The sequence below is a fragment of the Vigna angularis genome, chromosome 8, assembly GCF_016808095.1.
Source record: "Vigna angularis cultivar LongXiaoDou No.4 chromosome 8, ASM1680809v1, whole genome shotgun sequence".
NCBI lineage: Eukaryota > Viridiplantae > Streptophyta > Magnoliopsida > Fabales > Fabaceae > Vigna > Vigna angularis.
The window spans coordinates 17,739,385-17,811,473 of NC_068977.1; the positions used below are offsets into that span (position 1 = coordinate 17,739,385).

Here is a 72,089-nt window from a genome sequence, read left to right on the forward strand (position 1 = left end):
GTCAAGTTTTTCTGAGGTCAAGTGTTTAAGCAAAACTAACAATTTGACGTTTCCTTTCTAGATGTTTGTGCGCATGTTGCTTGAAAACCTCCACCCTTCACCTTTCCAGAATAAAGGATTTTCCCTAAACACTACCCTCATTAACAAAAACCTTTACATTGGGGCAGATTGGCCTGGCCAAAATTTTCCTCGCTTGCTGCTAGTTGGATGATCCCTGAATCCATTGAGACAAACGGAAGAACTTTCAAAAAGAGAATAAGCCCATTAGATTGAAAACCCGAAAGGGCAGTCTAGAAAGGAAAAGAAAGAAAGAAAAAACTCATGTTAAGGTCATCTAGTCGTAGAATTAATCTTTTGAAAATAAAGCAATCAGAATTTGAAATGATGTGTGGCCTTCTTTCTTTATCCAAAAAGCAAAAACTATAACCATTGTTACCCCGTTTGAGCCAAAAATAATTTTTTTTTCAAAATTATTCCCAAGCAAAGGTTATCATCAGTAGGGAGTCAACTCAGTGTACAAATAAAGAGCACTCAGTAATCAAAGGAAGAGAATCCTTCAAAAGGGTAAACAAAAAAAAAACAACAATAAAAAAGAAAAATCACAAAGTGGTGATAAACAAAAGAATGAAAAACGAAGTTCAAGAAAAAAAAAAAGCAAAGTGATCAAAAAGTCAAATAGTTGATGCGATGCCTAGATGATAACCCTTGTTTCAAAAAAAATAACCGACAAGCATTCATTTGGGCCTTTAACCTTTTCTTTCGATACCTTTTAGCCCTAGCCACATTACAAGCCTAATAAAGTCCACACAGATTGAATAATGTTTGCTCAAATTTTCATAAAGCTTAATTTTGCGATAAGACGAAATGACTTGCAATGTGTCCAAAAAGAAAACAAAAAAAAAAAGAAACAAAAAAAAAACAAAAAAAATTTGAAAATGAATGAAAAAAAAAAGAAAAAGTAATGTCTCAGGAAGAAGGGATCTCTTTGCCAACTAGGCAAAAGCATGCAAAAGAAAATCAGACCAATTGGGGTCATCCTTTTAACCGATCCTTTCATGCCCACCGCCTCTTCCAAACAGAACCCCATGCCAAACACAAAAAAACAACAACAACAAAAACTGGGGCAGTTTGGTAGATCTCACCACGCGTCTTTTCCTCGAAATTCATCAACCCATAATCTCAAGACTGGGGCAGCTTTGCGGATCTTACTTGAATTTTCCACCCAAATTATCATGGATTCATCACCATACTGATTACACCAAACCGGGGCAACTTTTAAGTACCTCGTGTTTTGCTTTGGCACTCATCTCCTTTAAGGAGCATATGAGTTGACATGCCCGCATGGCTATCCCATTCTCTTCCAAACCATTCTAAACAGCTCTCATTCTTCACTTGCCAATAAATTCAAGCATGTGTGCACTGAAGTCTCGAAAGAAAAAGTCAAAATGTAATAATCTCAAAGTTAGATCTCGAATGTATGACATTTCTCACTTTCACGAAACTTTGAAAATGATGACCAGTTTGGTGATTGCAAGTAAGACAATTGATGAAAGCGAAAAAAAAAACCAAAGCAAATGTTTTCATATGTGCATAACATAAGTTGTCATCAATCCATCAAGAAGAAAATTATTTCTGATCGAAACCCTCTTCATTCATATGAATGGTTATCGAATCCTTCTTCAAAAAAAAACACAAAAAAGAATAACATTTAGATTTTCTCTTTCAAGCCATACTATTTCATGTCGATCAAGCTTTTTCTCTCATTATAAGGTCTTGACATCATGATCCTGCATCAAGATTTTAGTACTTTGTAATGAAAGGTTTCAACACCTTGATATCTTTTCAAAAATTAAATTTCTGTCAAAATTACAAAAACCATTTCACAAAACTACAAGTTTAGAGAATTTCCAAATCCTAAAGCCCAGTCTCTATATTGGCCCCTAAGCCCAGTTTCCACACTGGCCCAAAAGCCCAATTTTCACATTGGCCCCAAAGCCCAGCTTGCCTGGCCCCAAAGCCCAGTTTTCACACTGGCCCCAAAGTCCAGTTTCTACACTGACCCCCCAAGCCCAGTTTCCACACTGGCCCAAAAGCCCAATTTTCACATTGGCCCCAAAGCCCAGTTTCTACACTGGCCACAAAGCTCAGTTTCCACACTGGCCCTCAAGCCCAGTTTCCACACTGGCCCCCAAGTCCAGTTCAACACTGGCCCCTAAAGCCCAGTTTCCACACTGGCCCACAAAGCCCAGTTTCCACACTGGCCCCCAAAGCCCAATTTCCATACCGGCCCACAAAGCCCAGCTTGCCTGGCCCCAAAACCTAGTTTCGCCTAGCACCCTAAACCTAGTTTTGTATGGCACCCTAACCTCAAGTTTTTCTTTTTGCATTTCGGCCCTCTGTAAGACGATGGTCGAACCCAATGATCACTCTCATTTCATTCATCCACAGGGTTTGTACACCCTCCACGAGGTTAGTACACCTCACATCATTCATCCACAGGGTTTGTACACCCTCCACGAGGTTAGTACACCTCATTTCATTCATCCATAGGGTTTGTACACCCTCCACGAGGTTAGTACACCTCACATCATTCATCCATAGGGTTTGTACACCTTCCACGAGGTTAGTACACCTCACATCATTCATCCATAGGGTTTGTACACCCTCCACGAGGTTAATACACCTCACATCATTCATCCACAGGGTTTGTACACCCTCCACGAGGCTAGTACACCTCACATCATTCATCCATAGGGTTTGTACACCCTCCATGAGGTTAGTACACCTCATTTCATTCATCCATAGGGTTTGTACACCCTCCACGAGGTTAGTACACCTCACATCATTCATCCATAGGGTTTGTACACCCTCCACGAGGTTAGTACACCTCACATCATTCATCCACAGGGTTTGTACACCCTCCACGAGGTTAGTACACCTCATTTCATTCATCCATAGGGTTTGTACACCCTCCACGAGGTTAGTACACCTCACATGATTCATCCATAGGGTTTGTACACCGTCCACGAGGTTAGTACACCTCACATCATTCATCCATAGGGTTTGTACACCCTCCACGAGGTTAGTACACCTCACATCATTCATCCACAGGGTTTGTACACCCTCCACGAGGTTAGTACACCTCACATCATTCATTCATAGGGTTTGTACACCCTCCACGAGGTTAGTACACCTCACATCATTCATCCACAGGGTTTGTACACCCTCCACGAGGTTAGTACACCTCATATCATTCATCCACGAGGTTTGTACACCTCGTTCCCCTCAAGCACGGTTTTGGTTCAGCGTTTCAAGCCCAGTCTTGTCTGGCGCCTCTAGTTTTTCTGTGATTTTGGGCCCTCTGCTTGGCAATGGTCGTTTATGTTGCAATCTCATCAATTTGTTTAACTTATGTTTCGTATTCAGTTTACTTCATTTTTTTTCCTTAGAAATCCAGACGAAATTAGTATTTCTATCTTTACTTATCTTTTACTAAATAATATGAAGACATCACATTGTGATATTATCTAGTAAAATCTAAGCAAAGAGGGGCAGCTGTCAATACCCAATTTCGTCCGGATTATTTTTTATAGTTTTATTTAACATTTGGTTGTCACATATTTAACCTGTTTATTATTCATTTACACAAATAGGGATGTCGAAAAGGATTAAACCTTGTTTTTATTACCCTTTTTCTTTATTGTTTATTTTGTTTTTATTCTATCTCTTTTTATTTATTTTACTTTTTTTTTCCTTTTATTTATTTTTTTTTATTTTTTTATTTTTTTATTTTTATTCTTCGTTTTAATTTTAATTCTTATTTTTTTTATTTTTATTTCTTATTTTTTTTTATTTATTTTAATTTTAATTAAATTTTTATCTTTTTATTTTGGTTTTAAAATTAAATTAAATTATAAGAAATAAAAAAAAATGAATCAAAAAGTGAGAAAAGGACAAATTGGCAAAAAGGAGGGGACACAGTGGAGGAAAACGGTTTTCTGCTACGAGGAGCCAAATTGGTTTTGGACAGGCAAGGACAAGACAAGTTTTGGGGAGAGCAGAGGCACGATTTGGTTAGGCAGGAGGCACAGCAGAGGGAAAGTCTTATTATTGAGAAAAGAAAAGGAGGATTTCACACACTGTCTCTCGGACCTTCACCATTGGCACCTACAAAGAAGATCAAGAGACATTCACAAAAAAAAGATAGAGGAGAAGTCAGCTACTCAGGGGAGAGACTCATCGGAGACACAAGGTTGGCAATAGCAAACGACTCATTGGAGACACAAGGTTGGCAATAACAAACGAAGCTTCAAAAGGTAAGTAATACCTTGCACTCCATGTTTTACTGAGTTTTGAACATGTCTCTGTTACGTTGTTGCTAAGTTTGCATATGTTTAGTTGAATACATTCATAGTGTTGTGGATATTTGTAAATACCCTTATACACATCAACATCCATCTCTTCATCCTTACGCCTCACGGCCAGTACCTTTCTTCTTCACTTTCATTTCCAATCATCAACACCTCACGGCCAACACCCAGGATCTTCATCCTTATTACCTCACGATCACCATCTTCATCCTTATACCAGATACACGACCATGCCCATCATCTTCAACGCCATCCATCATTCATCTCCAACACCTTATACTATCCAACACCACCTCTAGCGTCATCACGTTCATCTCCAACACCATCTCCATCATCATCATCTTCTTCTTTCATATACCTCACATCCATCATCTATCCTACACTTCTCAAATCACTCTCCAACCCCTCTGCTCCTCTCACCCGTAACCATCCCAACCGCTTGTTTCTTCTTCACAGCTCACTCACTACTTCCATCATATTTCCCGTCATCATCCTGCTTCCATCATTGACCAGACACTGAACCTTATACACGGCCAACATCAATCTTCAATCAATACCCCCCTCACACGCAAAACTCTCAATTCCTTCAGCACACTCAAAGCCAGAGAACCCACCATTTTCCTATCTTCCATTCACTCTCACGCTCTTCTCTATTCACTCAACAAAATCACACCCTCCAAAACCAATTCCCCCCATCACGCGCATCACAGAAAACCATCTTCTTCCTCTGCCTTCATCTCCGATTCCTTCGAGTCATCAACACCCATCATCATTATCCTCTCCGCCCTCAACATTCACCTCCGCCCACCGCGAACCACACCAAACCTGCAAGAAATCTAAGAAACAACCCCACCCATCCCCAAATCACTATCAATAGCCGCCGCCACCACCATCGTCGTCGGTGACTCCTTCAGTTCGAAGCGGCGGCGCCTGGAGCCAATCGCGGAAAAGAAGCCTCCGCTAGATGACTCGCAGTGGCTGTTCCAGCGGCTGTAGATCGACGAGGATGAGATCGAGCTCCTTCAAGGGTTCCTGGACTACACCTCTCAGAGAGGATCCTCTCACCACTTTCAACATCCATCACGCGAGAACGAGAGAGGAAGTGTTTGATCTGAGTATGGTGAGGAATGAGGGAAGATGCTGAACCCCTAGGGGATTCTAGGTTAGAAACCACCCGGGTGGGCCAAGCCCAAAAATAAACGCACGGCCAGGAACCTTCAGCCTTTTTTGAACGTCCTTTCGTAATCTGTGCCCAACGAGCGCTCGTCAACCAGCCTTTTACGAACGTACGTTCGTCATCTCTTCCATACGAACGCTCGTCCTTCAGCCTCTTACAAACGTAAGTTCGTCATCTCTCCCCAATGAACGCTCGTCCTCCAGCCTTTTACGAACGTACGTTCGTCATCTCTCCCCAATGAACGCTCGTCCTTCAGCCTTTTTCGAACGTCAGTTTGTAATCTCTCCCACGAGCGATCGAACGTACGTTCGTCATCTCTCCCCAACGAACGCTCGTCTTTCGGCCCCCTTCCACCACGTCCGTTCGTCATCTCTCCAATGAGCGCTCGTCATCCGGCCTCTTTCCCAACGTCCGTTCGTCACCTCCCAACGAACGCTCGTTATGTTGAACCCTTTCCCAACGTCCGTTCAGCCACTTCCACAGACTCCACAGTAGCTTGCGACGGACCGTTCGGCACCCCTTTCTCATTATTTGCTTTATTTTTTTATTTACTTTATTTTATTTATTTTTATTTTTATTTTTTTATTTTTTTTATTTTTATTTTATCTTTTATTTATTTATTTTATTTTATTTTATTTTATCTATTTATTCTAGATATCTACTTATCCTAAAATATATATTTAATAATACAATATTTATAGCTTAAATAAATTTTTTTTTTACGAAAATATACGTTGTAAAGGATTCTAGCGCATGTGTGATCGCACGCATCGTCCTTGTGCTAAAACCTTTTCTTCCTTTTTTATAAAAATACCAAAAATATATTTTAAGGGTTCTAGCACATGTGTGATCGCACGCATCGTCCTTGTGCTAGAAAACCCCTTCTTTCCTAAAAAATAAAAATTAAAATATACGTTTTAAAGGATTCTAGCGCATGTGTGATCGCACGCATCGTCCTTGTGTTAGAAGACCCTTTTCTTTTTCTTACATAAAAATTACAAAAATACCAAAATACCCTTTTTCAAACAAACAACCGACCTTTGCTAGAACTACGTGATCCTTGATTCTCCATCAAAAGTGGAGATACGTAGGAGCAAGGCTAGTACTTGTCAGGTTCACTTCCCAAAAATCCAAAATCATTTCCAAACAAAATTCTCAAACAATTTCCTAAACAAAATTTTCAAACAAATTTTCAAAAAAGAACTACGTAACCCTGATTTCTCATTTTGAATGAGAATACGTAGGACCAAGGTCAATCCTTGTCGGACCCAAAAAACTAAAAAATATGTTTCGTTTATTTAGAATTTTATTTTAGGGGATAGTTAAACATTTTGAAAACCACATCATATTCGTGCATTTAGTTAAAGGTACTGTCTTAGGGCAGGCGTTGTGGGGTGCTAACACCTTCCCCACGCGTAACCGACTCCCGAACCCAATCTTTGGTTTTCGTGGACCGTGCTTTATCGTTTTGTGGTTTTTCCGTAGTTTTCCAGAATAAACTATGGTGGCGACTCCAAAATCTCTTTTCAAAACCCATTTTTTTTTGGATCGTCGTCCCGTCACGATTCCGGTTGCGACACCAGTCACAACAAAAACTGAACTGCACCAGAAATTAAATACATACTAGGTTTGGTGGCACAAATTGGAGGTCAAACAAGTTGATTTCAAGTAGTTTTAAGCTTTGAATCAATGGAGGGACACAAAAGGAACCTAGGAGATGCAGTAGATCAAATTAAACAACCAAGAAAAATAAAAAACGAAGAGCAAAATCAAGTGCAGTAAAACTATTTGATAATTTTGCAAACTGTTTGATGAAAGTCCCGAATGAATTTCAGATTTTGTGATTTTTGGATTTTGGGGTCAAAACTAGATTGCTTGGTTTTCTTTTTCTTTTTATGGATGTATTACACTCTTTTAATCATATCATTGCATTTGGAAACTTGAAACCAGCTTTTGCCAATCCAGAAATGAAGATTAAAGTTTGGACAAAATCAAACAGCACATGATTATCAAACTACACTAGAAAATGAGCTGGAAAATGGTGCTTTCAAACCAAAAATTGAATGGCAGTGTTTTAAAAGCTCAATTGATGTTTCAAGAAACTTTATATCATCAAATTGAAGATGTTTAAACACTGAAACAACCAAGGAACACACTGCAACAAAATTTCACTAGTGCACTTCCAAATTTAGGCAAAATGGATGGTCTAGGAAGTGATTTTGCATATGAACTGAAAAATGACCAAATGAACAGTGCATACAGGTTACAAATGACAAAATAATCCTGCACTAATGGTAAGAATGCACTAAAACAATCATATTCATCAAATCACAACAGCTGTAGCCAAAAATGCAGCAAAATTTGGTGGTTTAAAGGGGAATTCTGCATATAGGCTTCTTAATGACCATTTGAACAGTGCACACAAGTTTCAAATGACAAAATACACTTGCTCAATTGTTCAGAATGCATAGAAACAGCCAGTGGCTTCGTATGACAGTAGCAGTTGCCAAAATTCAAGAAAATTGGACCAAAACTGCATCATATTTGAAAACTAAGTGGAATCAAAGCTGGATGGCTCAATCAAAGGCATAAAGAAGTCCTAAATGACTAGATCTAGCTATAGTATATTAGCTAGCAGAATTTTAAATGACCTAAAACACATGGAAAGAAGTGAGTTCGGTGAAAACTCCAATCTGAAACAATAACACTAAAGAATTAATGAATTTAGGCAACTAAACCATGGTTTGTTAAATTAGTGGTTAACACAGGTTGCCAGAAGTTGAAACATGTATAATATCATCAATTAAACTTGTCCCAAGCTTTAGAATCAAGAAATCTGATCTGAAACAGATTAAAGTGTATGCACCAGATTTGGAAAATTATGTAGAATTTTGTAAAACAGAATCAACATTTTGGATGCTTTAGCTCATATCATCCAGGCTAGACATTATCTCATTGCCTTTTAGGATTTATATATTGCTACATACGCATCTAAAAATAGATTGAAACAATAAACATTGTTGGAATAGATTCAACACAAGAAGACAAAAATAACACTACAGCACATTGCACAAGACTTGGACAAAACTGGAAAATGAGATTGCAAGTTGAATTGAAATGAAACAAATGAAATTCACCGATTAAAATGATTGACAAACTCTAAGGAATATTGAAAACACACTAACATTCACAACAAAACGAAATTAAACGTAAAAAATTCAAACAGTTGTAGACATAGAACAATACAACACGGAAGTGAAGAAACTAGATGGAAAGAGCACTTAGCTCTTGAAGCACAGCAGAAACCGACTGGCTATGGATGCCAAATGATGGAAGCAGCCTCCACGTTCAAGAGTGGAGCGGCTCCTCGGACCAGAAGTGGCAGCGGAATGGAGATCACAAATGAAGTTGGTGGTGCTTGCAAGGTGTTCGATGAAATGTGTGGCAGAGTTTGGATATGGTGTGGTGATGGGTTATAACTCAGACGACCTTCCAACGGGGAAGGGAGCTAAAGGACAGAGTTGCTAAACTAGCGATTGAACTCAAGATAAGAATGGCTAGATTCATTGCAGCAGCATTTCTTTACATCACTCAAGTTGGAGTTTACAAGAGATCAAGCTTTTTTTTATAGATGAAGAAGAGCTATGATCCGTGCACAGTAAGCTGTATTTTTACAATATGCATAAGCTAAGTCACATGTGCTAAAATAGAAGAAGCTTCATGTTGGCTTGTGTTCCACGTGAGAAATATGTTGAATGTGCTTCAAAGGAAAGAAGAAACACGACTAGATGTGTTGCACATGGAAAATGTGGAAAATATGCTTCACGGCTGGCTGCAACATACATTCCTACCTGCTTCCTTTGTTTCCTCTTTGCTTGACAACTTCCTAGGATCCTTCCAACCTTTATTGTCCTACAAAACAATGGAATTAATTAAAAATAACATGCTAAGACTTAGAAAGAAAAGATTAAGTCTTTATTCAACTTCCCTTTCTTGGTCTTAGAGTGAAGTTGATACTTCTTTGGATGGAAAGTCCCTAAAGGGGTTGCTATCATTATGTGTTACATGTTCATTGCTTTCATGTTTATGATTATTTGAGAACATGTTTGTGTTGATTTTGTCATTGCTGCAATTCACTATGTTTTACATGAGATCTTATATGTGAATGCATGACTGATAACGATTGAAAATACAGTTACCTATGATGTAATTTTGACACTAAATGCACCCTTTTCTGCTTAGAAACTTGTTTGGAATCATGTTTTTACTTTAGTTTTGTGAATAAGAGTGTTGAAGTTATACTTGATAATTTTATCACTAAATTCCCTTGATTTTGTAGGCTATTGGAATGATATGAAAGAAGAGTTAAAGTACCAAATAGTTGGAATGCAGAAAAGTCAACTAAAATGTAGAAAAGTCAACCAGAGTGTAGGAAAGTCAACCAGAGTGCAGAAAAGTCAACCAGAGTGCAAAAAAGTCAACCAGAGTGTAGAAATTAGTGTCGTTTCGTGCCCGGGCGCCCTTCCAGGGGCGATTGAGCGCCAGATTTGACCCGTTTCACACCCGGGTGCCCCACTTAGGGCGCTTGAGCGCTAGCGACATTGGCCGGACCTTGTTTCTGTTATTTTTATGTTCTATTTAAGGACTTTGACGTCCTAGAGATTCTATCTTTTGATGGCTTGAGCACAGAAACACAATTTTTAGATTTGGAGATGGTGACAGCTCTCCTATTCTTGGAAGGTAGATTTGGGGATGGTGACAACTCTCCTCTTCTCTTTCTAGGGTTTTTCTATCTCTTCCATTATTTTATTCCATTGTAATTCTATTTGTTGATTGGGGGATGATGTAGCCTTGTGATCTCTCATGTATTTGAATTGATTCTTATTATTGATATATGCTTCTTTCATTAATTGTTAGGAATATTCTTCTTCATGTATGGCATAAATCTTATGATTTGTCTAAGTATCAGGAGATTTCGAACTCCTAGGGTTGTACGTTTTGGGAAAGTGATAGATCTCCTCTTCTCTCCTTAGGATTGTTATCCAGAGATATCTTACAAATCATGATCTGGGGAATTCTCCCAAAAGCAGTATTTCTCAAGGATGGGGGTATGAGTTTTGTTCGTCTTAAGCTCCTAATCTTAATGCAGAATTAATTATTAGGGATGCAAGGGATTGTGACTTAGTAATTAAGGATAGGCCTTCTTCGCCGAGGGATCGGATTTTAAGTAATTTAGCGAGTGACGTTGACATTAATGAAAAAAGAAGAATTCTTATATACATGAGAGTAAATTAGGTGAAATATAAACTCCAACAACATATTCATCTCATATTATCAACTTCATTCATTCATTCTTATGTTTAGCCTCAATTGATCAAATTGCATTCATGTTTATTTTATTGCATTTGCATTCAGAAACCCCAAAATATGTTCTTTAGAGTCTTAATTAGTTGAGTAATCACATAACTTTTTAGTGTCGTGAGTCTCTTGGGAAACGATACTTGGTCTTACCATTTTATATTACTTGTGCGATTTGGTACACTTGCCGATCCATCAACAATGACATATATTTGAGAAAAGGAAAACCACATGCACTTTTGTTGAACTTATAATATGTGGAAAAACAACAGTTTTAAGTCGACTTCATTATGAAATAAGTCGATTAAAACTCGTGGCTTTGCACAAACTTTTTCAAAGTGTGATGTGAGAATTTTTGAAGAGAAAGTTTTTGAAAACTTTGTTTAACTATGTTGTATAGTCGATTACATGCAACTTGCATTCGACTAAGTCTGTTAATGCTTGAATTAAATGTTACAACGACTATATTTTAAATATGTTGACCAAGCATTTATTGTGATTCGACTACATTAATTAACCATTCAATTAACTGCATTGATTGTTGCTAAATGTTATAACTGTTTTGTTATATTCGACTGCATTAGTAGCAAAGTCGATTAAAATGCGCCAGAGTTGCGAATTGCTATAAATTGACACGAATTTAATTTCTGCAGGAACTTTTGTGATTCTAACGATTTGATTGATTTTTTTCAGATTATTGATCTCTTGCAGAAAGTGTGAAAGCTCCAAGAATTCATCAAGAAGACTATGGTGTTCATTTTTGGTGATTGCTTGACGAGCAAGAATCTGTGTGCTCTTACTGTCTGATCAACCTGCACTTAAGGTGTCTATTTCGTGATCAATTTCTATCAATCTTGTGAAGATTGGAGTTGCCCTATTGTGATTACAAGAAGAGAACATGCGGCGTTCTAGACTTTGAGGATTGTTCAAAGTGTTAAAGACTGTAGGAGAGGGGACATCTTATTGTTGTTCTTTGTTTGTATATGCATATATTTTGATTAGAGGGTTAGAGAGGTGTTTTATATTTTTGACGTGGATGTTGCTATAAAAGGCTTGTTGTAAAAACCTTGATCATTATAGTGCATTTTCTTCCTATGGTGGAAGGACACTGGATGTAGGCGTGGTCGAACCAGTATAAAAACTCAGCGTTTGATCTTTCTATCCCTATTCTGTTACATTCAGTCGACTTTGTATTTTGCTCATTCAATTATATTCCGCTGCACTACAAAGTCTTTTTCCTTGCGTTTCAAGAAAGCTTTTAAAGGCATTACTTTGCGAAAAAGATTTAAAGAAAACATTATTTTTGTGTTTCACCAATTCACCTCCCTCTTGGTATTGAAACTAAGCCATTCTATTTTCAACAAAGGAGATCCACCCCCGCTTGATATTTGGGTGTGTGTGGAAGTAGTGAAGGAAATTGGTGGGAGTGGGAGTGAGATCGGGGGTGGCGCAATTCACCATGAACATTTGCATGTATGCCCAAATGTTTGGCTAAAGTTGTGATGGTGCCGCAATCAGATCCCTTACCACACCCATGTGAAAATCTTCAAATGGGAGTCGATCCTACATCTCGTTGAACAGGAAGACATACATGAAAAAGCAGTTCTCGTGGTTGTCCCCTTTCCCATGGAACACCTACTCGTTCCTCTTACACACCATCAATTTGATGAAGGAGCAACCCTTAGGAGCCTTTAGGATGTAGCTCCACTCGACCCAATACTCTAGTTGATTCTTCATACAAAAGCATGTTACAAACTCTCCTACATTTTGGGACACCTACTTGTAACCAGGGATGATGGGGAGAGTCTAGACGAGCTTCACACCTTAGTTGGTTGCGTCGATCTCCACGCCACCATAAATAAAACTTACAACCACTAATACAATATTTGCTTTTAAAATTGCACAATATACCTCATTTTATATCAAACCGCTACCTATCAAAATGCGGTGGCAGATTTGAAATTAAGGGGACCTTATAGGCCTCGGTTGCATGCAGGACCGAAGCATAACAACGCTACGACCTCGATTGCAGGCAGAACCGGTGCCTAAAACCCACTTACCAGTCAGGCTTTTGGGCTGACACCTTTTTGAAAAGGTGATACTACCTCGGGTGCATGCAAAACCGAGGCATAAAGCCTCTGCTACACCTGCAACTCACTGAACATGCTTCTTCCACACGTCAAGTCAGTCCTACGACATTGGGTGCTATGTTTAACCGAGGCATATAATGCTTTATTGCCTCAAGCAAAGGTAGAACCGAGGTATAGTATGCTTTCCAAACCCCATCATCTTTCTTCTTACCTTTCCTCATTTCGTTTGTGTTCTTCTCCTCTCTGCCCCAAAATGAAGCACTTCATGCTCCCAAGAAACCCTCTCAAGGACGAAGAACTCGCTTCTGTGGCCACCACTGCCGCCTCTCCTAGCTCCGCCAAAACCCGCCCCTCTCACAAGCACAAACACTCCATAGAGAATGACCCTCCCTCCGATCCCAATCTCATCTCCCCTTCTTCCACCATTGCCACTCCTTGCCTCGCCACGTCATCCCTTGTGCTGCCAATGCTCGTGCCTGCCTCACCGCATCGCCACTTCTGCGCTCGTCACCTCTGTTTCTTTTCTTGCCCGCACCTCCTCCTTACGCCGTTGCGCCATTGGTGCCCCGCCGCCTGCGTCCGCCACTACTGCCTCTGCTGCTGCTACCTCCACCGCTGCTTCAATCTTGTTGCCTTCAATCTTCCACGGCGAAGGCTCCCTTGCAGGTTTAGCTTGATTTTGCAGGTTGAAAATTGCTGATTTGGATGAATGGAGGTTGAACGGGGTGGCGCGAAGTGAGGTTAGGGGAAACAGTTTGATGACAGCGGCATTGACAGTGAAGATTGGGGGAAAGATGGTGCTCTACCGCGAAGGAAAGATGGTGCTCTATGGTGCGAAGGAGATCGAGAGATTGGTGAAGTCACGGTGGTTCGATGCAAAGGAGAGAGAGAGATTGGGGGAAATATTGCAGGTTGTGCGAAGGAGAGAGAGCTCTCGCGGTGGTTCTGTGGTGGTCTGATGAATGAAGTGTTGAAGATTGGTGGAGTTGTGGCAGAGTCCTGGTTCTCCGGTGGTTCTGTGGTGGTCCGACAATGGTTACCTTTCTGGTTCCCTCCTTTTTGATCTGTAGTCGCGGCGGCGTCCTGGTTCTCTGGCTTGGTTTCTATTTCTTACAGGTTGCCATGGATAGCAGCGTGATTCTGGAGAATGTTGTTGGGTGGTGGTCCGATGTAAAGGTGGCATGGTTGTTGGGTGGTGGTCCGATATAAGAATGGAGTGTTGAAGATTGGTGGGGGCCTTTCTCGAGAGTGAAGATACCTTGCTTACTGGGAGAACTCGAAGCTTGAGAAACAACTTTTCACAGACAAAAGAAAAAAAAAATAACCACTCTGTTGCCTCAGTTCCTTCTAAACCGAAAGTGAAAAGTCCTTGAAAAAAAGAAACCCTACTGCTTCGGTTCCCTGTGAACCGAGGCAAAATCCTACCTCTTTTTGCCTCGATTGTGAACCGAGGCCAAAAGCCTACCCCTTTTTACCTTGCCTGTACATGCCTCGGTTCAAGAACCGATGTCTATTGGCGAAAATAACCGTTGTCGTTTCCCTTAACTGCACTAGTGAACCTTGGATTGAGTGACCTTATTGTTATCTATAGTGGAATCACACCAACCAGACCCTCATCCTACTTGGTTGATTCGAAGATGGTTTAAGGTAAGGAGGTAGGTGATCATATTTATTACACTGTTGAGAATTAATTTTAATGGTCATCTATTGACTTAAGCATCTAAGTAGTTTTTGCAAGTAATCTCACACTATATAAGGAATACTGAAGTAAAGACTTGGATTGCTAGAATAGTTTAGAAACTATTTAAGTTTGGTGTTGAAAACAGTTACCGAAACAAAATATATAATAAATAGAATATTTACATACATTCATCAACATATTATCATGGCTGTTATCATATCCTTTCCAAAATCGAAAACAACGAATAAGACCGGTTCAATATCACGAGGGCCTAAACCTACGTTTTTGATAACTTCATTGGCTGAAAAAGTAAGGAAATTTTAATTTTGGTTGTAATATTTATTTTTATACATATAAAATTAAAAAAGGTTAAATATGTATGTAATATATAAATTTGAACACAAAATTGGAATTTGTTTCATTTATAAATTTTAATATTTTAATTTTTAAACTTTAAAAATAAATAATTGTAGTCATTTTAATCTAACAGAATATTAAATAATATTTAAAAATGACCTTTGAACTAAAACATATCTAATGTAAAAATAACTTAAATATTAATATGAAATACTATCTTAACATGTTAAAAATATTTCATTCAATTGAGTTTAGAAAAATTATATCTATTACTTTTAAATTTCACATATCAAAATTTACAACATAAATAAATTTTAAATTCATAAAAAGTTTAGATACTAAAAATATATTTACTTCCAATAAAATAAATATTTTATAATAAGTATTTAATTATACTTATACAAAAGTTAAATGATATTTTAAGTAACTATTATATACAATGTCCGTATCTATTACTTCAAAAATTTCTAAATAGATGCAAATCTAAAATGAGTGAATTTTAGTTTTACAAGGATTAAACTAAAAATCATTTCATAACGATTAGAAAAAGTGATTTAAATTTTTTATAAGATAAAAAGAAATAGAAAAATTATAAAATCAGAACTAAATTAGCTAATTTTACAGAAGCTATAATATAATTACATTGTTATCATTTCCGATTTGACGTTGTTCTTAAAAAAAAATGAGTTGTCGACGATGGTGGTAACACACACATATATATATATATATATATATATATATATATATATATATATATATATATATATATATATATATATATATATATATATATATATGGGTTTATTAACGCGTGTACGCTTATTTTTCAGTTGGTACATTTTATCCATGTGTACCGGGTTTTAGTAGACAAAAATACCCTTATATATCATGAATTCTATGTTTTAAAGTTAAGGGTATTTTAATAATTTTCATTCTCAAAACTAAAAAAAAAAAAAACCCAAACCCTTAGTCACCTCCCTCATTGCTCTCAACCATTTCTCTTTCATCTCTCTCACTCCAACATTTTTTCTGTCATCCTATGGTAGCCCAACTGGAAAAAAATCAGAAACATTGGCCGTTAAACAATGTTACAAAAAATAATTTTATAATGAGTTTTCATTTTATAATTTTTGTCTTATCTAATTTTATCCAATTTTCACAATCATAAAGGAATTGGTAACTGACCTGGAAAAAATAAAAGATACTCGTTCTTAAACAATTTCTTAAAAAAAATAATTTTATAATGAGTTTTCATTTTATAATTTTTGTCTTATCTAATTTTATCTAATTTTCACAACCATAATGACATCAAAGGAATTGGTAATTAGCGTGGAAAAAATCAAAAGCACTCGTTAAACAATTTTTTACAAAAAATGATTTTATAATGAGTTTTCATTTTATAATTTTTTTCGTATATAATTTTATCTAATTTTCACAAGCATAATGACATCTGAAGGAATTGGTAATTGGCCTGAAGGGTTTTTTTTAGAGATGATGATTCAACATATGCATATGATGAAATTAGAGAGGTTAGTGAAGATGGTGAAATTGAAGAGATCTTGAATGAACCTTCGTCTAAAGGTGAATATGTCAATTAATCAACTCTTTACAAAGGAAAATTGTTTAACTGCAAGTGTTTATGATTTTTTCAATTGGAACTACAATAGGGATGACAGAGAAAAGGTTGAAATTGAAGAGATCTTGAATGAACCTTCGTCTGAAGGTGAATATGTCAATTAATCAACTCTTTACAAAGGCAAATTGTTTAACTGCAAGTGTTTATGATTTTTTCAATTGGAACTACAATAGGGATGACAGAGAAAAGGTTGGAGTGAGAGAGATGAAAGAGAAAGGGTTGAGAGGAATGAGGGAGGTGAGTAAGGGTTTGGGGGTTTCTTTTTTCTTTTTAGTTTTGAGAATGAAAATTATTAAAATACCTTTAACCTTAAAACTTAGAATCCATGATATATAAGGATATTTTTGTCTACTAAAACCCGGTACACATTGCTAAAATATACCAACTGAAAACAGGCGTACGCGCTTTAGCAAACCCATATATATATATATATATATATATATATATTTATATATATATATATATATATATATATATATTTATATATATATATATATATATATATTTATATATATATATATATATATATATATATATATATATATATATATATATATATATATATATATATATATATATTTCATTGTTTTATTGTAATTTCTCAAACTCAATGCTTAATTTCGAAAGCTTTTCTAGAATCATGTGATTTTCTTTTGTCAGGAACAACATGGTGGTAGATTTCAAATATTATTAAGCTGATATGTATTCCATTCATTTTTATAGGCTAGCACTACAAGAAAAACATAAATTACCGAAGGATTAATATCGACGGCCTTTTGGCCGTCGGTATAGATGATTTACCGAAGGCTTTAGCGACGGTCAATTAAGATGGTTATTACGGATGACTTATGACCGTCGGTAAGCGGCAACAAATTTACCGAAGGCTTTTGGCCCTCGGTATAGGCATGGACTTAATGAAATCAGGAATTGGGATTTCTCGCTTCCATTCTCCCAAAATCCCTATTCGCGAAAGAAGGTTCCCCTTTTTTGAGTTTCCTCTCCCCTCTCCCCCCACCGTAATCTGTTTTCGTGTCTCGTTCAGAGTTCGAAACCACCTTGAGCTCCTCAGGTACCATTGTTTCCCAATCATCCATTGCGGTTCCGCCATCGCCATTGATCGTTCTTGAGCTCCTCTCCATTGTCCAAAAGCGTGTGTGGTTGAAGGATAGAGGCATTGACGTGACGCCTTCGATTGTGGACAGTGCTTCTCTTAGGGTTTGTTCACGACAGTCCTTTGGCAACGTGAGGAGGTGCGTCGTCATGTTTGTGGGTGGTGTCGCGGTTTCGAGCAGAGCTTCGATTTCACGAGGGAGGCTAATCTAGGGGTACGTGACGAGCTGACTTTCTATAAGTGAGAAAGGCTTCGTGAGACAGGCTATCGGAGGTGCTAATACTCCTAAGGCTGTCGTTGCCATAGAGGTAAGTTATTGCTTCAATGAATTGCTTCAAATTATGTAGGTTTTGGTGGCTGCCCTCTTTGTGATGCATGTGTGAGTTAACTTTTTATGTATATATTGGAATTATGATAGTTCTGGTATAAATGGGAAAAGAACACGTTAGCACTTCAGTTCTGTTATGCTTTGACTGAACATTTTAGCTTTATACCTATGTATGTCTGAACTTGAACTTTGATGATTGGACGGGATTATAGTTCATTAAATTTTGTTTGATGGTAGGAACACTATATCATATGTAATTCATGAATAAAAAATTGTGCCTGGTAGAAATTCAAAGTGGAATGTTAATTGACCTTTCCATTCAGTGCTTAAATCGTTTAAAATTTGTTTTGGTGTATTAGTTTTGATTTTGGAAAAGAATTGGATTAAGTCTGAACCAAAATGCATGATTAATAGTTTACTATGCTTCTTTATGTGGATATATAATGGATACTATGAATGTCTAAGTCCTTGTTGATTTTGAAAGTAGTGTGTGATATGATGTAACTACACAAGACCAAGTTAGAAAACAATAGCTAGGTGAAGTTAAACTCGAATTAGACTGACACACAACTCAAACAGCATAGTGCAAAACTGAAATCTGAAATCTGAATGCTTATTTAATGCTGGTGCAATATCAAGCTTCTGTTTCAGTGCACATTTCTTGGTTCTACAGCTTAAGACAAGTTTGTTTGATGATTTTACATATTTTTGAAGTGATAGAAACTCCTAATAATTACAAAATTGAAAATTGACTATTTGAGTTGCTTGAAATCTGATTTCAACCACTGTCATTGTTTTTCCATCAAGCTTTTTCACCATGCTTGCTTTCTTTGACTATGTCTTAGGTGCTTATAATCTTCTAGCTGATTATCTTTAGTTAGCTCTAGTGCATTAGGCCTTCCTAGAGTCGTTGTTGCTGCTATCCTCTTTTTCATTCTTTCAAATCTAATTTCTGGTGCTGTTTTTGGTGCATTTTACTGCATATTTGACTATAACAAGAGTGATTTGTTGAATCTTGCTGTCTTTTTACATTTTCAACGTTTGAGCAAGTTTAAATTGCCATTTCAAAGTTGTTTGCACTGTTCATTTGGTCATTTTTCAGCCTATATGCAGAATCACCTTTTAAACCATCAAAATTTGATTTAAAATGGAAGTGAACTAGTGATTTTTCATTACAATCTATTTCTTGGCTGTTTAAGTGTTTTCACACCTTCAAATTGATGATATAAACATGCTTGAAGCATCACTTGAGCTGTTGAAACACTTCCAAGCATTTTTTGGTTTGAAACCACCATTTTCAATGTCATTTTCTGCTGTGGTGAGCATTTTCTGTTGTTGAATCACTTCCAATCAATGTGGGAAAGGTTATTACTTTTTTCTAGTTTATGCATTTCATGTTCTAATCTATATTGTTATTCTTTTTATGATTAACTATGAAGTTGTAAATCATTTACCCTGCGATATCAGCCATTATGTTTTCAGCTTAATAAATGAATATGGTCTAAAGCAACAATTATTATGTTATGCAGCAAGTGGGAGCAATGATTCTTGTCGGTCACAGGTGATTATGTTTCTTAAATTAATTTTCTTGGATTCTTGTTATAGGGGCTTCAACTTAAAGTAAGTTTAATGCTTAAAAAATTATACGATTTTGAAACAATTATAACTTCAATCTGAAGTAATATTTTAAGCTCAATAAACCAAGTCATATGCTACTAAGTTGATTAAAGAAGAACCTTATGTACTCTGTTCGATACAGGAAATCCGTAAGTGTCAAAGGTCATACATTTTTCCCTGATATTTGCTACCTGCCTCTTCACCATAGCTTTACTACACCTGACCAGAGTTATCATCCTTTAATCACTATGCATCATGCTTCATAGCTCATAACCATAATGCATTTGTTATAAGACTGTAATGTGGCATGATTACAAGGATATTTTGTATAATTGTTTTGTATTACCCCTTTAATTTCACATCTGCAGATATTTGTGTTTATTTTTATATTTTTGGGTCTGCACCACTTGCCTTTATTTTTCACTTATTTTCTTTGAATTTTTTTTCCTATGAATATATTTGGTGTACTGAGCATGAGCAGTTTTCCACATGTATAAATTACATTTCACTTTGTTGTATATTATTATTATAAGTCATTGATAAAAATATGTTTCATTATTGAAGCATGGGAGGATCAATTGTTGTGCATGTAGCTGCAAGAAGTTCATTGTCCACCTTGGTTGGGTTGTCGTGGATGTTGTAGAGGTTGTAATGTGTAGTTATTATTACTTTCGTGATTACTTTTTTCGTCATTGGAACAAAAGTGCTGATTGTCTCAACAATTGCAGGGAACAACTATGGCTTCACTCATTCAAGAAAATTCTATCAAACAGGATGCAACATATTTCAAGCATTGAGAAAGTTGTGAGCCCTGTCTCTATACCTTCTTTTATTTGTGTTTCAAGTTTTGTGTTATTCTTTGTGTCTACTGTTTCTGATTATGATCTTTTTTAGTTTCTTTTCGTTGTCATTATTAAATTAGTCTTTAAAAACTATAAATTTATAATAAACTTATTGTACATTGTAAATAAATATAATTGTAAAGTGAACAATTAGTAAATCTTGAACTCTAAAGAGTTTTAATTTCCTTTGATCCAATAACTTTTATAAATCTCCCATCATGTTTAAATTATAGTGTTTTTAAATTATATCGTCTTTAAAAAATTAAACATTTTTTTTTACAATTATGTATTTCTCGACTTAATAACTTTTTATATAATATCATATTATAGATATATTGGTAATATTTATACCGTTACTTCTCATATTGGATGAAAAAAATGTACATTTCCAGCAATAGAGTAATTTTCTCCCAATACCTATGACTTCTACTTACATTTATAGTTTATGGTTTGCAGGTGTGTGGCACCTTGATCAAAGTCTACTTCATCATGCCGCTTGAACTTGGATAGTCTTTATTATTAGTTCTCGTTTATATTTGCTCTTAGAATTTAAATGTTTTTCCTATGTACTGAGATGTGAAAACTTGTAGTGTTGTGGCAACAAGTATCTTATGTAAAAGACTACAAACATATTATGCAATATAATTTGATATCTCCTTTTCAATTATCCTTCTCCAATAGAAATATCAGTGGTTAGTTTGACTTGATGTCATGAAAAATTTCATAAACTGCACCACAATGCAGGAGAGTAATAAAAAATCACACGAAATTAGCACCAAAGCAGATCATAAACTGCACCATAATTGGTTACTAGACAGCAGAAAATTTGCCCTTTGGAAATTACCGAAGGGCAAAAGCCCTCGGTAAATGTTAGCGACAAGGGATTTACCGAGGGCTCTTTGGCCGTCGATAAGCCTTCGGTAATTATCTTTTACCGACGATTTTGAGCTGTTTCCGAGGGCTTCTGGCCTTCGGTAATGCCCTTCTTTTTTGTAGTGTAGTAAGATTATACAGCACATTTAATTATATAAAATTAACTACAACAATTAAGATATTTAGGTCAATGGTTTAGGTCCATTCAAATAAAAAAGTTTATAAACTATAACTATAAATAATGTATTTTACGAAATATATTGATTAATTTTTTATTAATTATATTTATTGTTTGTTAAGGAGAAAAATCTAACTTTATTATCAGTATTTTTTGTAGACACATATCCTATTTCGTAAAAGAAAATTGAGTACTCAAAAGTACGTGTAGTCCAAAGTTTGAAAATTAAAAGTATTTGAGGAATTTGTGAAAAACTTTAAAAGGCACATCCTTGATTCTGTAAAAATAAATATATACAACAATTTTATGGCATATTTCCTTTTGTGTAAGAAAGAAATTACGGGACAAATTTACGAGTACTCATGTGTAGATAACTATTAATTATTAGCAACTGTTTTGAAATTTGATTACAATTTAATATAGAAAAAATAATGATAAACGGTATAGAATGACATGATTTTACTTAATAAATTAAGAGACTAACGCATGAAATAATATATAAGTAAAAAAACAAAGCAAAAAAATACATCCATATCACTTTTCCTATACATTAATTTTTGTAAATGTGAAAAGTATTGATATTGAGATTTAGTATTGTAAAGGTATGTAATATAGTCTTTCACGTTATATTATACTCTGAATAACATGAATAATAAAAATATAGAACTTTCAAGTAAAATACTAAAATTTAACAATGTGTTTGAATTGGAATGAGTATTGTTCACGTAAATTATTTTCAAGAGTCAGTGTTTGTATTAACTGATATGTGGAGAATCTAGGGCGAAGTCTATTAAGATCTTCGCTACTGTGTCAAGAAACAAAAGCAAAACCAAGTACGAAAGAAAGGAAGATGAAATTGCCCTTCGGAAGGTGCATGGCATAGATTCGTTATTTGTATAGTGGCCATGCATGCAAAGAGATTCTTGAACCAGATGTACTAAGTATGTGACAAGATCCTGATGATGGTTTGATTTCTTCTTTTGTCTAGAAAAAATCTTGTTGTTGAGAGAAAAGAGATCCATATGTATAAATCATGTGTATATGTGTTTATAAGATAGTAAATATTCATCGGGGAAAATACTAGTTATATTTATAGAATCAACATGAGTCGTGGGTCTATGTTTCTATTGAAATAATACTTACTTGAATAGTATAATAACATTGTATAATAAATAAAAACAGAATGATAAGTAATAACTAACACACTACACTACCAATATTTAGTCATAATATGTAAATATTGCCGAAATAATAAGCATAGGTTTGGCTTGTTCCATGATGAGGAGGCTTAAAGGACCTTACTGGGTCGTACTCTTTAATATATCCATTAGGATGAATAGGAACATAAGCCTCCACACCATAGGAGATTTGTTTGGTGTATGTGGTCATTAGACCCCTAGTCAACTTGGGCCCACCTATGTAGTTAGCAAATAGATTGGTCATTCTGTCGAGTTCATAATATAGTTGGGCCATTCGATCGTGGATTGGCATCAAGGCCGAAGTTATAAGATAGCTGGGCCCTTGAGGCCGAGTTTATAACATAGTTAAGCCATTTAACCATGTTTTTCTCGTGGATTGACCTCGAGGCCAAGCTTATGATTGTTCTAGCCATTCTCCCATGTTTTGTAGGTGGATTAGCCTTGAGAGGCCAATCTTATTTAGTGGATGATCTAGTTGAGGTATTAAATAATCTGGCCATTCACCAAGATCATTTAGTGGCTAATCCAACCGAGGTTTTATTAGATAGGTTCGCATTTGAACCTAACCATTTAGTCGTGCTCATTTAGTGGCTAATTGTTGAATAATTTGCCCATTAGGTTGAGCTCATTCAATGGTTAATTCAGCCGAGCTCTTACGTAGGTTCCTCAGACTTGGCCATTTGGTCATGCTCATTTAGTGGCTAATCCAGCCAAACTATTAAATAATTTGGTCATTTGGCAGAGCTCATTCCATGGCTAATCCAGTAGGGCTCTTAGATAGGTTGGCCTCGGGGTCTTCCCATTCAACCATGCTAATTTAGTGGCTAATCTAGCCGAACTATTAAATAATCTAGCCATTCGTCAAAGCCCATTCAATGGCTAACTCTTAGATAGGTTGGCCTCGGGTCTTGGCCATTCGACCGTCCATATTCAATGGCTAATCCAGTCGAGCTATTAGATAGTTTGGACATTTAGCCGATCTCCTTAAGCGGTTAATCCAGCCGAGCTCTTAGATAATTTAGATCGTTCAACATTGCTTCTTTAGTGGCTAATGCAACCAAGTTCGTTGATAATTTAGTTATTTAGGCTAACTCCTTTAACGTTTAATCCAGTTGAGCTCTTAGATAATTTGGCCATTTGGTTGAGCTCTGTTAGTGACTAATCCGACTGAGGTCTCTTAGATAATTTGGTTATTCGCTGCTTCGGAATAGTCTTTCTAACTTGTGTTTCCTTGGTGCCACCGTCTTTAGGCAAACATTTTTTTGGCATTGTCAACTTTGGACAATATTCGCCTAGGTGCTGTGATGGACGAACGCCCGAGGAGATGACGACCGAAGCTATGCGAGTTTGATTCGAACTCCTCGAGCCTTCCTCGACGAGATAAAACGCAGCGGATATGTAAACGAAGCTCTAGATTGAGAGCTGACTCGAAGGAAACTGAGAGAATCGAAATCGATTGCAGAAAACCCTAAAATCATGAAGAACCCTAGAAAAGAGGGAAAACTCAAAATGAACCGATTAATCGGTTCAAACTCAAGATTGAACGGTGGAAAAGCTAGATTGCTCAGTAGAAAGTGGATTAAACGGTAGAAAAGGGAAAACAAACGGTGAAAATGAAGGAAATGATGAGAGAAGATGGAAACCCTAGCGGATGATGTTGTCAGGGAACGAGCAAAGCTAAAATAGAAGGAAGAAATATGAATCTGTGAGGAGAAATGTGACTTACAGTGAGGAGCTTGAGAGCGAGAATGAAAGATATGGTTTCTGAGATGTGGAATTGTGAAACCAAATGATATGGGAAGGAGGGTGACGCGTGCTCAAGGCTGAACATGTGGCTAAGGAGCGCTGATGCAAGGAAGCTGGAGAATGGTTCAACATGACGTCATGGAGAAGATAGAAGCACCGTGGATGAAAAATGGAAGAATGAAAATGAAGGTAGTGTGCTGGAAGGTGGCTAGAGGGAGTCCTTGGACTCTCTAGCCTTGACTCTCAAAAGAGAATTGTTTCTGGTTTTAGAAAACTCAATTCTCATTAATCTCAAAAGTATCTTACAATAGGTGGTGACATGGCTATATATAGGACTAAAAGTCCCTCCTATCTAGCACATGTCTAACACCTTTTACACATGTTTTAATAAAAGTAAAAGAAATACTACACTAAACTAATTGGGCTTGGGCCCCGTCTATCATCCCCTCCCCCTTGGAAAGGATTTGTCCTCAAATCTGATGGTGTTTCTAAAGACTTATTTTTGTTGGCTTCACAAGGTTTCCTCCTGAGTCAAATATCCATCTGCAATAAGCATTAAACATATCTCTAATTAGTTTTCTTTGACCCAATAAGATATATAAAAGACTGTGTGTAAAAGAAGGTTTCCTAATTTTGAAATTTTTAATTTTAATATAACAAAGAAACCTTTCTTCATTTGAAATTTTATTTGTATCTTGAGTTATTGGTAACCATAAAGGTAACCATAACCCAAGTTGTGACTTTGCATGTGTTGAAAGTGATAACAATTTTAAAGATGGAGTGTCAAATTCTTTGAAAGAAAAGTGAAATTTGGAAAATTCAAATATAAATGGAGAAAAGTGAGAGGATAGAAAACCTCCCCTTAAGAATCTAGCTTCTAGAGTAGGAGGAGATGTGGCCTTTAGTTGCTTTTTCTTTTCTTCCATTTCTCTTCTTTCAACTTCTTCCTTTTCTCTTCTTTGTGCTTCTTTTCTCTCTTTCTCTCTTTTTTCCTCTTCTTCTCTTCTTTCTCTTTCTTCCTCGTCTCTTCTCTCTCTTTCTTCCTCTTTTCTTCTCTCTTGCTCTCTTCTTTTCTCTTCTTCTCTTCTCTCTCTTCTCTCTCTTTCTTCCTTTTCTCTTCTTTCTTTTTCTCTTCTCTCTCTTACTTCTTGTTTTTGTTTTTCTCTTTTTAATCTCTCAATTCTAAATTTGCTTGTCTCTTCCCATAGCCTCTTGAGTTTTTCTAGAAACTCACTTTCCCTACGAGAGAACCCACTTAAATTTTGAATGAATGACTCACCTTCTTTAATAAGCTCTCTCATAAGTTCTAAGTTTCTTTCAATTTCTCGAGGGACAAACTTTCTTCTCATACAAGCTTTCAATTCATTCCAATCATGAATGGGATATTTTCTACCTATCTTAACATGATATTGCCTATCATCCCACAACTTTCTTGCATGCTTTTCAAAACTAGAAGTGTAGAGATTAAGAATATAAGATTCATTATCTCTAGAATAGAAGGATTCAGATTTACTTTTTCTAACCATGAATGAATGCATGTCATCAATTTCCTTTTCCCAAGCTAGGTATGTCAATGCACCAATATCATCACCAAAGAATGGAATACTTCCACTAGCTTGTTTATACAAATCATCTTCAATCCTATCAAATTCATAAAATGGACAAGACTTCCTTCTAGCTTTATCATGTTCTCTTTTGATGTCTTTGTAACTAAGTTGCTTATCAAAATTAAAATTCCTAGAAGACCTATATGGATAACAAGACATCTTTGTTTCTAAAAGTTTTTCTAGTGTAAAAGATATACAAGATTCACACTTAGACAAGTCCCAAGTAAGAGAGGTGAGTCATAAAGACTGCTTAAGTACCAAGTCTTGCCTTGCCAGAAATGTCTTAGGTTACTACTAGTTAACCTTTAAACTAAAATCACTTTTAAAATCAAAGGACACAACTCACAAATAATCACAACAATTAAGCACAATTAAAAGACTAGACTCTCGGACCCTAATGTGATAAGGCTTAGAGTTTAATCCCTTTTAGCCTAAATCACCCCTAAAGGTGAAACACAAAATCAAACAAACACAACACTTAAGAATCCAGCGGACTCTAATGACCCCTACGAGAAACACAAATCAAATCACACATTCATCTATCTACCTATGCTAAATTTAAAGCAAGTAAAGTTGCCAAGAGTTTGAAAGAGCACCAAGGACTCTTCCAAAGCACTTGGACTTTATAAAAGGCCTTTTTACAAACAAAAAATGAAATTAAAAGAAAGCTAGCCTATCAACCTATTACACATTAAATGGAACAAAAAAATACAAAACATGCCCGCTGCCACGGTCCTGTTCCACTTCATTCAGCTTTGTTGTTCCACTTTGTGCTTCTGCTATCAATTCTCTTGGTCTTTCCTGATCAGTTTCCTACAAAGTAAATGCAGAGCTACAATCAAAATTTTCTTAGCTAGAACAAATTGCACAATGAAAACACATAACAGTAAGAACTTCCCTTTTATTCTCTGGCCTTCACGTGTACACTTGTTGATCCTGACAGCTAATAAAATTGCTTTTGCTCTCAAATGACAAACTGCAATCAAATATTCACACTCAATTCAGCAGAGCAACCATCAATGCTATCAATTTCCAGCTAAGACAGAAACAATTAAGCAATCCAGAGGCAACAAAATTAAACAACTCCCCTAATTAAATGGTTGGTCTATCTTGCTGTAAACTCTATTGAGATTCTGCTGCTGCTTAAAATTCTTGACTCCAAATGTTTATCAACTCTGCACACAACACTCCTAGTCTGCACTTTATCCCTGCACTGATTTAGTTCAAATGTACACACTGAAGTTACACCAATTCCAGCAAAATACACATAAACATGGATATTAAACCAGATGCAAATGGGTGTAATTCAAAGCTGAAACCAAACTGATTAAACATTCATTCCAAATTAATCAAAACCTGATCAAACCAATGGACAAAGAGTGATATGATGTAATGCAGAAAATTCAGCTAACATTAAACAATGAATTTAAACAGAATGGAAATCTGCACAAATAAATCTCAGCTGTTTAAGCTCTCAAATCATTTCATTGAAATTCTGATATGCACACATAGGCCAATGTACTCAATTTTCATCAGATTCAAATATATGAAGTTCAAACCGTAGTCCAACTAATTAGACAACCACCACAAGCTAATCAAATCAATGGAGAAAGATTAACATGATGCAATGCAGAAATTGGCAGTTAAAATAATGTTGATGCACTTCCAGAAATGCTCATAAAATAGTCAGCACATTATTTGAAAATCCTATGCATCTACCAAGTTCCCATAGGTCTTATCAAATCAGAATCAACATTCAACATGCCCAAGTAAACCATGAAATCACAATTCATTTTCAAAACAGTGAATACATCATGAATTCAGCAAACAATTTATAAGCCAAAATGAATGCAATGTCAGTTTAAGCAAATCACAACTGCTCCAATCTAATTGATCCAATTTCTTTTCCTGCACAATGAACAATCACAAAACAGTTAGATTAACAATGAATTCTCTATTTCAAAGTGCCAAGGAATTAGGCCAAGTCAGCCTCACTAAACTCACTACACTCAGGCTTCTCTTTTGAAATTTAAAGCACATAAATGAAAAGGTTTGGAAGGGAGATTCTCCCTTGGCAGTACAAAGCTGGAAAGTCTTTCAGACCACCACCACCTAAGATGCTACCAAGCACACAAACCTTCTTTCAAATTCCAGAAACCAAAGTATAAAAGCTTCTCATTTCAGAAAAGGCTAGGCTAAACAGAGTAATGGACAATACAGGACAACCACCAACAATGTAAGCCAGATAATGAAACTGACAGCACAGTAGAGAAACTGACTCAAGATAAACTCTAGATCAGATTATGAAAGAAAAAAAAACTTCAATTAGGAACAGCAGATCAGAGTTTACACGTGCACTGAGACAAAACCAGAACATTTAACAATGACAAGCAAGAAACAAAGCTATTTAAGAAGAAGGCACAAAAACTGAACCTACCAAAGGATCTAGAACAGATTCATAAAACAAGAAAATCACAGCAAGTTGAATCATACATGACCAAACAGATTTGCAACTGAAATAGAATAATGCATTGCCAATTGCTCTAAAATGTTCACTCCAATCCAATTATATGATGAACCAGAAAAAGGAGAGAAACATTAAGAGTGAAACTGTGTTGTGAATTACACTTGCCACTTGACTCTTTATGTGGTTCAATCAATACTTCTTTTCTAATTGCTTTTTCTTTTTCAAATCACAAGAACTCATGCTTTTATACTTTCACTTTCTTTTGCTACAATTCACAACATATAATTTGACTCTATTTCAATTCAACTTCACAAGATATGAGTCATGATAGAAACAAATGATTCAACTAAAAAAAAAATATCCAAAGGAAAACAAGAGGCTAATCACTCTCAGCCACAATTATATTTTCAATATCACTGGTTTAGGCTTCGTTGAGTGAACAAAAATTTATTCTCAATTGCAGAATTGATAGCAAAGTGAAAACAGTGAAGCACACTGTGGATCACAAACTCAGTAGATCAAACTAAGTTCAATCACTATTGTAAACAATTTTAATGCAATTCTGCAGATTCATTTACTACAATAGATGCCAACGAAACAAAGACAATACTGGAAAAATTTGAATCAGAACTTGGCAAAGAATTTAAAACCAAGTATGAATGACTCACAGACTCTGCAAAGAAAATCCAGTTCGGTGTAGCTGGCCAAATAACAAATCTGCTAATTAATCAATGTGCAACTGAGCTAGGCTGAGCCTTTCATTGCTCACTTGGTATGCACTTGTTACTGATTAGGCAGAAACCAAGCAAAGCTATCATTAAACAGATTCAAGAACATGAGATTCATTATCTCCAGCACTGAAATCTGTCACCAAGCTCATTTATCCAAATATCATAGCTTATTTAAGGTGAACAGAACTTACTCAGTGCAAGCAACACAAATGAATCACAAAACACAAGCATCAGCTAGTTAAACTCGAATTAAATTGACAATTAAAACAAAGCACAAGACTAGAACATGACAGAAATGGATTTGGAAAATAAAAACTCAAATAAAGTGAAATCACCGAATAAAATGAAAATAAAACTCAAAGTAATGACTCAAGGCACAGAACAAGTCAAAATCAGAAAATGAGTTCAACATCAAACCAGAAAACACCTGGAATTGATTCAATGAAGACACAAACCAGATCACAAGACAGTAATAGAAAATGATGAACAACTCAGAATCAAATGAACAAAATCAAATGAAACAAAACTCAAAACAGAAATGATGAACGAAACGGAAACGCGAGTTCGAAAGAATAAACTCAGAATCAAAATCAAACCGAGACATAACTAGAAACAAAAACAGAGACGCGAATCAAACGCAAGAACAAAAGAATCGAAACAACTCAAAAATGGAAGAAAACTCATAACAGAGACGAACCGAGATACTTACCTTCAAAGCGTGTTCGACCTTGCTCTGATACCACTTGATGGACGAACGCCCGAGGAGATGACGACCGAAGCTATGCGAGTTCGATTCGAACTCCTCGAGCCTTCCTCGACGAGATAAAACGCAGCGGATATGTAAACGAAGCTCTAGATTGAGAGCTGACTCGAAGGAAACTGAGAGAATCGAAATCGATTGCAGAAAACCCTAAAATCATGAAGAACCCTAGAAAAGAGGGAAAACTCAAAATGAACCGATTAATCGGTTCAAACTCAAGATTGAACGGTGGAAAAGCTAGATTGCTCAGTAGAAAGTGGATTAAACGGTAGAAAAGGGAAAACAAACGGTGAAAATGAAGGAAATGATGAGAGAAGATGGAAACCCTAGCGGATGATGTTGTCAGGGAACGAGAAAAGCTAAAATAGAAGGAAGAAATATGAATCTGTGAGGAGAAATGTGACTTACAGTGAGGAGCTTGAGAGCGAGAATGAAAGATATGGTTTCTGAGATGTGGAATTGTGAAACCAAATGATATGGGAAGGAGGGTGACGCGTGCTCAAGGCTGAACACGTGGCTAAGGAGCGCTGATGCAAGGAAGCTGGAGAATGGTTCAACATGACGTCATGGAGAAGATAGAAGCACCGTGGATGAAAAATGGAAGAATGAAAATGAAGGTAGTGTGCTGGAAGGTGGCTAGAGGGAGTCCTTGGACTCTCTAGCCTTGACTCTCAAAAGAGAATTGTTTCTGGTTTCAGAAAACTCAATTCTCATTAATCTCAAAAGTATAACATTTAACTTCTTGGATGGCTCAATCATAGTCTCCAAGATTTATTAATTCCTACAAAACAAAGTATAAGTGCTTTAGTTAAGAGAAGAAGGATTTTTATAAGTAACCTTCCATAGAAGTAAAATGTTAGGTGATCCTTCTTCTTCTTGAATCTTCCTTGCCATTGCTCTAGTAAGAGGTCCAATGTGATTTCTTGATGGTTTTCCATCAGACCCTCCCTCTTGAAAAAGATCTGTCCTCAGATCTGCTTCATCTTGTTGATCATCTCCTGTGAAAGGAATTAAATCGCAGATGTTAAAAGTAGGACTGACACCATAACTTTCAGGAAGGTCTAATATGTATGCATTATCATTTATCTTTTTGACCACCTTGAATGGACCATCTCCTCTTGGACTAAGTTTGGATTTCCTTTGAGAGGGAAATCTTTCCTTTCTCAAATGAAGCCAAACTAGGTCTCCTTTTTCAAAAACTATTTTCTTTCTCCCTTTGTTGTTGTATTCTGCATATTTTTGAGTTTGTTTTTCAATTTGGATTTTAACTTTCTCATGTAACTTCTTGATAAACTCCGCTTTAGAAGCACCTTCTTTATGAAGAAAAGAAGATGATTCTGGAAGAGGTAGTAAATCAAGAGGTGTGATAGGGTTAAAACCATAAACAACCTCAAAAGGAGAAAGATTAGTAGTCTTGTGGACTACTCTATTATAAGCAAATTCAATATGAGGTAGATGTTCATCCCAAGATTTGTTATTTCCTCTTAATATTACCCTTAATAATGTAGATAAAGATCTATTTACTACTTCAGTTTGCCCATCAGTTTGTGGGTGACATGTAGTAGAAAATAGAAGTTTAGTTCCAAGCTTTTCCCATAAAGTTTTCCAAAAATGGCTTAGAAACTTCACATCTCTATCAGACACTATAGTTTTGGGTAAGCCATGCAATCTCACTATTTCTTTAAAGAAGAGTCTAGAGATATAACTAGCATCATCTACTTTGTGGCAGGGTATAAAATGAGTCATTTTACTAAAACGATCTACTACCACAAATATAGAATCATACCCCCTTTGAGTTCTTGGCAATCCTAAGACAAAGTCCATGCTTATGTCCTCCCAAGGGGTATTAGCTATAGGAAGAGGTGTATAGAGTTCATGAGGCATAATTTTGGACTTAGCTTGTAAACAAGCTATACATTTAGAACAATGCCTTTGAACATCTATTCTCATGTGTGGCCAATAAAATTTACTTTTCAAAATGTTTAGAGTTTTATCAACTCCATGATGGCCCATGAGTCCTCCTCCATGACTCTCTTTGATAAGAAGTTTTCTAATGGATCCTTGGGGTATACAAAGTTTTCCTTTATTAAAAAGATACCCCTCAGAAAGATAGAATCCATCAAAAGGCTTCTTAAGACATGATGAATAAGTGGATGCAAATGTTTCATCATTTTCATATAACTCTTTTATGTCATCAAATCCTAATATTTGGGATCCTAGGGTTACTAATAATGCATGTCTTCTAGATAAAGCATCCGCAACAACATTAGTACTCCCCTTTTTGTGTTTGATGACATAGGGAAATTGCTTAAGATATTCCACCCACTTTGCATGTCTTTTGTTTAACTTTGCTTGCCCTTTAATGTACTTGAGAGATTCATGGTCAATGTGTATGATGAATTATCTAGTTACCAAGTAATGCTCCCAAGTTTTTAAAGCTCTAATGAGGGCATACAACTCTTTGTCATAGGTAGGATAGTTCAAGGTAGGCCCCCTAAGTTTTTCACTAAAGTAAGCTACGGGATGTCCTCCTTGTATTAAAACAGCTCTTATTCCTACCCCAGATGCATCATATTCTAGTTCAAAGGCTTTGGAAAAATCAGGCAAAACTAGAATAGGTGCATGTGTTAACTTGTGTTTCAAAGTCTCAAAAGACAACTCTTGCTTATCACCCCAAATAAAAGGCATATCTTTCTTGACTAGCTCATTTAAAGGAGCAGCTATGGTGGAGAAGTCTTTCACAAATCTTCTATAAAAACTTGCTAACCCATGAAAACTTCTCACCTCTCCTACATTTTTAGGGGTTGGCCATTCTTGTATAGCCTTGATCTTCTCTGGATCAACATGTACACCTTCTTTTCCCACTTTGAATCCAAGGAAAATCACACTTTCTTGACAAAAAGTACATTTGTCAAAGTTGGCAAAGAGATGATGTTCTCTAAGAAGAAGCAAGACTTTTCTGACATGGTTAAGATGTTCTTGAAGGCCTTGACTATAGATTAGGATGTCATCAAAGTAGACCACTACAAATCTGCCTATGCATTCCCTAAGCACATGATTCATTAATCTCATGAATGTACTTGGAGCATTGGTCAAGCCAAAGGGCATGACTAACCATTCATACAAACCAAACTTGGTCTTGAAAGCAGTTTTCCATTCATCTCCTTCATGAATTCTTATTTGATGGTATCCACTTTTAAGATCAATTTTGGTGAAGAGATTTGCTCCATGTAATTCATCCAACATGTCATCTAGCCTAGGAATGGGATGCCTATACTTGACAGTTATGTTGTTGATGGCCCTACAATCTGTACACATTCTCCAAGACCCATCCTTTTTAAGGACCAACAACACAGGCACATCACAGGGACTTAAACTCTTTTGGATCCACCCTTTGTTCAACAAGTCATTAACTTGTTTCTCTATTTCTTTTGTTTCCATAGGGTTGGTTCTATAGGCTGGCCTATTGGGTAGGCTTGCCCCAGGCACCAAATCTATTTGATGTTCTATTCCCCTCAAAGGTGGTAATCCACTTGGTACCTCTTTGGGAAATATATCATCAAATTCCTTTAAAAGTTTTTGCAACCCCTTTGGTAGAGAACCAAGTTCATGAGTGATTGAAACAAATGCCTCTTTGCAATAAAGAAGGAAATGAGGTTGTCCAAGGAAAAGATTTTTGGAAATATTCAAGGTTTGAGGTTGGACAACTTCATGGGCTGAGGCATGGGTTACCAAATTCTTTCTTTCTTTCTTATTTTCTTTTTTCTTTTCTCCATCCAACTTCTTCTTAAGAATTATTTGGTCCTCTCTTACTTGTGAAGGTGTAAGAGGACACAAAATAATTTTCTTTCCCTTGTGTTGAATGGTGATTTTGTTGGTGACTCCATCATGTAAAGCTTGTTTATCATATTGCCAAGGTCTTCCAAGTAATATGTGCCCAGCTTCCATTGGTACTATATCACAAACAATTTGATCTTCATATTTGCCAATGGAAATAGGTACACTTACTTGTTCTTTAACTACTATTCCATCATCCTCTTTGATCCATTGAAGTTTGTAAGGTTTAGGATGAGGAGTAGTGGTTAAGCCAAGCTTCTCTACCATTCTAGAACTACAACAGTTGCAACAAGAGCCACTATCCACTATCATTGAACATGTCTTTTCTAAAACTTTGCATCTTGTGTGGAATAGGTTCTCTCTTTGTGACTGTTCTAATTCTACATGTTTACTTTCCAGGAGTCTCCTTACCATAAGTAAGTCACCATCACAAGGTAAAGCTTCTTCTTCTTCAGAAGTGGATGTTTCAGACTCACTATATGAAGAACCCTCACTTTCACTCTCATGCTCAAGGATGTAAGTTGACCTTCTATTGCGGCACTCAGATGCATAGTGCCCTTTTTCCCCACATCTAAAGCACTTAGTCTCCTTACTCTTATGATCTCTTGAAGGTTCTTTGACTTTTTCTTTTCCCCTCTCTCTCTTTTCAAACAAATTTTACTTTTGATGTTGCCATCTTTCTTTGATGTTTTGAACATGACTTTCTTTGATGTTGTCAAATTCGTGTATAACTTTATTTGAGGTTGTTTACTTCAAATATGTTTAAATAATAATAGTAATATTATTATTGTTGTTTAAATGGTTTATTTGATTAAATATTAATAATGATATTTAAATGATAATATTAATGTATGTTGTTACATTGTTGAAATAAAACTTTATGAGGTGAACTCAAAAATATTAATTCAAAAATATTAATGTATGTACGTTGTTATATTGTTAAATGATAATATTGTATATTTAAGTTTTATGTTTTATAATAAGATGTAAAATGAGAAAACTCAACTGTAGCAATGTAATAAATATTGTATAAGGTGTGTGAGTTGTATTATGATAAGATCTTTGCTTTTCAAAGTGTTATGATTTGTGAGATTATGTTATATCTTGGTTGTCATGGAAAATTAAATTATAAGAATGATGGGCACCATTATGTTCCGGCAACAAATAATATATAATAAGTAGAACTTTTACATACAGCAATGAAGATATTGTGCTCCTGAACATAGATGTTGTCCTTTCTAGCCATCGAAAAACAAAAATAGGGAAAGAGACTGGGTCAAGATTAGAAAGACCTAAAGCTATGCATTAGGTAATTTTATTGGTTGAAAGAAAAGTAAAATTTTAATTTGGGTTGTTATAATTGTAATAATTCCAAAAAAATAAATTTAGAAACAAATCAATATATAATAAATAGAAAATTTGCATACAATCATCAAGATAGAATGGTCGTGAACATAAATGTTATTTTATTTATCCCTTTGAAAAACAAAAATAGAAAAGGAGACTCTTTCAAGATTAGAAAGACCTAAAGCTATGCTTTAGGTAACAAGAAAAGTAAACTTTTTTATAATTGTTTTTGTAGTTCTAAAATTGAAAGTAGCAAGAAGTATATAAATGTGATAGTTACTGATGTTTGTTGAGAAAAGTTGCATTGTAATTTAAAGTAATAAAATACTTTAATAAAGTTGTAATAATGGAGGAGCAAGTAAAACAAGAACCGAGTCCTCTGAGAAAAATGGTGGCAGTGTCATCCATTGCCGCCGGAATCCAATTTGGATGGGCTCTACAACTCTCCCTCCTCACACCATATGTACAAACCCTAGGAGTTCCACACGTTTGGGCTTCCTTCATATGGCTTTGTGGCCCCATCTCTGGCCTCCTAGTTCAGCCTATTGTAGGCTACAGCAGTGACCATTGCCAATCTTCCTTTGGCCGTCGCCGTCCATTTATCCTCGCCGGCGCAATAGCTGTCGCAATCGCCATTATCCTTATTGGCTATGCTTCCGATATAGGACACATGGCCGGCGATGACATCACAAAGAAAACTCGTCCACGGGCCGTTGCCATCTTCGTCGTCGGCTTTTGGATCTTAGATGTTGCCAACAACATGCTCCAGGGACCATGTCGTGCCTTCCTTGGTGACTTGGCTGCCGGCGATCCCAAAAAAACGAGAACCGCCAACGCATTCTTCTCATTTTTCATGGCTGTGGGCAACGTCCTGGGCTATGCCGCAGGATCCTATAACGATCTCCACAAGATCTTCCCTTTCACTGAAACCGAGGCATGCAACATATTCTGTGCAAACCTAAAGAGTTGCTTCTTCTTCTCAATCGTTCTTCTTCTTGTTTTGTGCATTATCGTTCTGACTTGCGTGAACGACCCTAAGTTCACACCGGCACCAAAGGAGGTGAAGGTAGAAGATGGGAAGACACAAGTTTCGTGCTTCTACGGAGAGTGTTGTGTTGCATTCAAAGGACTGGAGAAGCCAATGTGGATGTTGATGCTAGTGACAGCTATCACATGGATTGCGTGGTTCCCTTATGTGTTGTTCGACACTGACTGGATGGGTCGTGAGGTGTACGGCGGTGATGTGGGTCAGAAGGCATACGATGCTGGTGTGCATGCTGGTTCTTTGGGGCTCATGTTGAATTCAGTGGTGTTGGCTGTGGCGTCTTTGGGTGTAGAACCATTGGGTCGCTTGGTTGGTGGAGTCAAGTGGTTGTGGGCAATCGTTAATGTTATTCTCGCAGTTTGCTTAGCAATGACCGTGCTCATCACAAGAGTCGCTGAGCGACAACGTGCCAATAACCCTGCTCTCATTGGAAACCCTTCCATGGATGTGAAAATTGGATCCTTAGCTTTCTTCTGCGTCCTTGGTATTCCTCTTGCGGTAAGCTTTCTATCTTTTCAAACAACTTTTAAGGGTCTTTTGTCGAATTACAACTATTAATACTCTTTCTGTATCCAGGTTACGTATAGTGTTCCCTTTGCTCTGGCCTCTATCTATTCTAACAACTCAGGTGCAGGACAAGGTATATACAAAATTACCATTTTCTTATTTTCTTATTTTTTGAGATTTAACTTTAAATTTTTTATTTTAAGGTGAACCAAAAGAAGCGGTGAGTAAATGTTTAAGCCTAAATAAAAAATGTGTAACCTTTTTGTTTGCTTCAAAACTTTCAGGATTATCTTTGGGTCTTCTGAATGTTTCAATTGTGATTCCTCAGGTTACAATTCTCATCTAATTACTTTCTGTCATAACTATTTCAAGTATTATAGAATACAACGTATACAACAATCCATTTACTTCATACATCATCATCTAATAAAGATTATATATTTTATTTGTACAGATGATTGTATCAGCAATTAGTGGACCATGGGATGCTTTGTTTGGTGGTGGCAACTTGCCCGCATTCGTGTTGGGCGCTGCAGCGGCCGCCATAAGTGCCGTACTTGCAATTGTTCTACTTCCAAACCCCACAAAGGAAGATGAAGCAAAGATTTCCAGCCTCAACATGGGTAGTTTTCATTAATGGTTAGATCTCGACATGGGAAACAAGAGGAAGAGTATTTGGATTTGAAGATGGTGCATGTGCTCAGGAAATTAGCTTTTAGATCCTTGAAAGGTTTCCATAGTTATCATAGCTTATTCAAGTTATCCATGTTCTTTATGTACTTAGGTGTGAGAATCACAAAAAATTTTGTAGGGAAAACATCACCAACTTCAATCAATAAACGAGATTTTTTTATTACTAGAATTCAAATATTAAAATTGTATTCGGCGTATTGTTTTTCTTTTTCTTTACTTATTTCACAAGTTAATACCTTAATTTGTTTTAAAAAAAATCTCTCGTCTCATATGCTACCTAACTCTTGTATTTTGCTGCTGTTGTTAACTCTTGTATTCGATTATGCCAACTATTGTTTCGACTGCCCCACATCTACCAGCAGTGTGACCTAGAGTTCGCGCTAGAAGAGGACAAGCTACTGATCCACACAGTATAGTTGAAAGAATCAGGGCTTTGCAAGAGCTGGTTCCTAGTGTCAACAAGGTACTAATTATACCAAAGCTTAAGTTGAAAAATTATTCCAATATATGCTTTGTTTTGGAGTGATAAACAGGATAGTGTGCTATAACAACAACACTTTGATTGTCGCTCTGGTGAACTATCAAGGTTTGAAGTCCCTTTCTATTGTTGTGTAAAGATTATGGATTCCTGTAGTAGATTTTCTTTCTTGGAGGGTTTGGTATAAGCAAATTATTTTGACTTTTGCTTACATTGAAACCTAAGCATAAGATGTTTTGAAGTTCAAGATTCACCTTCCACTTATGTAACTTCTCCTTCTATGCTTTGAACCTATTTTGATGCTTCTTCATAGCTTCCTTTCTGATGTTATTTTAAATTATAATTAAGTCTTCATGTGTCTAGTTTTCTTTATATTTTAGATAGTCATAAGTAGTTTTAAATCTGTTTTCTATCTTACTGAAGTAGTTTAAATAGTTTTTAACCTTTGTAATTGGTAGGTTTAGATTTTAGTAATTTCTATTAAATGGTTTTAATAAGATGTTTCTTGTAGTAGTTTGATTTGTGTGATTACTTTTTGCTATAAGTAGGAGTTAGTTTAGTCTACTTTAGTTTTGAATTTTATTTTACAAATTAGTGTTACTAACTAAGCTTTTCTCTGACAATACTAACAGTTTCAGTTGTTCTAATTTTCTATGACTAACATCTTTTTGCTACCTTAGTCAGTTATCTAACTTTACTAACATCTCTTGTTGTTTCTAACGTTTTTTTTACTAGTGTTGCTTTTGTAGGTTCTACTAAGTTTTTGTTGTACCAGTTCACACAGAGTTTCTTTTTTTTTGCTGCAACTGTCCTACAGTTGTAGTTTCTATCTTTTATTAATATTTTATTTATAATTGTACATTAATTTAAATTTAAATGTTACTTGATTGTAGACTTTCTGTGTTTCAGGACATTGTAGCAAAGTTATTTTCATTTTCACAGCAGAGGCCAAGGGCTTTGTGCAGCTTAACTAAAATTGGAACTGTTTCTTCTATTACTCTGCGCCAACCAGCTTCTACTAGCATCAGTGTTTCTTATGAGGCACGATTGGGAGGCCATTGAGTGGCAAAACCTGGACTTTGCGAGGCTAGGGGTTTTATTTCGTAAATATTTTTAAATATAGATATTGGGAGAACTTTTTCAACAGTCTGATAAGTATATCTGCAATGTAAGTTTTCAATTTTATAAATTAGAGGGAAATTGTTTCCTTAATTAGTATTACTTTATTACAATGTAATGTATTTAATGAGACTTTGTAGTTCACTTTTTTCTATTTTCTTTCCTTTATTGCAGATGTTCGCTGGGGAATTAATTGTCAATTTCACAGATCAGGATAGCTACCTGGTTTTCTTTAATCTGATTGATTGTGAATGGTTGCTTCTGCTGTTTTGATTCCAAGGTATGATTATTTCTTTTGTGGAATCACATTTTTAGGTAGTTAGTTACGACTATACATCTGCATGCGCTTTATAATATAATTTGAGAAAAGTGAGAAAAAAAATTAAACCATCTCTGGAACAAATGAATCGTGTATAAATGATATTATACCCCATTACCAATCTAGAAGCAAGAGAATGTACCCTATAAGAGTAGTAATAGAATAAACCCAAAACTTTTTGTTTTCTTAGCACATCCATTCACTCCAGAGATAGACTAGGATGCATAAGTAGGGGTTTCACAGCTTGGTTGATTATATATAATTCAATTTCACTAGAATTTTTAATACACACTTACATCATCATCAATCAATTATATTAACCTATTTTCTTTTTTCTATTTTTGAATTAATTTACTCTATGAATTATTGTTTTGAAATTTTATTATTTTTTATCTTAAAAGTATATCATCTTTTTGTTGGTTGAAGCAGAGGTTAATTTCTAAAAGATTTAGATATGTTAGAACTTGGAAGGTAGAGATTCCTAGTTTCCGTACTTTTAAATTAAAAGATTAGTATATTAGGAAAATAGACATCTAAACGGCCTACTCTATTTGTTCAAATGTTTAGATTTTTAAAACTAGAAAGGAGTTGAATTGCATTTAAAGTTGTATATATAGTAATGAAGTTAAATAATTGCATACTTTTTTATTTCTATTTTATTACATTCATCATTATTACATATTTGATGTCACCCTCTTAGGTGTTCTTGATCTTAATCAAAGCTTCACTCATTTTTTTAATTCTCTTTGCTTTGTTCAATCAACATTAGAACTTTTCATATTTTGTGAATTTTTTTGTTGGCACAACTTATGTTGGGAGATCAATTTCATTCTTTTTAGTAAGTGTATTCTTGTATATATTCTAATTTATTTTGATGATCTAAAAATTCGTAATCAATTGTATAACAACATTTTTGTATTCACTTCTTGTGTATCAGGGAGTCCTATTAGCTCTGTTACAAGATTTGGAGACTATTCTGCTAAAAAATCTCAAGTGGTAATACAAAAATTTCTGACTTTGTCCTCATTTTTGAAAAATGTTCTTGTCAATTACTTGTATTTCTTTATGTTGTGTATTATTTCCTTAATATTACTCCTAAAATATTCTTTCCTTAAAATCTGAAGTTCCTTCTTCAAATGTTGTTAAGAAATTGGAATGATAAGCTGGTAGTTTTTCAAGAGTTTATAATATGATTTATGTAGATAAAAAGTGAAACAAAATCAATCCTAATAAAGTAGCTAATTGTGAAATTAGCTCCTGAAATAAATCCCTTGATCTAAGGGATTGTGAGTTGACTTTCCCCATAAAAGGAAAGTCGATTGTAAATGATTTTCCTTGGATTAGTTCTCAAAGTTTAGTAAATTCATCTCATGTAGTGTATTTCGTTGAATATCGTCACTTATTCTAACCTTCCGATCCTCTTAGCATGAACAGAGGTCGTTGTAATGGATAGATCATGGATAGACATGCCTCGAAATACAAATCAATATATGAGAGGATTGAATACCTTCTTGGACTTTGCATTCACTAATAGTGGTGTTAGGGGAAAGATAGTATGTCCATGTCAGAAATGCAATTTTAAGAAATGGCAAAGTCGTGAAGAAGTATATGAGCACTTAATTATTAAACCTTTTCCAAAAGGTTATACAATGCGGCTTCTACACGGGGATAGAAGAGTAAATGACGAAGCTCCTTAAGTAATGGCCGAAGCTCCTCAAGTAATGGTCGAAGAAGATGGTGGAAGAGTTGAAATTAATGATAATATGTGTGAAATGATTAATGATAAAATGGGTGCAGAGTCAAGCCATACTAGAAGTCATGATGGGACAAATTTTTTTGAATTAATGCAAGATGGACAACAAAGCTTATATGAAGGATGTGATAAATATTCAAAACTTTCTTTCTTGGTGAAGTTGTATCACATCAAATGTCTATGCAGAATAAGTGACAAAATTATGTCCATGATACTGGAATTGCTAGCAGATGCATTTGAACATGCTAAAATTCCAAATTCATTCTATGAAGCCAAAAAAGTGATTAGTAAGCTTGGTCTTCATTACACCAAAATTGATGCTTGCCCGAATGATTGTATGTTGTATGTTGGAGAAGACAAAGATAAAGATTCTTGTAAGAAATGTAAGACATCAAGATGGAAGCCAAAAAAGAGAAATACAATTGGTGATGATGATATTGTTAATAAGCGAAAGAAGATTCATGCAAAGGTGTTAAGGTATTTTCCTTTGAAGCCTCGATTACAGAGGATGTTTTTGTCATCTAAAATAGCTGAGCATGTGAGATGGCATGCATCAGAAAGTACGGATGAAGGCATGTTAAGACATCCAATAGATTCTGAAGCATGGAAGAAATTTGACTTGATGCACCCTCAATTTGCCTTAGACCCTCGAAACGTGAGACTCGGTTTAGCTACTGATGGGTTCAATCCATATGGGAACTTGAGCACCAATCACAGTATTTGGCCAGTTGTTCTCATACCATACAACCTTCCTCCTTGGATGTGTATGAAACAAAGTTCATTCATTTTGTCCATGATCATTCTTGGAAAGCGAGCACCGGGAAATGATATTGATGTTTACTTACAACCATTAATAGAAGAGTTGAAGGAGTTGTGGAACACTGGAATTAAAACTTTTGATTCATATGGAAATGAAATATTTGATATGCGTGCAGCCATATTGTGGACTATTAGTGACTTTCCAGGACTTGGAACCTTATCTGGATGGAACACACATATAGGATTGGCATGTCCGAGATGTAATTTTGACACTACTCCTAAGAAGCTTGTCAAAGGTGGGAAATTTTGTTTTATAAGTCATCGTCGGTGGTTAGATGGAAGACATAAGTTCAGATTGGCTCATAGCAGGTTTGATGGAACTATTGAAAATAGAAGCCAACCAATGGCAATATCAGGACATGATATCCTACAACAACTTGGGAATGTTCACGTTGAATTTGGGAAAGAACCTATAGTTGAACAAAGGTCAAAAAGACAACGCGGAGTTGATCATTCTAAGGTAGATACTCTATAATGGCGAAAGAAGAGTATATTTTTTGACCTTCCGTATTAGGTAGATAACTTATTGCACCACAATCTGGATGTTATGCACATTGAAAAAAATGTTTGTGACACTATATTGTTTACATTGTTGAATGATAGTACAAATAATAAATGCAAAGACAATCTAAAGGCAAGAAAGGACTTACAACTTTGGGGTATTAGACCAGATCTGTGGCCTGATGAGAATTGTAGATATCTTCCTAGTATATATACATTGTCAAATGTAAATAAGGATATATTTCTAAAAACTTTGAAGAATATAACTGTACCTGATGGTTACTCAAGTACCATCAGTAGATGTGTTGATGTCAAGCAACATAAGATTGGAGGACTAAAAAGTCATGACTCACATGTGTTGATGGAGCAAATTCTTCCTTTGGCAATAAGAAAGACACTCCCTAAAGAAGTGTCCTCTATTTTGATTGATCTATGCTCTTTTTTTAAACAATTATGTAATAAAGTTTTGAAGATAGATCAACTTGTCCAATTACAAGATAGAGTTGTCCTCACATTATGTCACATGGAGATGTTATTCCCTCCTTTTTTCACAGTGATGGTTAATTTGTTTGTGCATTTAGTAGAAGATGCCAAGCGTGGAGGACCTGTCCAATATCGATGGATGTATCCTATTAAGAGGTACTTGGGAAAATTGAAGTCTTATGTGCGTAATAAGGCACAAGCTGAAGGCTCAATAGCTGAAGGGTACTTACCTGAAGATTGCTTAACTTTTTGTTCTAGATACTTAGATGGAATTGAGACTGTGTTCAATAGATTGCGTCGTGTTGATGATGAACCAAGTATTGGCTCTTGTACTGTAAGCACTTTATTCCCACCGATCGGAAAAGCAGTTGGAGGTTTCACTTATTTCACTTTATCTGAAATAGAAAAGTTATAGGCACATCGTCATATCTTAACAAACAGTGCCATAGTTGATCCATTTCTTCAGTAAGTATTTTCACTTGATCAATTGTATTAATTAGTCTTTTATTACAAAGTAACTATGTATAATTTGGACCCTTCGTGTAGCAAATTTAGAGACACTATACGGAGACAATTGAGAAATCAGAGTCGACAATCATCTTTGATAGACAAGAGAGTTCATAGCGAATTTGTAGATTGGTTTTCACGTCGTGTATGTATATTGGGTCCATTGCTGATTGGTTTCATTCTATGTTATAATTAATAATTGACTTGGACATGTTATTTCTTTTTTCCTTTTAGATAAGGAATGACTCAACTAGCCATCACTCAACTGATTTCAAATTCTTAGCCATGGGTCCAATTGATATTGCAAAGCGATATAGTGCCTACAATGTTAACGGATTCAAGTTTAGGATCTTGGAGTGTGACTTATGGCTTAAAACACAAAATAGTGGAGTGTTTGTACATTTGGGACAAGGAGTTATGCAAGTACTAGTGATAATCAAATGCAATTTGGAGGTGTGCCTTATTATGGTCGATTAGTGGACATAATTGAAATAAACTACCATGGTCGTTTCTCAGTTGTTTTGTTCAAATGTATGTGGGTTAATACAACTACTTCTAGGGGGATTGTGACTGATGAGTTGGGATTTACAAGTGTATGTTTTGGATGCTTGATTCATACCGGTGATAATGATGATGATGAACCATACATTCAGGCATCAGAAGCACAAATGGTATATTATGTAGATGATGAGTTTGATAAAAATTGGTGCATCCCTGTACATATAAAGCCTAGAGACTTGTACAACATGGGTGAAGATGATGTTGACAAATTTCATGAATGTGAACCGTTTCAACAACAAAACTTAGAAACATTATTTCCCGATGATGAAAGAAATATACCATTAACAAGGTTTTAATTTTAATTTTAATTTAGTTATTTTGTTTGTTTTCTTCTTTATTATATCTTATATAGGTGGTTGAATTTTTATTTATGTAATTGTTTGTAGACCATTTGAAGATGAAGAAAATGACATATAAGAAGAAGGAGACAAAACATCATACACAGCAAAGTGCCTCTCATACATGGGGTCACACAACTAATCATCCACCAGCTCCTCAAGTCCAATCCTCTCCCTCTCTTTCTGCCCCTCAAAGAAGTAAGTTCCCTTTTGTTAAATGTCTAATACTTGTATTATTCATGTTGTTATCATTTTTTGACATTCATTTATTTGTAGGAACATACAAACTAAAGCTACCTTTGACAAGCCAAAGCACATGCACTCCTACTCATAATCAGTCCCGAAATGCATTTGTTTTTCAATCAGCATGGACTCCTACACCTATTCAGTCCCCAGATGCATTTGTTTTTCATTCATCAGTTCAAGTTGACGTAAGTGTTTTGTTTCCTTCAATAATTAACTTATATCACTAGCGAATTTATAATTGAAGTTGCTTTCTATTTGAATTAGTTTTGCACTTTATGTCTTTCTTCAAAGTATAAGTGAGGGGCAGAAGCTCTAAATGACTTAACTGTCAAATTCAATCAGATAAATTATTTCAAGATAACTCTTATAGTATTTATAACTCTTACAGTATCTGTGCTTGGTAATTATTAAGAGGTCTCACATTGGTTGGGAACATGGCCTAAATACTCTTTATAAAACGTAAACAATCTTCCCCTTTTGAACTAACTCAAATAACCCTCCTCCAATACCGTAAACTTCACAACACTCCAAATGTCAATAACGACATAGAGGGTATTATGATGGCCCACAGGGAAGGAACATTGCCAAAATACTCTTACAAGACCTGGAGTTGAGAATCCACCCCGTCCCCCTATCAAGCTAGCTTATCAAGTTTAGTTTGATTTGTCCATTTCTAACAACTCAACTTTTCCTAAAACCTTATCTAATTATATATGCCTAATAACATGAAACTCAAAAATTAGAAAATGAGGGTCAAACTATAAAATGAACTCCAACTTCATACGAAAATATTTATAAAGGAACTTACTACATCTTTAAATGCAAGAAATGTTGTTTCTGGCAGGTAAGCATAAGTTGTACCCCTATCCAGGACAGTTCCATGTTTCCCATCAAAAGTATTTGCATTTAGAGGTAGTTGCTTCCCCGCAACATGTATGTCCTTCAAATCAATATTATAATATGGATTGTCGCCACCCCGAAACTAGAGTAAATGTGTGAGATTAATAAAATGCATTTGTTAAGAAAAGGCATCACATCTCGTATCCACAAGATGAGAATTTTGTAACACACCTGCGCACAACATCTGAATATGTAAAAACCATGTCTGATGGGGGAGATATGCCACCGAGAACCATTGCACCCCCTCCAACATCCATTCCACCATAGCATAGTGAGAATGAATCGCTTATTACATTTTTGTTCACAAGTTGATCCATAATACTAAGATCTCCACGACCCAAACCCATGATGCCATCAGCATGTTGACTATAAAGATCACCAGTCTCAACATTTTCACAGCCAAAAACTGCATGCTGTGGAGCAAGGTCACTCTGATTTCCAAAGGATATGACATCCTCGCCAAACAGTTTTATTATCCTCCCTCCCCCAAAAATTCTCCCACCCTTCAATGCTTATCTTCAATATAAAGCTTTCCCACAGTCCAGGTAACATGACTTTCATCTATTTTCTTATGTCAAAGTACGAAAATAAGCACAAATGAATGTGAAATTGGTCGATTCAGGCCAAATGAGAAGTGCAAATGCAAAATGGCACTTCTTATTTACAATTGTGAATTAATCGCTTTATGTTAAGGTCCCTTGCATACCTTTCAGCTGGGGTAATCAGAAAAAGTTATTTGCAACTGGGAATTATCAGGCTCAGCTGAATACTGTCTGATGAATGCCCTTCTCCACCAAATCTCAAGTGCCTTCTGTATATTAGGACAATCATCTCCTTTATTAAGAAATCTATCAAACAAATTCAGTAACACAGCCTGTTGCTGGAGCAGAGGAAGTGTCAATATAGTTTCGCTTAGTCCATCCTCAACCAATTTCCTATCAACCGCTCTAGAAGCTCTCCTCATCCATCCAAAATCTTCATACAGAGCTTCTAGCCATGTAGACAACAAAGAAAATCTAGTTTCTTTTGGCACCAGAATGTGTCCCTGATGAGTCAATATTTTCTTCACTTCATTTAGTTTATTGTGCTAGAATTAATCGGAGAATTGTGCTAGAATGTCCGGTATTATCCCGTTTTGCTAATTGTGCTTAATTTGGCCAGAAATTCTAATTTTGATTAATTTGAGTCATCTGAACTAATTAGTTGCATTAGTGATTGCAGGAAAAATATTGGAAATACAATTTGGGACATTTGAAAACTTATTCATTTACATAGAGTGTTATTTACTTGGAAGATTTATTTTGTGTGGTGATCCGTGAAAACTTGAGATGAAATATTTTGTTTGGATTGGCTAAAAATTAGAAGTGCACGCTCCAAAGGTTTTGTGGCAACATACAAAATTACAATTGCTTTCACGTGAACTTCTTCATTTCTTGGATTTATTGAAGCAAATTTGGCTTGGAATCCATATACATCACACTGCCATTGCAAAAATTGGCTTGGTTTAAGAAGTTAAAGCACATGGAAAAAGGGGGCCACCATTTGTAAACACCTCACGGTTTTGCTTGTTGTAAGAAGCATGGTAGCAAGTTTAAAGCTCATGTGTCCAAGGGACAACACCATACGGCACTTACCAATAATGAATCAATGTAAATTTTATAATGGAGGCCACCACTTGAAAGAGCTCACGGCAACAATACAAAATGGGAAGTCTTCTTTCTCTTTAGTGGGAGACAACATAATAGAAGTAGGGGCCACCACCATTTGTTGAAGGAGAGACCACACTTGAAGGTTTACGGCCAAGACAATTTAATTGAAGTAAAGTGGGAACCACCACATCCTTTCTTGGCTTGGAACATCTTGAATTTTAAGAAAATGGAGGGTACCACGTTGAGCTCACTTTTGACAACCACGTTTTCCCGAATAAAGAGAGCAAGCTCTTGGTTTTGTCACAGCTTTCACGGTTTTTCTCCATGCTGAGAATTAATTTTCTTGAAACTAGGAGCAGCGTTCCAACAGCAGTAGCAAAGAAAGGAGGCTGGACGTATTTGGAGAAGGAGGACGAGCTCTTGGTTCTCCCTTCCAGCAGCACGTCTATGGAGTGTCCAGTAGCTGATCAACGTCCGAGGTTCAAGTGTCAACGGTTGAAGAAAGAAGCATGAAAGAGAGAAGAAGAGGGAGAGGCCGAGATAGCAGCGTCCAGCAAGAATGGATAATAGTGCAGCTGCCACCTTTGTTGAAGTAAGTGAAGTGTTTGCCATGCAAGAAGAAACGGTCCAGGTGGGGTAAGAGATGTCTCGACTTCAAGCTTGTGCTACCAAGAAGTTGAAGAAGAAGTACACTAGAATGAAGAGGAACCGGGACTGAAGAAGGAGGCCACGCTGAATGCTCACGGCCTGGTCCAAGCAAAGACTTCATGCAGCAAGGTTTGGAGTGGAAACGGATGAATGGAAGAATATTGGAGCAGCTGCCACGTCCAGCCTTCACACAGCGTTAAGCTTGAAGTCACCACTGAAGGAGAAGAGGTGTCACGGTCCAACTGATCCAGCACTGCACGTCCGAGAGCATACGACCTTGAGAAAAGTATACCAATGAAAGGAGCTCACGTACTGGATGGAAGAAACCACAACACACAATTCTCGGTCCAGCTGCCACGAGAATGGTTATTGAATGAAAGGGTTCCCATCTGCAGAGAAGTTGGCAACAAATATGGAGGTGGATGAAGAAGCCACAATCACGGCCTGCACAATCAAGCAGCTTGGGCAGCAGCATTTTGGAGGGGACCACATTGAATCAAAAGAAGGTGACGGTTTTTACTGGAAACTCACGGGTTTGGGAGGCCAGCAATTCACGTCCAGAGAGTTTGGGCTATAAAAGAGTATCAGCAAGCAGAGAAGGATCATGAGATTTAGGAGTAGATTTTTTAGAGTAGCTTTCTGAATTTCCATTTCAAACATTTAATTTCTGAAGCAGAAGTGTGTCACCTTTCCAATTTACGTTCTGGTTTTCTCCTCCCCTCTGGGGGAGGTTTTGTGTTTGATTCAATTTCCAGTTTCCAGAATTTCAGTTTTAAGAATTGAATGTTAATTGTAATTTCATGCTGTAATTTCCAATTGATGTTGTTGGATTTGATTTTTATTTACACACTACATCCGTTTTCACGTTTAAGATTTTGAATGCAATTATTTTCAGTTCATGAATTTCAGATTTGCAATTTTAATTCTGTCAAAATTTCATTTTTACCGTTTTCGGAATTTTACTGCTTAATCTTGTTTTTACAGTCAATTAATTTTACTGCTTTCCGTATTTTTCTGCACAACAACCTTTCAACCCCCCCTTCGTGTTAGATCTAAGACTGAACCCAAATTGGTCCTTGAGAGACGACCTAGGAGTCACTTCCTAGTAAATATACTACATTATTTATCTGTATTAAATTTGTATGACCGCGATAGTCGTACCAAATTTTGGCGCCGCTGCCGGGGACCAATGAAGGTTTGGTTTTAGATTTTTGTTGTGTAAAATTTTGTTTTGTTAATATATTTGTTTTGTGTGTTTTGTCTTGTATATTGTTGTAGGCGACAACGACACCTTCAGCAAATTTTGGCGGCGTTGTCACTTCAGTCCAGGTTCTTGTTTTAGATTTTTACTGTTTTTGTTTTATTACATGGTTGTAATCTATGTTTTGTCTTTTATATTTTTATTGTGCTATGTTGTGTATTTAGTTGTTAGATAAAAAAAAAATAATAAAAATTGTTATGTCTTGTTTGTGCCTGTAGCATGTTAATTGTGTTGTGTTTTGTTTAGTGGTTGTTTTTTTGGAAATTTCAATTGATGTAAATATTGGTTTTCCCCATGTTATGTTTCTATATGTTTGGCTTAATCTTTGTTGAAGAGGAAGTCCAAGTCTGAGACAGGTTTTGCACTACACTAGAGGAGATGACAGATTCTCAAGACTAGATGTATGATTTAGTCAAGTGTCTTCCCAAATTCCTTGGGTTGGCACATGAAGATCCATACAGGCACCTCAAGGAGTTTAGCTTGGTGTGTTTGTCTATGAGGCCTGCTGGTGTTTCAAAGGAAACAGTGTTGATAAAAATGTTTCCCATGTCCCTTCAAGATGAAGCAAGAGACTGGTTCATATACCAGTATCCTTTTAATAGTTGGCAGGAAACACAACAAAAATTCTTCGACAAGTTCTTTCCAGCAGCAAAGGTGACCAGCATTAGGATGAAGATCACTGCCATTGAGCAGTTTCAAGAAGAAAGCCTGGCAGATTATTGGGAGAGGTTTAACAGGCTCTGCACAACTTGTCCAAACCACCAAATTCCAGAGCATTTGCTCTTGACTTATTTTTATGAAGGGCTCCTAGACAATGAAAGGATACTTGTGGATGCAGCTATTGGTGGATGTTGGATGGATATAACCCCAACAGAAGCGAGGAAGTTGCTCTGCAAGCTGGCTGGTGAAAGTCCAATTGAGGTAGCAAAGGAAGAACCTGAGCAGCCTGTTCTGGATTCTGACACTGATAGCCCTGAGGATGCAGCTGATAACTTGGAGTTTGGTAAGAAACTTCTCAGTGAGCAAAAACAGGTTTATTCTGAACCTGAGATTCCAATTTTACCTGATTTGCCTACACATTCAAATGCATGTGATTTGACGCACATTGATTCTATAGGGTTTATGACTGATACTGATACAAATTCGATTGATCATTCTAAAATTTTTAATTCAGTGTCAGCCATTGAACCCATTGGTCAAAGTCACGTCAATATTGATTTTGAAAGAGAAACTGTGCAATCTGATGATTTTATAGAGTTAGGACTAAACTTTGATTTAACACAGTTTTCTGAAAATTTTGAATGTGATTGCGAATCTGGTTCTTGCTCCATTTGTGCTGAAATTGATTATGCATTACAGCCAAACTCTAAGTTTATTACCAATGCTATTAATTGTGAGTTTGATGACAAGGATGCAGAGTTCAAAAAGAATGCAGGTGCTGACATTAAGGAATGCATGATTAATGAAGAAGAGATATTCCTGCAACAGTTTGCTGTGAGAAGAAAGAAGAAACATCTTGCTATGGATGATAAAGCTATACTCATGAAGCAGTTCCTCTTAACATTTTCTCTGCTGAATCATGTGATGGAAAGCATATCCCTGATTGTCCAAATTTGGCAACTGCCACCATAACCAGAGAAGTTTTCCTATTCCTTCTTCCCTTAAGTTTATGAATTAGGGGAGAATTCTGATTTTCTTAGTTTACGAATTGTTATTTTTTTTTTTAAAAAAAAAAAAATTTTAAAAAAATAAATGTATGTTCTCTTTCACGTGTGTTATTTTCTTAATGTATGTATTGTAAATATGTGTTTTGTCTGTTGTTTTTACATTTGTGTTTTGTGTGCTTTGATATTTTGTGTTCGATTTTATGTCTTTTGTTTTGTTAATTTGTGTTCTATTTTTTATTTAGTTTTTGTTTAAAAAAAAATAATAATAAAAAAAAAATAAAAATAAAAATAAATAAATAATCGTAAGAGCAGAATTAGCAAGTAAAGGGCAGAGAGGTGAAACTATCTGAGTGCATTTATTGAACATACCATATACGCAGAAAACATTCTGTCTTACATAATAATAAAAATAAAATACATAAAAACATAAATATAGCTGTTCGGGGTTCGATCTTCCACGATCGTTAATATTACAAACCTTAATAATAAAAAAACAAAACAACATAAAAAAAATTCAAAAACATAAAAAATAATAATTGTTCAGATTACATGTCTCATTAATATTCTGGCCACACTCGGCCAACAAAAACATAAAAAGAAAAAAAAAACATAAAACATTAAAACTGGAAGAATTCTCGAGCTGGTTGTGGTGGTCTAAGGGAGAGCACCGTTGAAGGAGCTCTGGTTCGGAATGCAGGGGGCGTAGGTGGCGGGATTTGCCGTTCATCTTTGTCGTCGTCGATTATGATGGGAATGGGGAAGAGGTCCAACAGCCTCGGTGCCCTCATTATCACCCAGTTGTATTCTTTCAACATCAAAAAAAAAAAAAAAAAAAAAAAAAAAAAACTTGTGTTAATAATAGAAGAGGAAGTGAAAATTTTCAATAAAAAATTGAGGTGTGATCAGGGTCTTACCGTACATATATAGCGGCAGTTGTGAAAACTGAGTGCCAGTGGGGTCTATCTCCGCTTGCCAGCGCCTGACCCGATTGCCGTGGTTGTTGAACCAGCAGTGCACGTTGTATTCGCTGGCATCTCCGAAGATCCTTAGTCGAGACGTGATCTCGACAACTTGCGCTCTGCTTGGGTGTGTGACCCCAAAGTTGTAGATTCTGGTCATCATCTGGGTCTGATCTTCGGTAGGACGCCACCGCTGACTGGTGTATCTCTCTGATTCCATGTCACTCGTCATTCCTCTCTAATATTCTAAAACATAAAAAAAAATATAAAAAGAAAAAAAAACAAAACATAAAATAAAAAAAAAAACAAAAAAAAAAACAAAAAACATAAAAAAAAAAGCATAAAAAAAATTAGATTAGTTCTGTGTTTTCTTTATTTGTTCTTGTTTCCTTTTAGATTTATTTGTCCTGTCTGTCTTTGATTGTTTCTGTATTTGGTCTCAGATCTGTTTCACGGTCCTTGCAAAAGGGTCCTAAATGGATCTACGTCCAATTGTCCTTGTCCTTGTTGTTCTTGTATATTCAGTTTCTGTGTTTTATTTTTAAGTGGGGTACGTGGCGTTGTTCTACCCGATTGTCTCTGCAATACCTTCAATCGAAGGGAGATTAACGTCTGGTTTCCAGCCTATATACCCCTTAAGTTTTAAGACAATTGTGTTTTATGTGTTTTAAGTGTTTTGTGTTTAGAAAAAAACTTGAAAAGGAGAAGAAGGAAAGCAGGAAGGTATAACAGCAGAATAAGCAGAATGAAAGGAAAGAAGAAAAATGAAGCAAAGAGACGGCAGGAAATGTAAAGCAAGCAGGAAAAAAACAGAGATCCAGGTGCAGAGGACTTACCTTGAGTAGTAGGGCTTGCAGAGGCTCCTCGAGGTTCTCAGACTCTTCAGCGGGCGTAGTGGCAGGGGCTCTACGCAGATCTCAGATGCTTCGGAGGCACGCGGGGACTGAGCTTCCTCACAGATCCAAACGCTCGAGAAGAGAGCAGAGAGAGCAGAGAGAGAGAGTTGAGAGAGAAGCAGAGAGGAGAGAGTGAGAGTCAGGAAATGGCGCTCAGACGCTGAGGAGGTGCCTATTTATAGCCAAAATTCCGCCACTGTAGCAACAGTTCCGGTCATTTCCACCGAAACTGTTGTCACAGTGTCGGTCATCTCCTTTTTCAAAAAAAAAAAAAAAAAAAAAAATCTTTTTAGCATCTACTGATGGGTGCTAGGTGTTTTAGACATCTGCTGATGGATGTCCCTGATAACATCTACTGATGGATGTTACTGAAAAATTTCTTCCCATTTTTCCTAACTTTTTATTGCACTTGTCTATATTATTTGACTGCTCTGAAATTGATAATCTGATGATTGTTACACACTGAGGACATTGTGTGATTTAAGTGTGGTCTACTGGGAAGAAATTCTGATTTTTCTGTTATTTCTATTAGTTTCTGTTAGTATGTATTTTGTGTGTTAAATTTTTTGTTTTTGAGTGTTAAATTTTTCTGTTTTAAGTTGTTTTTAGTGTCTTGAGTGCAATAAATTTTACATTTTTCTCTTGATTTCTGGAGTTTGTTTAAGTTGTAGATTTATACTTCACTTCACTTGGTTAATACTTACGGTCTGAAATCCTTGCTTTTCTCTGCTTGGAAAGATGATTATGTGTTTAAGAGGTTGAATTGATTATAACACGGATACCCTGTGTGAGATTTGAGCCACTTAATTTTCTTTCTTGTGTGATATGTATCTTGATTGCTTGCACATATGCCTTGGCTTGATTCTTTTTGATATACTTGATTTATATGCATTTTTGGAAGTAATAAAGGCAATTTTATTCTTGAGCCTCTTTAGCCAAATAAGCTTACCCTGCTATTATCCTTTGAAACCCCTTTGAGCCTATACTGTATTTATTTCCTTGTGATTGAAGCTCATACACTGATCCTAAGTAAAAACAATGATTACCTTAACCTTAGGAAAGTCTGGAGCTATAGAAGTATTTCGAGAATAAGTGTGGTCTCCTTGGGAATTCTGATGAATTGGCTAGTTGGTTCCTCATCATGTTTTGAAATGATAATTTATATCCTGTTGTGTGATTAAAAAAAAAAAAAAAAAAAGAGACAGGATGAAAAAATTTGATGAGAAAAAGAGAAAATTGAAAAATAATTTTGTGAATAATAGAGTCGAGAAGAGGATTGAATTAGAGGTTTGGGTGAAATTTCACTGTGTTTACATTTTTTTTTCCCTAGTGCACCTCTAATTCTTCTAAGATCTAGCTACTTTTCCATATTTATCCTCCCCTGTCCTTGGCCCCATTACAACCCTGAAAGACCTTTTGATCTGAACATGCATATGTTTTAAATATTGATAATTAGAAACTTGCCAAGTCTGCTTGTGTTTGCTTTCTTGAGTGCATTGAGTTGAAATTGTTTATCCTAGACACTTGAGAGAAACACTATAGTGCATCTGTGAGGTTTCGTTATTTTTGAATCACCTCTTGAACTGATTAATCATTATGCTATGTATTGAATTGCTTGGATGATTTTTGTAAGTATCTGCTTTTTAGTGATTCTGTGATTGGATATGGTCTACATCTTTTCTCTGTCTAGATTTCTTGAGAACTTTGTAAATTATGTTTATTTTTTCTTGAGTCTTTGTTTTCTGCATGGTGAGTGTGTGTTACCTTCCTAGAAGTCCTTTGAACTATTCCCTGATTTGTGTTTTAATTTTGCCCAGGAGTGCAAAAGACTAAGTGTGGTCTATTTTGATGAGTCAATATTTTCTTCACTTCATTTAGTTTATTGTGCTAGAATTAATCGGAGAATTGTGCTAGAATGTCCGGTATTATCCCGTTTTGCTAATTGTGCTTAATTTGGCCAGAAATTCTAATTTTGATTAATTTGAGTCATCTGAACTAATTAGTTGCATTAGTGATTGCAGGAAAAATATTGGAAATACAATTTGAGACATTTGAAAACTTATTCATTTACATAGAGTGTTATTTACTTGGAAGATTTATTTTGTGTGGTGATCCGTGAAAACTTGAGATGAAATATTTTGTTTGGATTGGCTAAAAATTAGAAGTGCACGCTCCAAAGGTTTTGTGGCAACATACAAAATTACAATTGCTTTCACGTGAACTTCTTCATTTCTTGGATTTATTGAAGCAAATTTGGCTTGGAATCCATATACATCACACTGCCATTGCAAAAATTGGCTTGGTTTAAGAAGTTAAAGCACATAGAAAAAGGGGGCCACCATTTGTAAACACCTCACGGTTTTGCTTGTTGTAAGAAGCATGGTAGCAAGTTTAAAGCTCATGTCCAAGGGACAACACCATACGGCACTTACCAATAATGAATCAATGTAAATTTTATAATGGAGGCCACCACTTGAAAGAGCTCACGACAACAATACAAAATGGGAAGTCTTCTTTCTCTTTAGTGGGAGACAACATAATAGAAGTAGGGGCCACCACCATTTGTTGAAGGAGAGACCACACTTGAAGGTTTACGGCCAAGACAATTTAATTGAAGTAAAGTGGGAACCACCACATCCTTTCTTGGCTTGGAACATCTTGAATTTTAAGAAAATGGAGGGTACCACGTTGAGCTCACTTTTGACAACCACGTTTTCCCGAATAAAGAGAGCAAGCTCTTGGTTTTGTCACAGCTTTCACGGTTTTTCTCCATGCTGAGAATTAATTTTCTTGAAACTAGGAGCAGCGTTCCAACAGCAGTAGCAAAGAAAGGAGGCTGGACGTATTTGGAGAAGGAGGACGAGCTCTTGGTTCTCCCTTCCAGCAGCACGTCTATGGAGTGTCCAGTAGCTGATCAACGTCCGAGGTTCAAGTGTCAACGGTTGAAGAAAGAAGCATGAAAGAGAGAAGAAGAGGGAGAGGCCGAGATAGCAGCGTCCAGCAAGAATGGATAATAGTGCAGCTGCCACCTTTGTTGAAGTAAGTGAAGTGTTTGCCATGCAAGAAGAAACGGTCCAGGTGGGGTAAGAGATGTCTCGACTTCAAGCTTGTGCTACCAAGAAGTTGAAGAAGAAGTACACTAGAATGAAGAGGAACCGGGACTGAAGAAGGAGGCCACGCTGAATGCTCACGGCCTGGTCCAAGCAAAGACTTCATGCAGCAAGGTTTGGAGTGGAAACGGATGAATGGAAGAATATTGGAGCAGCTGCCACGTCCAGCCTTCACACAGCGTTAAGCTTGAAGTCACCACTGAAGGAGAAGAGGTGTCACGGTCCAACTGATCCAGCACTGCACGTCCGAGAGCATACGACCTTGAGAAAAGTATACCAATGAAAGGAGCTCACGTACTGGATGGAAGAAACCACAACACACAATTCTCGGTCCAGCTGCCACGAGAATGGTTATTGAATGAAAGGGTTCCCATCTGCAGAGAAGTTGGCAACAAATATGGAGGTGGATGAAGAAGCCACAATCACGGCCTGCACAATCAAGCAGCTTGGGCAGCAGCATTTTGGAGGGGACCACATTGAATCAAAAGAAGGTCACGGTTTTTACTGGAAACTCACGGGTTTGGGAGGCCAGCAATTCACGTCCAGAGAGTTTGGGCTATAAAAGAGTATCAGCAAGCAGAGAAGGATCATGAGATTTAGGAGTAGATTTTTTATAGTAGCTTTCTGAATTTCCATTTCAAACATTTAATTTCTGAAGCAGAAGTGTGTCACCTTTCCAATTTACGTTCTGGTTTTCTCCTCCCCTCTGGGGGAGGTTTTGTGTTTGATTCAATTTCCAGTTTCCAGAATTTCAGTTTTAAGAATTGAATGTTAATTGTAATTTCATGCTGTAATTTCCAATTGATGTTGTTGGATTTGATTTTTATTTACGCACTACATCCGTTTTCACGTTTAAGATTTTGAATGCAATTATTTTCAGTTCATGAATTTCAGATTTGCAATTTTAATTCTGTCAAAATTTCATTTTTACCATTTTCGGAATTTTACTGCTTAATCTTGTTTTTACAGTCAATTAATTTTACTGCTTTCCGTATTTTTCTGCACAACAACCTTTCAACCCCCCCTTCGTGTTAGATCTAAGACTGAACCCAAATTGGTCCTTGAGAGACGACCTAGGAGTCACTTCCTAGTAAATATACTACATTATTTATCTGTATTAAATTTGTATGACCGCGATAGTCGTACCAGTCCCCTTCCAATGCCAATGCACAGTTGTGTTGTGATTCTACTGATCTCATGCCGGTAAACTGTTGGAACCTTGGAGTGAAGTGCAGCAAGTTCTTTTTGCTCAGCCCATATCTCCACAAATTCCTCACCCATCTTTTTGCCAATCAAAATGTCAACAATCCACTGAATATTGTCAGCTTCACGAGTTATGTCGCTTATTACAACCCCCCGGTCCAGCCTCTCATCGCCACCGGTAGCTTCCGATAGGCAAAGCAGAAGGGAACTGATGCACTTGTGGCAAAGATGGTAAAGTGTGTCTTTGGAAACATCAAGTCTGCTACTGTCGTTAGGTGCATTCTCTTTAAGCAATTTAGACAACAGAGCTTTCATTTCCCTACGAGCTTTGTCATTTTTTGCTTGCAGAACACCACTTATTAGGTTCAAGAACATGTCATCAGCCCTATCAGCAGTAGATGGATCCGATGATACTCTTTGAAGAACTTCAACTGTAGAGTCATGAATCTGCAGATGTTCTAGCTGAGATATCACTTCCTCATGTTCATCCTCACTCCATGGAATAGATTCCAAATATTCTAGACATGACATAACCCCAAGATCAAACATGATCGCTGCCGATACCTACAAAATATTCCAAATATTTTGTCTAATGTATTTAAATTTTTATATAGTTTATTCATTGGAATCCAAACTTCACTGTACATAGGACAAGTTTAAGTCAATGTTGACCTGATGTACTGATTTTAAATGCGAATTTAAAGAAGTATGCCACTATAATTAATATATCTTCCTTTGTGTAGCCCTCAAATGAAGATGCTCTTCATTCACCACTTCAAGTAGGAGGAAATTCTCATGTACAAGATGAACATGAACAAGATGAAAATCAGGATACTTTGTTGGAAGTTGAACAAAAAAGGCCAACAACACACAAGGGAGCATGGTTGGTTGATGTTATTGGTAAGACACAAGTTCAACATATTAATTCTTTCATTATGTTACTTATATGAATAGTTACTGCTAAAGTTGTTTGACACAAGAATATTTGACCCAAATTTTCTTTCTTCACAGATGACCAATGTAAGATGACAACTAAACACTTAAAAACAAATGATGTTTGGAATTTTCCTCAAAATGAAAGGATTATTGTACATTGGAATGAGGAATATCAACCAATTGGAGATGGTGGCGCATTATTGAATCGATTCTTGGGAAGTATCGCTAGAAACTTCAAGGTATTCCCTATTTGTTATTCTACATGGAAGAAGATTCCTAAAAATTACAAAGAAGACATAATTCAAAATACAATTCAAGTAAGTAATGTAAATTCAAAATACCATTACAAAGAAGGCATCCAAAATTTATTTATTGGGTAATTGTTGTTAATTTTTTTATTAAAATCTGTTTTGAAGGCAAAGTTTGTAGTGAATTCCGATATTCAAATCAATTACATCTTGAAAGCGTTTAATCATAAATGGAGAGATTGTCGCCAAGAATTGTGGCAACAAAGAGATGATGACACCCGTAGTAGAGATGAATTGATTGCCATGGCTCTAGAAGGCATAGATAGAGATCATTGGGCTTCTTTTGTTGACTATCGACTTGATGAAAGAACAAAGGTAAAACCTATATCTCTTTTCATAAAATTTTGTTATGATTTAATAACTTTTCTTATCACAATGTTAGGAGATTTCCCTAAAAAATAAACACAATAGGACAAAACAAACTCTTGCTCACACAGGGGGATCTAAGAGCATTGCAAGGAAGAGAGAAGAAATGGTGAAGTGTTATTTGTCTTCAATTTTCTATTTCTCATAATATTTATAACATACCTAATATGCATTTGTTAATTTTCATAGGAAAAAGAGTGTGGGCACAAAGTTAGCAGAGGAGAAGTTTGGATAGCTACTCATAAGACGACCAATGGAGCTTTTGTTAGTGATGAGGCAAGGGAAATTGGTGTAAGTTCCAATCTTTTTAGTATTTCCTATAATTGTTGTATTTCGGCATATTGTTTCATAAGGTGACTTTGTGATGAACACACCTTTTGCAAAAGTTGGTGTTATTTCAGTCGCTGTTCATTTTAGTGCTTACTATTTTAGTACTTCTAATCTGTTTGCTTTTTATGCTTGTTGTGTGGTGTACTTTGATGGCTGGATTTCGTTCCCTGTACTTTGGTGTACTTAGGAATTTTCTAGAAAATTTTTCTTGAAATTGCACTTGCTAAGAGTCATTTTTGCATCATTGCTCTTGTATTCTGAATTGAGATGTACCAACTTGGGATTTAAGTGTGTAGGCTTTGCTTGTATGTTCTACAATAGTAGAGGTCTTAAACACATCAATTTTAGCTTTGATCAAAAACAGATAATTAATCAATCATGCTTGGTTGATACTCCTAAATTCAAATGTGCATGCTCCGGCAAAATCAAATTAAAAACCAAATTTGTTTGCTTGCATTGGCTGGTCCGGCCTAGCCTTTTTGCTCACTGTTTTATGTGTTTGGTACCTTTGTTTTGACTCTTATTTCCTTTGTGTTTCGTCTCTTTTTAGTCTCTAGCTTGATGCTAATTTTTTTGTGCCAATTTTATTGCTTTCTTAGGTTCCTTTTACATCACTCTCCTATTTTGTAAAATCAAAGCCATTCATTGTAAGAAACCATTACAGTTTAGACAGTTAAGCATTAGATGTGATCTTTCTTTGGATTGTCATAATCTCTTTAGTGACAATTCATGGTGTATATCTTTAGTGATATAATTATTCGTTGGCAATTCTTGCTATTGTTTTTGTAGACATCTTAAGTTTAAATATAAGTATATTGCTGCCAACTCAATAGTTTGTCTCTTTATACAAATGCAATGTTTTTAATGTTGGCATCATTGATTACGTTGTATGTAGGAAAAAATTCAAACATATGAATCTACAACATCATCTCAATCAAAAGAAATATCAAGTTTAGATTCATTGGCTCATGTTTTAGGAAGCCAAGAGCATTGTGGACGTGTTTGCGGTCTAGGTTTGGGTCCTTGCCCATCTAAAGTCTTTGGAGTCCATGCTCGTTCTCATATTGGATCATCTTCATCTACTCCTTCTAATGTTGAATTACAATCTCAGGTTAGTGAATATTTAAATATTTATTTGGTTTGTTCCTTTTAAAATTAACATGTTAGGTATCATATTTCTCACTTTTTAAATAAATTTTTCTGTTATAGGTATCTTCATTGACTTCTTCTAATGTTAAATTAGAATCTCAGGTTAATGAATATTTACTTGGTTTGTTCCTTTTAAGATTAACATGTTAGGTATCATATTTCTCACTTTTTAAATAAATTTTTCTGTTATAGGTATCTTCATTAACATCACAAGTCAATGAAATGAAGGCAATCACGACACTTTTGTTGCAAAATATCAAGGTCCATTGCCTTCACAATTTGCAGTATTTCAAAGATCATCGGTAATAATTGTTAAATTTATTTCTATGATTTTTTTATTAAATATATTATCGACTAACTATTATGGTATATTGTAGGTATCTGATCAAGGGAGTGAGCCAAACAATGGATGTAATGAAGAAAAAAATTAGCTATTGTTATTGAATACTTTTATGAGTCATACTTTTAGTATTGAACATCTATATTGAACATATGTAATGAACCTCTTTCTTTTTAATTTTTATGTATGAACAATTAATTGTATGAATGATATTAGGTTGAACAATGTAGTTTATTTTATACAATATTATTAAATTTTAGTTCATATTAATTTATTGTTTGTTTTGTCAATAAAACCATTTTTATTATAATATAATTTTATTACAATAAAAAAAATGAACTATACAAATTTTCGGCGGTTTTAAACCCCGGTAAACTAAACCATCAAAAATAGGGGCGGTTTTGAGATAACCCCAGCTAGTTCCGGCGGTTTTTGAGTAGCCCCGCTATTCCCGGCGGTTTTCATAAAGCCCCAACTAATTCTGGCGGTTTCTACAAAACCCTTGGAAATTCCGACGGTTTCTGGAAACCCCCGCTAATACTGGCGGTTTTTTCCAGAACCGCCGGTACTTGTTTGGCGACGGACGTTTTCCCACCGGTTTTTCCAACCGCGGGAAATATGATTTGCAGGGGTTAAAACCGCCGGTAATATTTAAAAAAACCCCCGGTAAAATTACAGATTTTTGTAGTGATATAGGTTGCGGTCTTTTTATATGAGAATAAACAAGTTTGTTTCATATATTACAGACAGATTTCAAAAGAATTATAAGAATAGGAAATTCGTATATGGAGAAATCATGTATTTTAAAGACGATTTTACTTCTGTAATATTTGAAAAGTTGAAATCGTCATGTCTTTTTACGACTTTATGACGATGTAATTGGTTACGAGAAATGGTAATCAATTATGTAAGATTGAAGTCGTTGGAATGTAAAACGACTTTCAATTTCCAATTATTGTAATCGATTACATAATGATGATAACCAATTACAAAGGAGTTTTATTCGTGTTAGCTATAGTTGTAAATTGATTACAAGTTGCCTTTAATCGATTATCAGGAGAATTTATTTATAAAACATAGGAGTGTAATCGATTACGAGTATTTGTAATCGATAAATAGAGGGGCTTCATTGGTCGAGCTGATGGACTTGATGGCAGAGCACTTGGGTGGTTTGTCAAGCTGTGCTGAGCTATTTTCCATGTTTTGTGTTTGTTTTGGATGACTCTCGTTTATCGTTGATGATTACTATGGTGGTTGTATGGTACCTTGACTCTGGCCTGTTGTTGACTATAGTGCCCAATGTGCAATCCGTCGTCATTTTTACTTGTAAGTCCATGAGTAGGGAAACAAGTCCTTTACACGTGAGGACGAGACGAATCGAACCATCCTATTTGAAAGAATATGTAGGTGTGGTAGGGTACAAGAGATAGACAATAGTCCTACATGCTTGGTGATGGTGATGTTGTTCAGATGTTTGGATTGATATGTTATATTTATTACTGTTTTTACATTTTGAGTTGCTTTAATGGTAGCTTACCATTGTTTGTTATGTTTGTGTTTGTGAGATGATTGTATGACTCTTTGGTTATACGGGAGTATATGACATTGTAGATGTTCCTGATGCATTATAGAGATGCAAGTGGATGAGGAAGACAACACCAAGCTTTGTCCAAAAGCTTTAAATAAAGAAACATGGAGAAATAAGAAGGAATCTTTAAAAGCATCTAACCAAGAAGGATCGTACAAGCTACATTTATGAAGGGACTGTTGCCCTACATAGTAGACTTAAGTTTGATCAAGCTATCAAAAAGAGCTATGAATCCTATCTTGAAATCTACTCGCTGCTCAATGATAATCTCTCAAGAAAGTCTATAGAAAGAAGATCAAATAAAAAGATAAGAAGAGTGAAAAGGTGAAATATAAAACACTACAACATATCCTGAAATTTCTGGCGGATATTTACCGAAGGACATTGTTCCACCGGTACTGTTATTTTACCGAAGGATGTTCCGAAGGATTTGGGCCGCCGGTAAAAGCAAATTAAACATTTTGGAGGGTGATTCTCCCTCTTCGAGTGACATAAGCCAGAGCACTTAGAAACCTTTAGAAGCGTTTAGAACCCTTCTTCTCCGCAACCCTAGTGTGCACATCTCTTCCTTCACAGAGGGTCGGCTAGTGAGAGTGCTTCTTCGTTCAGTGCGTGTGACCTATCGGAGTCCTGCTACCGTTGTGGATGGTCGTCCATTCCGCCATCATTCTCAGCCAGTGGTAAGTGTTCTCATCCTTCTCCGTCTTTTTTCCCCATCTTTGGAATAAACTGAGTGAAATTTGTGATTACTGTCTCAAACCTCAGGAAAACTCCCAAACCCGTCTTGCACTGGCGAGAGCCTTAATAGGTCTCAAAGCCAGTCGTTCGAAAAAAAGTTCGTGCGTGAAACCCGCTACTGAGGAGGTCGAGCACGTGGTAGCACTAATGCTTCTCCCATGAAGGTTAAAGAAAGTGCTTTGATTCCTAAAGGTGAGATTTTTAAAATGGTACATTCTAAAATTGTAAGACTATTGTTTATTTTGATGCATTTTTGTGTTTGGAATTGGTATTGGTTTGGGTTTTGAGATTTCCAGTGATATCATTTGGTGTTCTAGTGGTAGTTGTAATTACACCTTCATTCTGTGTTTACTGGTTTAGGTTCTTCCTGTATATATGTGATTAGTTTATAGGGTATAAAAATAGGGTTATGGATACTGAAGTGATGGATTTATTTATAAATAAAACATTATAGAATACATTGAAATATTTGGGAGAAGGGTTTTGGATGAATTTGGGAGAAGGGTTTTGGATGCATTTGTCTTTGTCTGGTGATTACTCTGTGATTTGTGTAATGAGTAATTGTAGAATTGCTGACATTACTAGTAAATAATGAAGACAACATCACACTAAAATAACTTCAACGAGAGCTTTGTTATCTTTTAATACCTTTTTCATGTTTAGAGTTTTTAAATAATTGAAGTTTCAATATGCTAGAGTTGCTCATGCCTGATCAATTTGTTAGTCTTGGAGCCAAGCATTAGTAATTTGCATATAAATGTTACCAAGAGAATTTACTTTACTTTTTGAGTGAAATGAAAAAAATAGTCTTTTGATAGCATGATAACATCATCTGTCTTAGTTGCCTACTTCGTGAAAGAGATATGGTGTAATCATTTTAATTATTTAGAAACTTTTTAGCATGATATGATATGAGCCATATTATGAAAATCTAATTTTTGGGTGCAGATTTATGATTTACTAAAAAATAATCACGTGGCTTGTCTTCTATGCAGCTTTAAGCATCCATGCTTATATACCTTTTAGCTTTAAAGTTATCATATTCTTTGTTATTTCTCTCTTAAAATGATTACAATGTTGTGTCATTTATTATTATTATTTTAAAAAACTATAACATAATACAACATAGAATAGTAAATAACAGTAGTGATGATATGACACTAGAGAAGTCAGGTATCTGATGTATCAGAACCACACATAAAAAAAGGTGATTGCATTAGGAACCTCACATGCTTTCTACATCTTCAGATGTGTCTCTATTTAAAATTTAAGTTGGCTCAAGGCAACTTCTTAATGTGTCGTGACCAAGTTGTGCTCTTTCATTATCTCCAAAGCCAAATATCTTTGTCCTGCTAGTGAACACAACAGTGTGGTACAAGCCAGTGCTAATCTCATAAACATGATGAGATTTCAAGGTATATATCTAAGATTCGAGGTTCCAATACTTTATCTAATACCCTTCTATCCAGGAATCCGAGGCTGCCAAATCCCATGGAGCCAAAGCCATAGACTGAACCAGAATCAACTAGCATAAATGTTTTCCTCTTCCTTGCACAGACCTACAAGTAATAAATAAACATAAGCCCTTTTACACTATGGATATCTTAAGACTAGTCAACATCTCTGGAGTTGCCTTCTCAATCTCATCGCCATGGCCTAAAGCACCACAGTATCCCTTGCCCCATGTATATACCTGGACAATTAACAAAATCTTAGTACCTGCATGGTCAAATTAGATTTATAAGTTACTTAAGTGTTAATTTCTCTCTTCTCTCTATTGCTTTGGTTTGTGAAAAATGTTTCTTATTTTTGTTTAGTGCTTTCAATTTCAATTACAAAGTAACACCTTGTTTTCATTTTGTTTATTCTTTCCAAAAGTTGGGATATGAAAGTGGAAGCAACATTTATCTGTTATCTGTTTACATTGTTTCCTGTACAAATTTTGACAATAGGAAAGAAAATGAAAACATAAAACATTTTGTTGAATCAAATGATCTCAATCATTTTCCATTAATGAAAATCCTTTGCTGAAATGAAAAAGGTTCTCTTACCCAAATATAGTGCTATCTTTTGCAATGTCTTTCAATTTTGCTAAGTCTTCCTTTAATTACTAACTCGCAAGGTTGTTTATGTGTCTTAATGTTGTGATTCTGTTATAACTATCTTTTTTTTATGCTTAACTCTGTAACAGTAAAACCCATGCATGCTAATTATTTACTTTTACTTATTTGTTTTTCACTGTGATTGGTTGTTGGCTGAGTTGCTAGTTAATGGCGTGATCGTTATGATTGGACCTTTTTTTTCATCATGCTGAAGCCTGATTTTCTCATAAATGGTGTATTTGTTGTTAGCATAGGGCTTTTTGGGTTGCTGTTAATTTGGAGTGAACGATGGATTTGACTTTTACTGTTTCAGTTTTTGGCAGTTTTTGGATTGCTAGTTAATGTTTTGCAAAATGGACTTTGATCATTAAATGAGCTTTATATATTGTTTTCACGTTTGAGTCAGTGCATGCCCAATTTATGATCCACAATGATTCCCCTGTCACAAGGTGTTGCCAATTTTGCAGTGTTGGTCCATGAATGTTTTTTCATATTTGTGTTAAATATTATACTAGTTTAATCCCTCAAACATTAAAATATAGATTACTATGATGTATTATCAAGTTTATATTTTTAAATCATAAAGTTAACAAAAGCTTAAGTTCTTTCTATACACCATCAATACTTCTAAAAAGATTTACTGTAAAAGTTAACAAATTTATTAACCAACTAAAATTTCTTTACACTGTTAATCCACAAACTATTCACATAACTGATGAAGAAAGAATGGATTAAGGTATGAAATAGACTAATTAAGATTGAGATGATGATAGCATGAAGGATTAAGTGAAAGAGAAGTAATGTGAAGGTCTTAGATAGAAGGGTGTGTGTCTTAGACTAACAGATATAAACCCTGTATGTTATTGTAAAAAAGCGAAAATAAAATGCATTTGTATTTTCCTCCTAATTTTTATTTTTTTGGTGCTGAGCTCCCATTTTTTTTATATACTGAAATTTATATTACCGAAGGCTTTTGGCCCTCGGTAATTACCGAAGGGCAGAAGCCCTCGGTAATTGTTAGCGACAAGGGATTTACCGAGGGCTCCTTGGCCATCGATAAGTCGTCTGTAACTACCCTTTTCCGACGGTTTATGGCATTTTCCGAGGGCTTTTGGCCTTCGGTAATACCCTTTTTTTTGGTAGTGAAAGAGAGAAAGTAGGACAGAAAACGAAGAAGAATATGTTTAAGAAAGATCATCATCAGCTATACTTCATCTCAATGCTTATATCGTCCAATTGTCTTCAACCCAAAGGAAATTATGAAAGCTAACTCAAGCACTACAAAAATAATATATTATAGTGGAGGTTTTTTCCCGACGATTTTAAAAACCATGGTTAATTTTCGGTGACTTTAAATAAAAACCAGAACTATATGCAAGGTTGTGGAAACTTCCCTTTACTAGGGATGAACATGAAGAGATCCATACTTTCGTCTAATGTCAATGGGGAATCATCTACTGGAATTAACTTCACTGTATATTGGTAACATTTCCTAATCACTTATAGTTGTTGGTTGTATGAAGAAAAAGGATGCTAGTATACAAATTAAAGATTAGATTATTGATATATCATGCATTCTGGTATGTATGTGCCTTTGTGTTTGGATTAGACTATTGTATGTTGAGAAAAGTGATTGTTGATATGTAATTGATCATTGATCGCACTAAAGTTATTCTTAGTTTTACACCCAAATGCAATACAACGTGCAGAGGTTTTGGTTGAGAAGTATCTTTTACGTTAAAAAAATGTAAACTAGACATGTGCATTGATTGTAAATGTGAAGAAATGGTTGAAATAGTTTTTGTTTGCAGGCTGGAATTATGGCCAAATACAGGCCATGGATCAATTCCACATTGCTGATGATAGAGATAAAGGGAACAGAGGAGACAACTGCAAAAGCTCTTCAATACTTTATGAACACTCGTCACAAAGTTCTATGTTGAGATTGGTATTTCGCAACGGAATGTTTCGAAAGCGTGAAATCAGTCAATAACCAAAAGGGGAGGGGTGAATTGGTTCTTTTAAAATATATAATTATTTTTCATTAATTTTATAGAACAATTTGTAAACAAAAAGTATAAGGAAAGAGAACATCATATAAAAGATTTTGATCCTGGTTCAAATCAATAGATTCTACGTCTAGTCGTTAATCACTATAAAGAGTGATTAACCTTTTCACTATAATTCAGTTTCAGATTAAAATCAAAATAATACAAACATTAGGAAAACAATACACATTCCTTCGACACACGATGGAAAGAAACCAACTCAATCAACTTTAAGAGAACCGTTTGAACCTTAGACGAACTAAACACAAGCTTCTCCTTTTCACAAGACTTGATTGAACTCACACTTAAACTCAGAGAACTTCCTCATAACTAATATGTGCTCTCAAGTAGTTTAGGTAACCTCTTAAAGGTTTAGGAAGGTTGTATATATAGGCTAGGATTCAGAAAATGAAAAGAATGCTCCCAACTGCCAGTAATAATCAATTATCATAAGTGCTAATCGATTATTTCAGGCCGTTATAGGTTTTTAGAAAACATGATAATCGATTATGCTTAGTGATAATCCATTATTTTTGAACCTTGGACAATATTAATCTTGCAGTGATAATCAATTATCCCCTGTGATAATAGATTATTGTGGCGACCACCCTTTTCTGTTTTGGAATGTGATAATCGATTATTGCCGTAAAGAATCCCTAGTTTATGAAACTTTTAAGTGCTTTACAAATGCAAAATGATTCCTATACAATGATTTCTACAATGTATGCTTTTAACATTTACAATATAGATTCTTCAAGTCTTTCAAGTGTATCATCATCAAAATCACTTCAAGGCATCAATGCTTCTCATTGGTAACATTCTATGAGGATCTTGTTAAAAATGCCACGGTAAGTGTGAACCATGTGTTGTGACTGCACCATCGTGGAATTTTATATTATAATCTCATCGTGTAATAATTGTAATATATTAATTAAAAAGTTTGGATTTTGAGTTGGTGATTCAATGTTGAATTAGTTCTTCCATCTCCAGAAGGTGAAAGATGTTGAAGAATTTATGGGATTGTCGTTGAGAGATATGCACAACAGGCTGGTGAAGATTTGCACTTGCCCATTATGGAAGCAAATCGGAAACTAGGAAGAAGTACAAAAAATTTAAATCTTCATGGAATGAGTAATTAGAGCTTCAATAGTAAGCATTATTTTCTTGGTGTGGTACTCAGATTAGCCACGCTCACATATATGAAGAGGAAGAAGCTCGCAAAGAGAGGTGAGTTAATGGAAAAGTAAAATTTGACTCTTTATAATATAATCAAATATCGTAATGAAATATAACTATTAGAATGTTCAATTCTAAAGTCTGATTCATGTTCTTCTTATTATCCTTTATTTTGATTGCTGAATTAAGCTGTGAACCATGCCATATTGGTATCTCCTACCATTGTTTTCATAGGTGCTAAAAGTATTTCATTGGAAGTACAAAAGGGAGAAGGAAGGTCTGGAGTTATCAACAATATTTGATTTTTCAAGATGCTGCTACAAACATAATTGTTATATTTCGAGTTATAGTTATAGTGATTGTTATATTTCATGTCTGCCCATCATAAAAAGATCAGTTAAGATATAATGAAGTCTTAGCCAATCAAACTTCAACTATGGAACCATTCCTCACCAAAGAAAGTGTTTCACTCAGGCTCAAAGGTGTATAGGGAGGTGTCTCTTTCACTCTACCGTCACAATGTCACACAAATCGACTCTACCTTTCATTTAACAACATCAAACACATTCACAAGCAAATTATCATGACAAGGACTTTTTGAAGCTTGTATTGTGGCTAGGCTAAGAAGAAAACTAGTTTTTCTGGACAACAAAGTTCCTTGAGTTAAAAGAGTAAACACTTTACTTCATAATTTAACATTAATCTCTCTTTCTACTTTTCACTTTGGAAACCACTTTTCAACTTAATCCTAACTTTTATTCATTGAGCACATCCTTTCCATTCTTCTCTTAATTTCTTTTCTTTTGCTTTTCTCTTTCTTTGCTCAATGCTCTTTTTCTTTTCACTTTTTCCAACAACCCCAAACTTGAACCATACATGCATACTCTATTTCAATCAAGGCAAGGATTTCAAGGGTTTTTTTTTCACAATAGGCTCAAGGTTCAAAGGATAAAACAAATATTTAAAATTTTTAGGTTAAAATTTTGGCATTGGCTTACAAGGGATAAGAACAGATGGCCTTGATCATCTGTAACAAGCAAGCAAATAGTTCAAACAGAGAAACTTAGGCAAAATCAACTGTGATTCCAAAGCAATATCATTCCATCAACAAACTCTAGGGCACAACATCTCATAGGTTAATTGAAGTTCTACAATTTGATAAACATCGTGCCAAGCACATTAATCACAATTGAAACCAGGCATTTGTCTTAACCAACTATGAGCAACCAACATATGTGCTTAAAAACTAAACCAATCAATATCTCAACATCACTTTCACAACAATAAAGCAAACACAAGACAATATTACTTCTCACAACAATTTATCACTTCATACCAAACCATTGCAACACACTATCCATTTAACCAAGTACGTAGCTTACTACAATTAAAACAAAATAAACAGAGTTCAAACATGCATAAAAATAAAGAAAAACAAGAGATGTTGTCATCACTCCCCTCAAAGGCAGCTGAATCTTCCTCCAAATCATCCTCTGTCATGGCTTCGGCTCTAGACGTGCCACCTCCTCCACTAGCTTGGGCCTGGTCCCTAGGTCAAGACATGTGAGTGATGAACTCATCAAGTGAAATGCACTGAAGTCTGGGAGAAACAACATACATCCTAAAAAGACAAACACTCAAAACAAAATCAAATTAAAAAGAAGAGAAAATTGGGTTGCGTCCTAGTAAGCGCTTGTTTAACGTCATTAGCTTGACCCAACTATGCTCAATTTGGATTTTTAATGTTGGCGTTCTTCTTTCTTTCATGACACCAAAAAAATCTCAGCAGATTCCTAGTCACCAACTTTACTCTCCTAGAATAAGGAGCCTTAATCTCTAAAACTCTTTTTTTTTAATCTCCTTAATATCCTATAACATGTTCTTGAATTTCACTTGTTGGCCAGGTTTGGGTTCATTACTTTCCAGCACAGGGTATTGGTGAACTAATTTCTCTTCCTTATCTTCATCCTCTTCCTTCAGTTTTGGAGAGAAACAATTATGATTCCTCTTGACCAACTTTATACTTGATCAGGTAGACTAGTTACTAAGAAAACTTGATCTGGTATTTTAGGACTAGTTTGATTTACTTGTATTGGCTGCACATCATCGAAGACATTAAAAGTCACCTCTTCATCTTGATCTTTCAACATTAGAACTCCGTCGTCTACATGAATTACAACCTTAGTTGTCTTCATAAATGGTCTTCCAATAATGAGAGGGATCTCTACACCTTCCCCCACTTCCATCACTACAAAATCAACTGGGAATTTGAGTTTGTCAATCTGGATCATGACATCTTCTGCTACAACATAAGGATGCAAGATCATTCTTATAGGTTTGACCTCAAGACCACCAATCTTCTTCAGCATAGATAGGGGCATCAAAATGATGCTAGCCCCTAAAGTCAACTAGAGCCTTCCCTATATCGTGATTCCCAATAGTGCAAGGGATGGTGAAACTCCCTGGATCTTTGAATTTGAGAGAAAATGTCTTCTACAATATGGCACTGCAATTACCCTACACTTCAATTGTTTCCTCATCAAAATACTTCTTCTTTTTACTGAGGAATCGTTTCATGTATTTTGCATACGCAGGAATTTGTTGCAGTGGTTCGGTCAAGGGTATAGTAATCTCCTATTGCTTAAAGATATCCATGAACCGCCCAAATTGCTTATCTTTATCCTTCTTTGAATAACTTTTTAGGCAAGGAAGGATTTTCTCAATTACTTCTCCTTTTCTCTCAACCTCTTCTTTCTCTTTTTCTTTTCTCTCAGCCTCTTCTTTCTCTTTTTCTTTTCTCTCATCCTCTCCGTCTGTTTCACTCAACTCAACTTTTTCTTTTCTCTCAATTTCTCTCTCAACTAACATCTCGACATAATGGTACACTCCTCCTTAGGGTTAACTTCAGTATTAGCCCCAAAATTTTTCTCGGACTTATCCTCCAACTTCTTAGTCAATTGGCCAACCTATATCTCCAAATTCCTTATAGCAGCTTCAGTGCTTTTATGGTTGTAGATTGATACTTGCATAAATTGTTTGAGTGTCTTCTCTAACTTTGCAGTCCAATCAGATAAAGAGGGTTATTGTTGCCATTGTTGCTGTGGTGGTCTATTGAATTCCCAATTTGCCCTTGACCCATAATTGGGTGAGGTTTCCACCCTTGGTTGTAGTTACTTGGGCGGCCCTGATTACCCTTGCATGGTACATTGTCCATTGATATAATGTCCACCACATAGCTCATAAAGTTGTTGTTGAGCTTGAGAAACATTCTGCAATTCTTTAGGCAATTGAGAGATTTTCTTCATCAGAGTCTCCAATTGTTGAGTCATTATTTTGTTCTGAGCTACTAGAGCATCTTGAGATTGTAATTGTAGAAATCCTTTCGATTGAAATTGAGCTCTTTCCTTATGCATCTCATTATCATTGGCGGCCATATTTTCTATCAACTTATAAACTTCATCTAGAGTTTTGTTCTTGATGTTACCTCCAGTTGAGGCATCCAACATCAATTTTATCTGTGATTTCAATCCTCTATGAAAAAGAATAACCACTATCAGTTCATCAAATCCATGGGTGGGTGTCTTTCGCAACAAGTTCTTGAATATATCCTACGCTTGACCTAAAGTTTCGCCCATGCCCTATTGAAAAGAAGAAATTTCCTGCTTGCCTTTGTTGTTGACCTTGGACTGAGGAAAATATTTGTTCAGGAACTTAGCCACCACATCTTCCCACCTAGTGAAGCTATTCTCTGGGAATGAATTAACCCACATCTTAGCATTGCCTCCTAAACAGAAAGGGAACAAGCTAAGTCTAATAGCCTCATCTGACACACCATTAATCTTCACTATATTGCATATTGCATTGAAAGTGGTCAAATGTTCATATGGATTTTCGTGAACTAATCCATTGAATTGGTTGCTCTTCACCAATTGAATGACAGCAGGCTTCATCTCCATGCCTGCGGCATTGACTCTTGGCCTTGCAATAGATCAAAAATTGGCCCATAAGCCTAAGTCGCTGGCACTCAGCACCCC

At 35.9% G+C, this 72,089-nt stretch overlaps 4 protein-coding genes, 1 long non-coding RNA gene and 1 pseudogene across 5 annotated transcripts in view; 4 read left to right on the plus strand and 2 right to left on the minus strand.

Annotated features, from left to right (window-relative positions):
* Window positions 1–19,505: 19,505 nt before the first annotated feature.
* LOC128193816 (uncharacterized) lies at window positions 19,506–20,510 on the plus strand. Its single transcript, XR_008245127.1, has 3 exons — window positions 19,506–19,669; window positions 20,290–20,370; window positions 20,454–20,510. It is a non-coding gene; the product is annotated as an uncharacterized LOC128193816 (long non-coding RNA).
* A 15,114-nt stretch (window positions 20,511–35,624) lies between these two features.
* On the plus strand, window positions 35,625–37,697 carry LOC128193557 (sucrose transport protein SUC8-like). The gene is made up of 4 exons (XM_052867286.1): window positions 35,625–36,855; window positions 36,934–36,997; window positions 37,149–37,192; window positions 37,319–37,697. The coding sequence occupies exons 1-4, from the start codon at window positions 35,659–35,661 to the stop codon at window positions 37,499–37,501; spliced, it is 1,488 nt and encodes a 495-aa protein (XP_052723246.1). The 5' UTR covers window positions 35,625–35,658; the 3' UTR covers window positions 37,502–37,697.
* Window positions 37,698–41,173: 3,476 nt separating this feature from the next.
* LOC108344380 (uncharacterized) lies at window positions 41,174–42,520 on the plus strand. Its single transcript, XM_017582829.2, has one exon. The coding sequence runs from the start codon at window positions 41,174–41,176 to the stop codon at window positions 42,518–42,520; it is 1,347 nt and encodes a 448-aa protein (XP_017438318.2).
* A 3,678-nt stretch (window positions 42,521–46,198) lies between these two features.
* Window positions 46,199–57,856, minus strand: LOC108344379 (BTB/POZ domain-containing protein At5g60050-like; annotated as a pseudogene).
* Window positions 57,857–58,589: 733 nt separating this feature from the next.
* Window positions 58,590–60,664, plus strand: LOC108345466 (uncharacterized). The gene is made up of 6 exons (XM_052866706.1): window positions 58,590–58,693; window positions 58,774–58,875; window positions 59,810–60,025; window positions 60,124–60,165; window positions 60,256–60,365; window positions 60,441–60,664. Exons 1-6 carry the CDS (start codon window positions 58,691–58,693, stop codon window positions 60,505–60,507), a joined length of 540 nt encoding a protein of 179 aa, XP_052722666.1. The 5' UTR covers window positions 58,590–58,690; the 3' UTR covers window positions 60,508–60,664.
* An 11,029-nt stretch (window positions 60,665–71,693) lies between these two features.
* The window catches only part of LOC108344378 (uncharacterized), a 1,340-nt gene continuing 944 nt past the window's right edge, over window positions 71,694–72,089 (minus strand). The window contains exon 2 of the mRNA XM_017582826.1: window positions 71,694–71,899. Within this exon, the coding sequence (XP_017438315.1) occupies window positions 71,694–71,899 (206 nt within the window). The remainder of the gene's footprint in view (window positions 71,900–72,089) is intronic.

Coding starts and splice junctions, on each gene's coding strand:
- LOC128193557 (XM_052867286.1), top strand. CDS start 35,659: ATGGAGGAGCAAGTAAAACAAGAACCGAGTCCTCTGAGAAAAATGGTG. Junction 36,856..36,933: donor TCCTTGGTATTCCTCTTGCG/GTAAGCTTTCTA, acceptor TTCTGTATCCAG/GTTACGTATAGTGTTCCCTT. Junction 37,193..37,318: donor TTTCAATTGTGATTCCTCAG/GTTACAATTCTC, acceptor TTATTTGTACAG/ATGATTGTATCAGCAATTAG.
- LOC108344380 (XM_017582829.2), top strand. CDS start 41,174: ATGGCCGAAGCTCCTCAAGTAATGGTCGAAGAAGATGGTGGAAGAGTT.
- LOC108345466 (XM_052866706.1), top strand. Junction 60,026..60,123: donor ATGTTGAATTACAATCTCAG/GTTAGTGAATAT, acceptor TTTCTGTTATAG/GTATCTTCATTGACTTCTTC. Junction 60,166..60,255: donor ATGTTAAATTAGAATCTCAG/GTTAATGAATAT, acceptor TTTCTGTTATAG/GTATCTTCATTAACATCACA.